The sequence below is a fragment of the Melanerpes formicivorus genome, unplaced genomic scaffold (assembly GCF_026170545.1).
Source record: "Melanerpes formicivorus ecotype bairdi unplaced genomic scaffold, bMelFor1.0.p_v2 SCAF_23, whole genome shotgun sequence".
NCBI lineage: Eukaryota > Metazoa > Chordata > Aves > Piciformes > Picidae > Melanerpes > Melanerpes formicivorus.
The window spans coordinates 8,489,550-8,561,638 of record NW_027142375.1 but is presented as its reverse complement, the minus strand read 5'-3'; the positions used below and the strand labels follow the sequence as shown (position 1 = coordinate 8,561,638).

Genomic DNA, 72,089 nt, shown 5'->3' with positions numbered 1-72,089 from the left:
CAGATTATCCTTCTCAGTTAACGGTTCTTCCTGGAGGGGTTTACCTAGAAATGTAGACGTAATTTCTCCTTTTGGTATTTCGTCAGCTCCTCTGGCCCTCTGCTGTGTTTCTGTTTACAGAGTGGAACCACTTCTGCTTTAGTGTTTCCACTTAATGCTGTTGTATAGCAGGCTACGGGTGTTGCCTAATTCAAAAGCCTCAGGCACGTAAAGCATGGTTGTCGGCAGCAGTTGCTAAGAGACTACAACTTAACTGCTTTCAAATACAGTTTTACTAAAGCGCAATTACCCACACCTGCTATTATTATTTATATGAGCTAATGTGTAATTCCTTCTTCACCATACAGGACACGTCCTCTCTTACCTCCCGTTGCACTAAGCCCCTTATTTCCAGCGAATTGTGAGATCATTTTTTATGCATCCAAACAAACATTTTAAACCACCTCCATATCCAAGATATTCCCCAGGCAGAGAAATGTGTCACAGTGTAGATCAGCACAAGACAAAGCATAAAAACCCTGCTGGTCACTGTCACTTCGAAAACCATTATGATGAGGCAGAGCCTCCAAAGACATTTTATCCCGAGAGAAACTGTACGCTGAAAGGAAGCAGATGAGCATTTTTTAATTGAAATATATGTTTATGCAGTAATAAATTATTTAACCAGAAAGTAAGTGGACCACTTAGAGACTCTGTTTCTAGTAAGTCAGCCTCCAGTGTTTTGTTAAATAAAATGCCAGTAATAAGGAATATACACTCAAGAGGAGTGGGAGTCTGTTTGGCAGAAAACTTTGGTGTTTATCTCTTCTTTTACCACATAAACATCTATTGGTGCCTTTTGAATAACAAAGGCATCTTTTAGAGTACCTTGGCTGTATTCCACATCAGCTCACACCATTCTGTTTACTAAGAAATTTCAACCATGTGAATTAGATGCCTTATTCTGTACTTTCTGTAGGTGAATGCAAACATCATCTTGTAGCCAGTTAAGAAGGGAGTTGGATGAGAGGTAGTTTTGGCCAGATATTGGGAATGAATCATTAAATGCAAAGAATGTGTGAAGCTTGGTGTCTGCCCTTTTTATGCAATGGGAGGTGAACTAGTACGCAGCAATGCAGAGGACTAAAGGGAGATCAAGGAACAAGGAGAACAAGGCACAGGATCATAGGGTGTTAGGTGTTGGAAGGGACCTCAGGAGATCATCAAAGTCCAACCCCCCTGCCAGAGCAGACTGTAGAATCTATCACAAGTTGCACAGGAGCACATACAGATGGGTCTTGAAAGTCTCCAAAGGAGATTCCACAAGTTCTCTGGGGAGCCTGTTCCAGTGCTCTGCAACCCTTACAGTAAAGAAGTTCCTGCTCATGTTGAAGTGGAACCTCCTGTGCTATAGTTTAATCCATTACCCTCTACAACTGAGCAGAGCCCATCCCCTCTTGACCCCCAGCCCTCAGATATTTATAAACATTTATTAAATCCCCTCTCAGTCTTCTCCAGACTAAAAAGACCCAAGGCACCTTGCCACAGGTAGGAAAAACCAGGCTCACCTCTTTCCTTCCACTCTGTTTCCATGCAGAACTAACTAGACACAAATCAGTGAACAGGTTCTACAGTCTCAGCCTAGGCATGCCTGAAAACAGTGGCAAGCCTTCTGGAGAGACCATTAGCTTGTACCAGAAGACTCAGAAATGAGTCATTCAGAAATACAGAAGTAACCAGGTTGGAAAAGACCTTCGAGGTCATCAAGTCCAACCTATCACTCAACACCATCTAATCAACTAAACCATGGCACTAAGTCCCTCAACCAGTCTCTCTTTAAACACAGTGAGGGTGACTTCACTACCTCCCTGGGCAGCACATTCCAATGGCAAATCACTCGTTCTGTGAAGAATTTCTTCCTAACATCCAGCCTGAACTTCGCCTGGTGCATCTTAAGACTATGTCCTCCTGTTCTGTCACAGGTTGCCTGGGAGAAGAGACTAGCCCCCACCTGGCTACAACCTCCCTTCAGGTAGTTGTAAAGAGCAATAAGGTCTCACCTGAGCCTTCTCTTCTCCAGGCTAAGCAACCCCAGCTCCCTCAGCTGCTCCTCACAGGGCTTGTGCTCCAGACCCCTCATGAACTTTGTTGCCCTTCTCTGGACACCTTCCAGCAACTCAACATCTTTCCTAAACTGAGGGGCCCAGAACTGGACACGGTACTCAAGGTGTGGCCTAATCAGTGCTGAGTAGAGGGGCAGAATGACTTCCCTGCTCCTGCTGGCCAGTCATTCAGAAGGATTCACAAAATAGAGAATGTGGGGAGGGAAAAAAAATTAAAAAGAGACAGCCTCCCCAAATCTTCTTATGAGTACAAAGCCAGACAGACTTTATGGGTTCTCTAACTGTTTAAAAGAAAGTTACAGACTCCGATGCAAATCTTGACACACGCCAATATTGTTAGTCATCGAATCACTACTCATTTAAGTTAAACAACTTGATTTTTAACATCTGGTTTGTAATCAGGGTACAATTACTTGGTATATTTGTTCTGCACGTACGGAGGTTTCTGGCACCGCCGTATTGAACGGCGACACAATGTATGCAGCCTTAGACTGCTGAGGCAAACAGTATGATTTGTAGTTGCATGTGACTGCTAATCAGGCAAATAATATCTTTGAGAACAAGACAATAAACAGATGAGGCTATTTGTAAATCTCTCATTTTCTGGATTTAACTCCTAAAATATATAATACAAATATGGCCATGTTTTCTTCCATGACAGCAAGTTAGACCAAAAAAAAAAGGCAGATATTTCATCAAAAGATACCATTGTGCAGTTACTTGTAAAAACAAACATGTATTTTCTTCCACAAGTCTTTTGAGTCTACAGCGTCTTTCAGATAGTTTTATCTTCATTAACAAACATTTTGACATCTCTAGATGACTTAATAACACATTGTAAGAATATATTTCAACAGAATTTCAACACATCTGCTGTATAATTGCAGCAAACTAACCTAAGGATTTTGATAAGCCCATGTTATGGAAAATAAAAATTCACAAAGCTCTGGTTTTAGAATGGCATAGGTATAATGAGCCTGAATTATAATTCCTCAACATGCAGTTTCCCATGGCATGTCCCAGACTGCCCTGGAGACTTGCAGAGGCTTTACTGTCCCAGAGACAAAAGGGGACCAGCAGCCCCTGTCATCCTCCTGAAGTGGGCCATGGGGCAGAGGAGGTGCATGCCAGCAGACTGCCAAGTGTTTCCAATCTCCTTCCAGGTCCAGATGCACGTTATCCTTTATGTTCTGCATACAAGATGAAAGCACTAAATTGAATGTCATCTTTACAATAAATTTATCAATAGGAGTAAGTTGTTAGGCTTTAGGATCTGCTTTTAGGAGTACTTTGAAAAAGAGTGGCAAAAGGACAACAAATCAGAGGGAGAACTTCCAGTTGTATATCCAGATATATCCTGATTTTTCAGAATTGTTTCACTTATGTGAAATTTCTTCTGCTTTACTTCTGGATGGATCAGAAATTCATTCTTCATCGTATCCTCTTTGCCACCTAAAGCAGAGGCCATAAATCACGTAGCTAATAAATCTATGGATTCCAACTGTAGCACTTGGCTGCCACCTAAAGGTCTCAGAGAAAGAAAAGGCAGAAACTACTGAGAGATGGCTGGGTCAAGAGCACAAAGGAGTGATGTGCTCTTCCCAGACACTATTTGGGTAATGCAATGGTGACAGCAGACAAACTGAGTAGGACTTACACTCTCCACAGAGAAGGCAGTGGTCTCTCTAGGCACTCTTTAGAAATTAAAGCTACTTGAAAGTAGCAGGAGCTCAGATGGAAAAGAAAATTCTAGTCACTGACTCCTTTTTGTACCAACAGGCACAATTCTGCCTCAACTCTCAACTCTCTACCTAACTACATTTTTAATTTCAATCATGTTGAGCTTAACAGTCATGTTGGGAAACATGCACCCGTGTACCTAGAATTATTATACTATATAGTAAATGTACTTTTGCTCTGTTGTCTAAATGGATCTCATCAAAACTTTTTGATATGCTGTAAAATACACTGTGAGGAGCTGAATAAGGAGAAAGAGGGCACTGAAGGGATGTGGTCACATAGTACAAATGTAAAACTAACTGAGAATCAACCTATAGTTTGAAATGAATTTGTACTTCATTTTTTTAAATTAATATTAATTTATCATTTCTGTGATACGTTCAACATGTATGTCTTAAATCCTGGAGCACAAGCGGCAAAGAAAACACAAGAGGGGGGGAAAAAAGTCTGTATGATCGTTGGCCCAAAGAATTTCTGGATAACAAAGAACTGTTATTTCTTCTGGGTTTGAAGCTTAACCCCGATTTACTCACCCAACTTCACTGACTCCCCACAGGGTCTAAGCTGGTTTATTTTCAGTTTACCCTGTCCTCCTACAGGAATGACACCTCTCTTGTTCTTAGAGGGAAGTGGACTGTCCAGCTAACGATGATGTGCTGCAAAATAAACGAAGAGTCTACAGAGAACTAGTGGTTTCCACCCACACATGGGAAGAAGCTTAGTGACAGCATCATTTTGGCCCTCACTGTAAAAATGAAAACCCACAAGGATCAGTAAATTCATAACTCTGCATTTTCGAGCTGTGATCATGGTGTATTTGTAGTATTGCCTTGGAGACAGTTAATAGCTCAAAGAGCTAGCCATTCTCTTCTGTTCTTTGAGTCTCCCATGTGTATACACCTTCTGTGGCAACAGAGAGTTGATCACCTTGATCACACCTCTTGAGACCATAGCTTTCCATGGCAGTTATTGTTATAATGGTTTGTGCATTGGTAAGGTGCATGTCACTGCTATTTGTACTGCTTTTGGTGTTGGCTGTTCTCTGTTTTACTTCAGTTCTGCACCTGTATTTTTCAGTTAAATATGGTAAAATTTTAGTTTGGATTGATGTAATGTAATCCTTACTTGTTTCAGAGTCAGACAGGACACATCTTCTGCAGGTTAACATTGTGTGTTCCATTTTCTTCCAAGTTATACCATTCTGTTAATTACCTGTACAAGTGTAGAAACCTAGAAGACTAATAGAATTTAGACCAATAAAGAATTATAATGATCTTCTTTTCTGACCCCCTGTGCTATACAAGCTCTACAACTTCACCTAGCAATTTCTCCATTAACCTTCACACTGATCTAGAGTCTGTTTCTTACACAACTATTGGGTTGTATTGAATTAGAGACCACCCGTGATGGAAAATGGTGCCAAAGAATTCTAATCAGAAACAGTTTTCTTTCAAACACAGCTAGGCTTACTAAATTATTTTGGAACCACTGCTTCCCCTCACCTTCCAGTGTTCATTAGTGTGTCACGTTACACAAGGAGTATTTGCAGGTACAGTATCATATTAAATAAATTCTAAAGGAACAAAGTACTAGTTTGGCTGTCACTCAATTATGCAAAATATTTTCTGTTTGAGACAAAAAGGTCAGGTAAATCCTGAGCTAGCTGTGCACTCTTATCAAGTATATGCTAATAGAGTGACCTTAATTCTGGTCCTCAGTTTATACTGACTCCTTAAATATTGTTGAACAATCCAATTATGCTTAGACTGCCTCAAATCAGGCTAGAAGTGCCTGTCCTAAACCAAGTGATGTCTGTTCCTCAGCAATAGATGAATACTATAGTGCCCCTCATGCCTTATCCTGACTTTAGTAATGGTTGGTACCAGATGCTTCAGCAAAGGAAATTTCTCTGCAGCCCCAGACAGTGGTTGGTTCATGTTCTGAGCTATGAAAGCCTACCTTCATTATGAACTTTTATTCTGGCTAGTGTAAAGCAACATAAAATTCATATGAATATCTCATCTATTTTTAAATCCCACAAAGTTCTTATCTGGAGTCAATTAATTCCACAAGTTAATATTTTTTAAAAGAATCTTAGCTTTATTATAGCACAAAGGTTTAAACAGTAAAACTAATAACTACAGCTCCACTGGATCCTGGAATTAGACAACAGAAGATTTATTGATATGAATAAAAAAAATCAGAAATAGGGATAGCTTTCAGAAATAGGGATTAAGTTGTGTGAGATGCTGCCCAAATACACATTCTCCTATGCCAAAATGATAACACACTAAGGATAAGCAGGATGTGAGAGGTGAAGAGACATATACACGACACATATTTGAAACAACTACAAAAATCAGTAAGTCGTGGGGGGGTTTATTATTTCTAAATGTCCCCATCTGACTCCATTCTTTCTCAATTTAACCATTAAACATTTCTTAATTTATTTTAGTTTTCATGTTTATCAGTGAGTCTTGAGCAGCAACATGATGAGAGAGGGGAGAGGATATGCATTGAAAAAATACCCCACAGAGAGCAACTTGGCTCTAATGTGCACACCATGTTTCAAGACTGAGAACAAGGACCAATGAAATCCTATCAGAGAGGTTCCAAACCTTTGATAATCCTGGAAAACCACTCCTCCCACTCCCCCCCTTTGCCACACACATACAACGTTTGCCTGTGGGATTTTTCCACTCATCAGCCGCTGAGCAGCGCACCAGATTGAGCAGGTTAGCTATAGGCAGGAGAAATGATTTGTGCTCATTAATCACCCAGTTACAAACTTCTGCACTGAAACTGTAGGTTACATTTGAGCCTGATCTACAAAGGCTATACTGTGCTAAAAATGAACTTCAGTTTTTGTTAAATAATACTAGTGCTGGTTCTAAACCACAACTTAACTTTCCCTTTCAACCTCTAACACTTAATTTCCTTAATGCTTTCTCAGGAGGAACTTTAATCTTTCAGAAGTCCCAAGAAATATTTCCTCCTATTTCTGAACTATATTCTACCTTTTTTCTTTTTACCAGTTCCTTGTAAAACACTAATTAGGAAACCTCTGGGAAATACATGGGAGTTAATGGTGACAGGGGCTTTTCTCTGAAAATTTTCCAAAATGTTGTCAGGCCTACTGTATTATTATGGAATATTTCATCCTCCACTACCTCCCCTCCACCACAATCTCCCTCCCCTTTGGTAACCCAATCTCTTATCTTAGATCCCAGGCACAGAGGAGAGGTAAAATAATCACAGAAAGAGGAGAAGGGAGAAATTGCAGTGCTTCTTGAGACAGATGCAGTGGCAGCAATCATGACTTTGGGACTCCATTAGGGAAGTGAGAGGAGAAGAGTATGTGGGGAAAGCAAGAGGCCTACAGACAATGGAGATTGGAGTCAATACAGCTGACCAATATGATCGAGTATTGTTCCTTTATTGTTCCAGTATTGTAGGACTATAGTGCAAGTATAGCACAGTAAAGCAAAGCAAAGAAGAAGAAGGGAAAGGAAAGGTTTCAGAAGTGCGTATCAAGGGAATTTCTACAACTTATATAAACTCGGAGAGCCTTGTTGGCATAGGTTCATTGGTTCCCTATGAGTGACCACACATTGCACTATCATAGATTATTGGTCCAACTACTAACGACACGCGAGGTTGTTGATGCAGGTGCGTGTCCTCTTGTCCCAAGATAACTTTCTGTGTTTATAGCTACCAGTGACCTGATTTAGTTACATGCTGCAGGCACAGCACTGTTTTGCTACACTGCTAGCTGGCTCTGCACTTATGCTGAGCATGGCCTCCCACCATGTCAGGCTCTAGGCCTGCACTGCCAGATGGCTCACGCTGCTCGTCGCTGGCATTGCCACAGATGCCTGTAAAGTATCTAGGGATCCACCCAAGATGACTGGGGGAAAAAACACAAGGAGTAAGTCTTCAACACAAGGTGAAACAGTCATTTGCTTAGCACCTAAGCTGGTCCTTAGCAGTAAGTGGAGATGACATAACTTCTTCAAGTACCAGAGGGACAGGCAATGAGAACAAAAGAAAATGGGTGGAGGTAAAAGAAAGCAAAAGCAAAACACAGAGTGCCAGTGTAATGTGGATAGTTTCACCTTGCAATAATACCAAACAAAAAAAAAGGTAAAATTTGATAACAGCGTGTAGCTGTTGCTGAACTTTACAGAGGGTTTTGTCCTCTGCAGAAATGAAAACTTGATGTCACATGCTATCGTTTGCAAGGTGTATTCCCAGAGGAGTTCAGTAGCCTTAGCATCACTGGATCTACACCTACATCTATCAATAGGATACCTGGCCTTCACTCATCCTCCACAGAGCCAGAGAACCATACCATTAGCATCAAAACTGCAATGACTGTTCTGGGATGGGCTGTAGTCCCTTGTGAATACAAAACTGAGTAAAACAATCTGCTCTTCATTCTCTTTTGATCAGTGAAGGAGAAACCAGGAAAATGGCACAAAGATTAGCAAGGGTTTGGTCTTCAGACCCACATAGGGTGTGGTCTTCAGGCAAATATCCCACTGAAACAAGGTTAATGCAATAACTTATCCATCCTACTGCCTTTCTGTCCTATTCCTTCCAGAAATCAAGCTGCAGTGCCTGAAAAATCTATGGTGCAATGTTTGGAAAATATTAGTGACAGCATTTAGAAGAACTCTGGGTAAACTTTATACTTTAGAGGCAGGCTATAGGGTAGCTCTTGTGTCTGAAGTCAGAAAGGCTCTAAAAGCACACCACATGCTTGTTTGTAAAAAGGATGAAAGCACTTCTATCTGAAATATCTGTTCCATCACACTAAGCATTAGACTGAAAAATCTCAGTGCAACAGCATTCTTTAAAACTCTGCATGTGACCACAATTAAAATGTTCTTCTTTCAGCACACATCTGCTCAACTGAATAAACTGCTTTTTCATTTGTTGTTGGGGTTTTTTTTTTCAGTAAATACTTCCAGGAAGGGATTATCAGCACATTTAAATAAACAACCCTAAGCTTCGACCACTTGTTACAGTACACGTTTTTGTGCTTCTGAGGATCATTGTTGGGATTATGTAGATATCTTCTTATGCTTGCTCATCTCTAGAAAAATAATTCTACTCTTTCTTAAACAGAGGACATGGACACCCTCACTGAGGTTCCCCTCAATACTAATTTAGGGATCTGTACTATAGATGTCCTAGGAGATGTGTCTATATAGAGCTTAAAGAATTGGTTTTGGCCTAAGTAAACCCTAAACAGTCTCATGTCTTCTGACCCAAGAACCACTGTTCTCTGCCTCAATTGCATGCTGACCATTCTGCTTGAGGATCAATCTGCATTGCAATTTTGTGTGAAATATATCAGGTTTAGTATCTTAAAACACACTCTTCTTCGGTGGGCTTCGGACAATCACTGAAGCACACAGGGTCAAGATCTGGGATTTCTGAAGGACTACATACTCTAACATATTTTTTTTTACAATTCAGTTGGGTATATAAGAAAGAAGAGATGTGTATTGCTGGGGTTTTGGAAGTAATTCTCTGCAGAAAAGCAGAAGGGAGGGAATATTGCTGGCACTCAGACCAGGATTAAAAAAATAATGATTATTATCTTATAGTTAAGCCCATACAAATAAATGATGAATAAGAACTAGACACAGCATACACAAGTCACCAGGCTGACAGTATGGAAAATAAAAGGCCTTATTCTACTAGTCTCTGCATAACATTGACCAAACTGTTAGTGTCAAGAAGGTAAACACAAAAAGATCATTGTTCAGATGTTGCCAGATTGTTTCACGCAGACCTGCTAAAGCCACTGGAGAAAATTCAAGCAGGATTTGTAAGCCCACATGAAATGCCCCTGTGAAATCACATGAAGCCTTCACCAAAAACTCTTAAATAGAGTGTCACTTATTTTGAATTATTGCTTTTCCTTAAAATCCACCATTGTGCCTCTGTGCAACGTGCATCAGGAAGCAGCAGGGATTGGTAACTATGGTAGGCATAAATAAAAAAAAATTAATATATTCATATTATATTTTGAAAAATTACATTACCAGCCTTTGCAGTGAGACCTGAACTTAAAATGAGAAACAATGTTTACAGTTTTAATATCTTCTATGGAAACACATCACAGCTTTACCAAGATTACATTTTGCTTACAAATGTGTGCAATACATCAGGCAGCTAGAATTGTATACACTGCTGCACATAAAAAAACCACCATAGGTGGATTGTTTGTAGTCCACACTGATGGGGGAGAGGCCTATGAGTCCTTGGCAGTCTGTTTCTTGGGAGCAGTTATTGAATTTGAATTGTTCCATCATTCTAAATTAACGGGCTATGAAGGATTAGCAAAATGCACTGACTGCTTTATATGAAACAGATGGCAGTTTAGATTCAAATTCTCTTTAATGAAAAAAAAAAAGGAACCCAGGCTATAGTAAATGCAATTGTATCTGACAGACAAGCATGTGATCCTTTTATTTTGTTATACAGCAAAGAATTACTTTTTGCATGTCAGTGGGACCAAGTGAAGCCATTATATCCAAAAAAAAAAAGAAATGACTGTCCTCCAGCAAGATTTTAAGTCATTCAAATGGGGAAGTTGGAGGAAAGTGCAGTTCAGTACATCAGAATGCTTTCTGGGGGGGATTTTAATTATGTCTAAGATGCCACAATAATGCAAGAAATGATGTGAGAGGCTCATGAATGATTTTTTTCATTTAAAAAAAAAAAATTGGTATTAGAAATTCTAAAACACCATCACTCTTCCCTTTGCAGTCTTGGTTTGGACTCTCCCTCTTGAAATGGGATACATTTTTGGTTGGAAATATCCAACCAAAAAAGGAACATGGGTTTTGTAAGAAATGCTTTGGGTTTTTTGACCAGCTCTGGTGAACATCCACAGTATCAGAGTATCACAGTATCACAGTGTAACTAAGGTTGGAAGAGACCTCGAGGATCATGGAGTCCAACCTGTCACCACAGACCTCATGACTAGACCATGGCACCAAGTGCCACGTCCAATCTCCTCTTGAACACCTCCAGGGACGGTGACTCCACCATCTCCCTGGGCAGCACATTCCAATGATGAACAACTCGCTCGGTGAAGAACTTTCTCCTCACCTCGAGTCTAAACCTCCCCTGGCACAGCTTGAGACTGTGTCCCCTTGTTCTGGTGCTGGTTGCCTGGGAGAAGAGACCAACCCCTTCCTGGCTACAACCACCTTTCAGGTAGTTGTAGAGGGCAATGAGGTCACCCCTGAGCCTCCTCTTCTCCAGGCTAAACAATCCCAGCTCCCTCAGCCTCTCCTCATACAGCTTGTGTTCAAGGCCTCTCCCCAGCCTTGTTGCCCTTCTCTGGGCACATTCAAGTGTCTTGATGTCCTTCTTAAACTGAGGGGCCCAGAACTGGACACAGTACTCAAGGTGTGGCCTAACCAATGCAGAGTACAGGGGCACGATGACTTCCCTGCTCCTGCTGGCCACACTATTCTTAATGCAGGCCAGGATGCCATTGGCCTTCTTGGCCACCTGGGCACACTGCTGGGTCATGTTCAGGCAGCTGTCAATCAGTATCTCCAGGTCCCTCTCTGTTTGGGAGCTCTCCAGCCACTTTGACCCCAGCCTGTAGCTCTGCATGGGATTGCTGTGGCCAAAGTGCAGCACCCGGCACTTGGACTTGTTAAATGCCATTCCATTGGATTCTGCCCATAATGTCCAGTTGGTCGAGGTCCCTCTGCAGAGCCTTTCAACCCTCTAACTGACTAACATCTGCTCCTAACTTGGTGTCATCTGCAAACTTGCTGTTGACTGACTCAACCCCCTCATCCAGATCATCAATGAAGATGTTAAAGAGGTCGGGGCCCAGCACTGATCCCTGGGGGACACCACTGGTGACTGGCCGCCAGCTGGATGTGGCACCATTCTCCACCACTCTCTGGGCTCTGCCCTCCAGCCAGTTCCTAACCCATCCATTGCAGATGCCACGTTTTCAAAACTGTTTCCTGAAAAGAGGCTATTCACCAGCACTATGACAAACAATAACATTTTGATTTCAATAAGCAAAAGTAAATGCTGGAAAGGAACTACCATCAGAACACTTCAAGAAGTTTGGTATACATTTAATATAAGAACAGAGGATTACACACATTACACCATAACAATTCATAGAGTAATTAGGTTGCAAAAAGCCCCCAGAGTCCAAACAATCCCTCTGTTCAAAACATGCCCAATCAGATCAGGCTGCCTGGGGACTGACTCAGCTGAATTTCAAGTATCTCCAAGGATGGAGGTTCCACAACTATTCCATCAAGCATTCACAGCCCTGTAGATAGGACACCAGACTGAACCTTAAATCCAGTTCCAGTGGTCATGAACTACTTGTCACAATTCTGTTATGTGAGCTTAGATGATTCAGCTTCTCCACCTGCAAAACCTGAACTATTAGTCAAATCTGCATAACATTGAGATGTGGCTAATTTTATTGATATCATTTACTTGGACCTAAGCAAAGCCTTTGGCAGTGTTCCGCACCACATCCTGGCCTCCAAGCTGGTGCAGTAGGGGTTTGATGGATGGACCATTCAGTGGATAAAGAACTGGCTTGACAGCCACACCCAAAGGGTGGCTGTCAATGAGTCCATGTCCAAGTGGAGGACAGTGACTAGTGGAGACAGTACTGGGACCAGTCTTGTTCAACATCTTTGTTGGCAACATGGACAGTGGCATCAACAGGTTTGCTGATAACACCAAGCTGTGCGGTGCAGCAGACATGCTGGAGGGAAGAGATCCATCCAGAGGGACCTTGACAGGCTGGAGAGGTGGGCCCATGACAACCTCATAAGGTTCAACAAGAACAAATGCAAGGTCCTGCACCTGGGTCGGGGCAATCCCAAGCACCAATATAGGCTGGGCAGGGACTGGCTTGAGAGCAGCCCTGAAGAAAAGGACTTGGGGGTGCTGGTGGATGAGAAGCTCACCATGAGCCTGCAGTGTGCACTTGCAGCCCAGAAAGCTGATCATATCCTGGGCTGCATCAAGAGAAGCATAGCCAGCAGGTTGAGGGAAGTCATTCTTCCCCTGTACTCTGCTCTGGTGAGACCCCACCTGGAGTACTGCATCCAGTTCTGTAGCCCCTGTTACAGGAAGGATCTGGATGTGCTGGAGCATGTCCTGAGAAAGGCCATGAGGATGATTAGAGGGCTGGAGCTCCTCTCCTATGACGACAGGCTGAGAGAGTTGGGGCTATTCAGTCTGGAGAAGAGAAGGCTCTGAGGAGACCTTCTTGTGGCCTTCCAGTATCTTAAGGGGGCCTACAAGAAAGCTGGGGAGAGACTTTTTAGTGTGTCAGGTAATGATAGGACTAGGAGGTATGGAAAAAAAAAATAGAAATGGGTAGATTCAGATTGGCTATTAGGAAGACATTTTTCACCATGAGAGTGGTGAGACACTGGAACAGGTTGCCCAGAGAGGTGGTGGAAGCCCCGTCCCTGGAGGTTTTTAAGGCCAGGCTGGACGTGGCTCTGGGCAACCTGATGTAGTGTGAGGTGTCCCTGCCCATGGCAAGGGGTTTGGAACTAGATGATCCTTGAGGTCCCTTCCAGCCCTGATGATTCTATGATTGTAAACACCGTCTAAACAATATATTCAAAGATGATGCCACTGCACAGTAAATATGTTTACATTTTTGGATTCTACCAAGGGAGGCATGAAACATGGAGAAGCTGCATTTTACATAAACTGGCAGAATACTTTGAACAGTTACAGTGACCTCAGCTCACAGGGGCCTCAGTTATTGGCACCTTCAGTTCTTGGCTTCTTTGCTACCACTGATACTGGTAATTATTTAGGGTGCACACTTCTCACCTGATAGTGGCAGCCTTTTCGTTATGTTTTCAGTGTGTGCATTTATTTTGGTTGACTTATTCTCAGATTTTATATGAAAATCATCTTTTTGTTGTTGTTGTTGTTCTACATCAAACTGTAGGTATTGTGTTTCCACTGAAAGTGATACATCCTTGGATGTCATTCTCATTGGGAGTAGTGCATGTAAGGAATCTGCTTCCTATGGTGAACAACACACACTTAGACATTCACAAGATAATTTATTTCATTGAGGACAGAGCCACTAAACTTTATGGTGCTGATGATAATTTCTCGTCTGCTAATGAGATTCATAAAGAATATAAGCATATGGAGTATCAGCTGTATTCTTCCTCCCATCAGCACTATTTAGATTATGCAGATGAAAATCCCAAACTAGAGAGATCCCAGTTTGGACAACTTTTGATTCTGATGGGGTTTGATTTAAAGATATTCCCTGTGAATTTATTTATGTCTTTTCCTGGACCCTATTTTTGAGATACATTCGAATCATGGTGAATTTGCAACATCATGATGCAGTAACTAGACATCATAGTGTCAAATATGAGTAAGAGTTTGGTTCATCTGCCACAAGTGCATCTCATTTCAAAGAATAGCATCCAGGTCACCTCTCATGGAACATGTAACTCACCAGTTTGAAATTGTGACCACTGAAGTCATAGAGCTTTTAGGTCAAGAATGCCAAACATTTTAAGTCATGTAGATTCTACCCTTTTATGTAGCCATCACTGCATGTAGCTTTCTCAGATCTTATTATTAGGGAACTGGAGAATCTCTCTTAGTAGGACAGGCTGAGAGACCTGGGGCTCTTTAGCCTGGAAAAGAGACGATCGCATATAAATATCTAAAGAGTGGAGGTCAAGAGGATGGGGCTGGGCCCTTTTCAGTGGTGGCCAGTGACAGATAAGAGGCAGCAGGCACAAACTTGAACACAAGAGGCTTCACTACAACACAGGTAAAAACTTCTTTATATTGAGGGTTACAGAGCACTGGAATGGGCTGCCCAGAGGATTTGTGGAGACTCCTCTGGGGATATTCAAAATTCTGTGTCAGCATCAGGGTTGGACTAGATGATACCCAGAAGTCCTTTACAACCCCTACCATTCTGTCATATCCCCACTTGGGCTATAGCCACGTGAGCAATGACACTCAACAAGGATCTCATCCAAAATGAAGCAGAAATATGATACAGCATTTAAAAATGCCCAAGAGCCAGGGTATAGGACTGCTCTGTTGCCATCTCCTCCTTGGAGACCTTGAACAAACCCAGTGTGCACTCAGTTTCTGACCTTTGACCTACAGATAATAAACCATCCTTATCTCAGCCCCCGCAAGGCTTTGCACATCTGAAAATGCTTCAGCAGCCTTTCACTTGTAAAGACTGTGAAACAGCCCAGCACTCGCACTGGTTGCATTTGCATGATTTATGAAGGCTGTAGCCTGCACAGGCAGATTTGGACGCTGCGTCAAAATACCACTTCGGGACCCTGCGCACACTGACATCTGTGCGGTAGTAACAGCAATGAAGTGATGACACAGCGATAGCTATCGCTGGCTCCGCGCTCAGCCCAGAGGCCCTGAGGCCGGCACACCTATCTTATCCCCTGCAGCGGGACCTGTACCCGGGTGTGACAGGATGAGGTGCCCAGGTGCGTTTTACCTGGCAGGAAAACGCCACCCACCGCCTCCTCTGGGAGCGGAGCCCTCCAGGGAAAAACAATAAAATTAATGACAGGAGGGCCGGGAAGTGGAGCCGGGCTGGGCGGTGTAGGACGCACCTAGGCCTGGCGGGGCTTTCCTGGGCCGCTCTGAGAGGTACTTTCCACCCGGCCCCGTGCAGTTAACCTTTGCGTAACTCCCACTTGGCCCCAAGGGGTGGAAACTCCGAGCAGAAACTTCGCGGGGTGGGCGATCGGAGTGATAAAAGGTAGTTTTAGGTAACGTGAAGTTGGCGGGGGGTGACGGGGTGCGCTGTGTGAGAGCTGTTTGCTGGCCTGCGGGAAGGCCCAGGCGATGTGGACAGCGGCACCCAGGGACGCTCCGAGGCGGAACGGAGGTGCTCCTGACGGCGGCTGGTGAGGAGGAAGAGACGGGAGCGAGAGCTATGGCCACCGGCACAGTGGGAGCTGCTGAAAGACCACCTTCGGGCCGAGGCAGCGGGCTAGAGGCCGGCGCAGCGCCCTGTGTGCAGCCTGTGCCCACCTCCCCGCGGAGGCCTTTGGCACGGTCCGGGGATAGAAAGCACGGCGTACAACAAACAATGGGCGCCGCGAGCCACGGCCGAACAAAGAGGCGCGGGCGGGCGGAGTGACTTCACCGCCGGCCGTGGCCCCGCCTCCGCCCGCAGAACCTGCCCCGCTGCCGTCTCCTAGCAACCGCGAGTTGAGGGGGGGCGTGGGTCCAGCGCGCACCGACACGGCGGGGCCCGACGGCTCTACGGGAGGCCCGGGCGGCAGCTGCAGCACAAACACCGCTGGCCGCATTCCCCTGCCGCCTCCGGCACCACTCCCGTGCCGCCTCCGGCACCGGCGACGCGGAGAGGTGACCCCGGCGGCGGCTCGGGCCGGCGGCAGGCAGCGCCCACCTGACGGCGTGGCGCCCCCGCGGGAGTGCGCGGCGGAGGCGGGAGTGGGGTGGCAGCCGGGGAAGGGCGGGGACAGCCGCCGGGCGGTTGTTGCCCTGAGGAAGGTGCGGGGCCGCCGCTCCCTGCGCGGTGCCAAGTGCCTCCCCGCATCCGGGCGGGGCGCCCCTTGCGCGCCGGGCTGGAGGTGGATAGAGGGAGCTGCTCTCCGCGCTCGGCCAGGACCCCCGCCGCCGCGGGGCACGGGGGCGCGGCGGGTGCTGCCCCTGAGATGCGACGGCCCGCGCCCGCCCCGCTGCTGCCGAGCGCCCTACCTGTGCCGGGCCCGCCGCCGCCCCTCCCCCGGCCCCGCCGCCGCCCCCGCGGGGGCCGGGACTGAGCGCGCCGCGGCGCCGAGACGCGGCTCCGAGGAGAGGGTGAGGGAGCGGGAGCGGGAGCGGGAACCGTGCCGGCCTCGGCGCATGATGTGGGTGCCGCTGCTGGCGTGCCTCACCGCGGGGATCGTCTCCGTGCCCAAGTGCCAGCGCGGCCCCGGAGCCCTCCTGGGGGCGGCCCGGCTGCTGGCGGCCGTGCCGGGACTCTGCCAGCGCCGTAAGTTGCCAAGCTGCTCGGGCTGCTCGCCGTGCCCTTGGCTGGTTGGGGTTGGGGTTGGTTTTCTCGCGGGGGCCATGTGTGGGTGGAGGGCATACCCAGGGTGGGCGAGTGTGCCCTGTGCACAAGCCCTGACAGCTGGGGCCGGCCGGCGCCGTGGGCACACACCGCCCCGGCCGGCCGGGCGGAGCTGGCGGTCGGAGGGTGTACCTGCGGGGAGAGCTCAGGGCTCACACTGCCTCGGTACCGCTAGTGCGAGACCGTGATTAAATCGGCCCTACTGGGAGCGACCAGCCGTCACGGAGCCGTAGCAGCTGTCCGGGAGCGTGGGTACCCTGCGGGGATGGTAGCGCTCCCAGGGTGCTGCGGGTCCTGCTTTGCCCTGGCACCCGCTCCGAGCCGCCGAGGAGTGGCACACAGGCATCTCCCCTCCCAGAGATCACAGACTGCAGACAGGCAGTTTTCGGATATGAAAACGCTCGGGTTTACATGGAGTGGCAGGGTCTAAAGTTGGCACAGTTAATGTGAAGTTTGTAATCTCTTTAACTTCGAGTAACGTGTGTGCTTATAGTACCCTTATATTACCCTGCGAGCTATGATACTGGTGGTGGCTCTAGTAAATGTGAGTAACTCCTCAAATTGTGGAAGGCACCCAGGCATCAGGTTTGAGCCATGCAGGCTGAAAACAGTTTGTGCAAATGTATCTTTGCACAGCAGTTGATCAGACAGATTAGTCAAATATTTCATACAGAAACTTACTTCACTGGTAGTGGTCAGAAAGGCAGATCAAGTTGTTGATCACCTTTCCTATGTTTTTTCTTCTCTTGTGGAATAATTGCATATTCCTAGTTTAAGCCTGGAATGAATTTAAAATGTTAACATGTAACCTCTAAAAATAAGATTTACAATGGGAACAGTGTATTAGTCTTAAATTCTTTATTGCATATGTGACAAATTCATGCCTAATTCAGTGGGATTTGCCCAGTGCTATTAAAAACAATGGAATAATTTGTTAACTTTCATAGGATAATTTATTTTGCACTTTTGGCTTCAGATTCTGAATTCAAAACCAAACTAAATGTCAGTAGGAAAAATAAAATATAACGTTACTAAATTTCTTATGAAACATGGCATTTTGTATTTAGTATCCCAGATTCTTTTTTTATGCAGTGTAATTGAGTTGAAGAGCTAATTGAAACTTTATGGAGAGGATAGTTCTGTGCCTTGAGTGCAGTGCTGTGCTTGCTCATGAGTGTCGCTCCCGGGTACACACTAGTGCAAATCGTGCATCAGAACAGAATGCCATAGAGGAAGATTGTGCATGGGTCTTTCGCTCTGTTGTGCTCGATAGTGAAAATATACGTGGGTGATACGTCATGGGTTATGTGTTTACTGTGACAACAACTGCCAAATCAGGCAGACTGTAACTCAGACCTTATTTTTTCCTCTTTGAAACCTCTGCTAATTCATGAAAGCTGAAAGTCACAGTGAATTCTTTCCTTCATACATAATCACTTTACAGGCTAGATCCACAGTTGAAGCAATAAGAATGTTTTGGAGTTTTTTCCTGTGAATGAAGACATTAATTTTTTCTTAATTATTATTACTGTTATTAGCGGTGGTGGTGCATTCTTTTCAGTTTTGGTTGTGATAGCTCTGTCAGCCAGTGCAGCATCACCTGGATCCTCTGAGCAAGCTGCTCTGAGAGAATCTGGCAGCAGCTCCATGTACAGCTATTTGGCAGCACAACTGAGCAGCCACTCCTCTTTGCCTTGACAGTGCTGAGCATGGAGAAGAGCATTGTGCTGTTCCAGTACCATCAGTGAGTTCAGTTTAGTTATGTGCAGAGTTGGCAGAACCTGTGTATCTGTTGCATTGAATTTCCAGTTCTAAAAGAGACTGCAATGAAAATGAAATGTACGTGGGACTCCGGTTCATTCATTCTTGGTGGATCATTTGTGACCCTTCTAATTGAGAAATAGATGGTTTGATGTTACTGGAGGTAGTTATTGTGCATTTGTGCATATTGTGCCATTTGAGATGTGATTTTCCACTGGGGAATAAGAAAAGGTAGAATTTGTCCCTGGGTTTGGAGTTAGAAGAAATGCAAAAGGAAATCTTACAACACTGTAAAGTTGCAAATCCCAAATTAAAGGTTCTGTAAGCTCAGATAAAAAGGTTAGTGTTGCCGCCTTCTACAAAGAGTCCCTTGTTCAGTAAGTCTTAGCAAAGGAAATCTGCAGTTCACTAAGCCAAGTAAAACAAATACCTGACATAAGAATGGACCTAGTTCCATAGGGATTTCTACAGATCCCAGATTTATATTTGAACACTAAAACCTGACAGGCTTCTAAAGATGTAAACCAGTGAACTGAATAAAATCTGGATTCTACAGCAAGGGCACGTGTATGCATTGTATTAACCAGTTGTCCAAGTGCTCACTTCAGCAGACACAGTCAGTTTCATTGCCTTATGCAGAAACTAAACTGTTGAAAATCTTTAGGTTTTATGTGCTGTATGAGCACATGGAATATGTAGGGCTTAAATACTGACCGTACTCTTGGTGCTCTGGGAAGATTGTCTCTGTCATTTAGGACATGCTGTTGCTGAAGGAAGTTGTGAAAGGGAGCCCAAAGACTGCTTGCAGCAGGAATACTCTGTATAGCAGCTTGAAGAGGCAGTAGCTTCTTTTCTGGTCCTTAAACTTTCAAGGGTTGGAATCACAACATGAAGTATACTCCATTAGTCAATGGGCCTGAATAGATTTGGATTTCCATGAAAGTACAATTTAAGTTGAATTCGCCTTCCCAGAGCATTGGAAAGATGTCAAAATGTGAGCTTTATGGAAGTTTTAAGGAAATCTTCATAAAATAAACCCTCATCTATTCATATGTTCAACAAGAGGACATTAAAATGTCAGATGATAATCTCCCTTATACTTCAGAAAGTACCTAAATGCTGGTGATACTTCTTCAAGTCCCTAGAAAGAGCTCATGATGACATGTCCATGTTAATTGTATCTTGAACTTGAGACAATCAGAATTAGTTAGTAATCTACAGGAGGAGTTAACAAGAAGAGAAGCATAAGATAGTGTGTATAGTATAAATTGACATGAGCTGCTGATACTTATCAGGACTTTTCCAGAAAATCAGATTCACCATCATTGGTTTTGGAAGTCCTTAGTTAGAAGCTAGGGATCTCACTTCTTTAGAATAGACTTGGTGTAAAAAAACATTAAAGTTACTGCACAACTAAAATCTACACTGCCTACATGAATTACTTATCATCAATGTACCATTTAAAAACTGCATATAGAAAAACAAAACCCACCATGTTTTTAGTGTCAGGGTAGGTGTATCTTAAGCAGTGATTGGGATTTAATGAGTTCTGTCGTTAGGAAGGACAATGGCTTTCTGTCCTAAGCTTTAAAGTCTGCTCTGTGTTCTTAAAATACATTAATGATGCTAAAATTGTATGTTATATTTCCAAGAACCATATATGTGGACTATGCAGTGCACTGGTAGTGCAGACACCTTTGTATAAGCCTGGCTTCTCAAGTTGAATGTACTAAACCCAAAATTCTGGAAAAGAATATAATTTTGTGTGTGTGTGTGTTAATAAACTTTAAATGTTTTTAAAATAAAATTCTCAAGGCCTCAGTGTTTCTCTTTCCATTTATGTCCTTTCCAGAGAAATCTAGCTTCAAAGCTCCTCTATGTGTCTATTACTAATTGCTGACTTCTGTCTAACCAGTGGAAATATGTAATACTTCTTTATGATCTGCTTAACCAGACATAATTTATGATGTTCAAAGCAGGATACTGTCTGTTATTCTTCTCTAAGCACTTGAAATTTATTAATATTTTTTTCTTTTGGCAGTTTACATAAATGGACTTGGGCTATTTAGATTTGCTTTTGGGAAGGAAATAAGGGCTCTAATGAATTAGTTCACTGTCCTCTGTAATGGAACCTTTCTTCAAGAAGAAAAGTAAGCTTCGTGCCAGCCATTCAGGATTCCCCCTTGTTCTGGTGGCAGAACAAGAATAACCCCTTAAACAAAATGTATTTCAGGATGATTGGGATTTACAGCATTAGAAAGCTGCCAAAAAGGCAACTTCCAGCTTAGACTATTCTCTGCCTAAATGTATAGATTTGCAAAGCTCTTAAGTGACTTATTTTCTTCATATGCTTTATTCTTCTCATGACTTCACTGTCATACGCCTGCAGTGATCTGTGCCTCCAATCACCCATGGTGACAATAATGAGAGAAGTATTTATAATTATCAAATGATATCAAGACAGAAGATTTAACTTTAATTCTTGGTGGAGGAAAATTCTTTAGGTTCAGGCAGGTGGAATTATGTTCCTTTGTTGGTTTTTTCCTCTGCTCGCTGACTTGGGAGTTAGGTTGTTAGCAGTATTTCATTGGCTTCAAATCTTGAAAACTTCAGTGGTTTTGGTATTTTGTTGTTGTTGTAGCTGTGTTATGAATACATCTGCATGATGTATGGTGGCATCACAAAAGCAATCCAAGTGTGATTAATCTAGTAACTGCCCTTTCCAAAATAAATTCTGTTCCTTCTCAGTGTTCAGAGGATTTAGGCTAAGTGAATTCCACTTGTTCTACTGTGCTTAAAAGTACAATTTATTTCTATGCCATCACTGCAGGGTGATAAGTGTTAGTACAGTGCTGAGGACAACTTACTTCTCTCAGATGGGAGAATCTTGCTGGAAAGCTGAACTGAGATCTCATCTTGTACAAACAGGATTCCCAGGAAATAAGTAAACTTGAGACGAGTGACACTTGGGTAAATGATGCAAAATTTCCTAAATTAAACTAATAACATTAGCAAGCACGCTCTTCCAATCTAAGCAAAGCTGTTGGATTGCATTTTGCTGTCAAAAATGTTGTGGCTTTACTTCAGAACGTTAAATAAACCACTATGTGTTTAAAACCTAGAATCTGCGTGTTTGAAGGCTATCCCTTGCAGCATTTGCACTGCACCTGCAGGCCGTACACACGTGTGAATACTTAGCTGCAGAAGCTTGCATTCAAACAGTGCATGTGCAACGGTAGTTACAGTTAGTGTGTGAGTGCCTATTTTATAGACCGTGGTCATGTTCTGTGTAATCTCTGGGCAATCTCTGCCCCCAAATTCTAAAAAAGCTAACAGGCTTGTAAAACCTAAAATGGAAGCTGGATGTCTGTTGCTAGAGAGGTATGGTTGGGCTGGGTTTTGGTGGGGGGTGAGTGGAGAGAGGGCTGCGTTGAATATGTGTGAAGAATGAGCTCCTATTTGAGAAACTAATTTCTCAGTATTCTCTTAGTAGCTCTTTGTATTCATCCATTTTTTTATCTATATATCCAGAAATGCACTGTAGTTTAACTCACCTTTGAAGGATGTGTAATTCAGCTGTTAATTATACAAATGCAATCTTAAGAGTCTCTTGTGCTGTTATCACACAATTAAAATACCACATCTAACTGTTTATGCATTCAAAGAGTTTAAAAGTAACACAAACAATGTAGAGGAAAATCCCAGAAAGTTTTAACCACATTCCATTTATCTGAGGGCCAATAACCACGTTTGAGGATTGAAAACTCCGTGAAAAGCAAAATACACAAATAGCAAATACCAAACACTAACACAGTAACATTTTCTTAATAGCCTTGCTAAATAAAGGCTTCTCCCAAACTTGTACACTACTTGCTACAAGTCCTTAAGGGGTGGTGGCTATCTTAGCTCTGATACCAGGCATAGCTTTTATTTATTATTGAGGTTTTCTCATTGTGGGTATAAACTATGTATTGTGTGTTCAACATTTTGTTTTAACCTGGGCATGTGTTCCCAATATATCCATACACACAGGTTTTGGTTTGGGGCTTCTGGTTTCTTTCTGGAAATCTGTAAAAGCACATTTGGGTTATCATTTTGTATTCAGAATTGGGGAGCAGGTTGCACCAGGTTTTCAGCTTTGGGACTTAATGAGCTGAAATACAGAGTAGACTAGTTCCAACTCACAATGTATGCAAATAAAAGGAAGTAAAGTGAGCTGTATGCAAAAGTGAAGTGAGCCGTTTGCATTGCTGTGAACTAAAAACCTGTGGATTGGGTGGTCTGTGGTGACACTCCTTGGAAAGAAATACAGCTCTGAGCTCTTGCCCATCCTCTGCACTGCTTCTGGGTGTGTGAATAAGGGTGCAGTGCCAAGATGAAATAATGGTTTTATGGAAACAAAAGCTGTAATTTGATGAAGACTACATATGCAATAGAAAGGTAGATTAGGGAGGTGATTGAGAGCTGAGGGACTGGTTTAAGAAGGTAGAGCTATAGAAGATGGTGGGAGATACAGCTTGGGTTGGGTTTTTATTCAAGGTTGAACTTCTTAAGCAGGTAAAAATCAGTTGTTTGTGTCTACCTATATATTCATTATGACCTCACATACAGGTAAAGTCTTTCTAGTATACACAAAAATATACTAATCATTGTACACGGTTGTGCTGCTTGCTAGCAGTCAGCTATGAAATACCGCAGTAGCTGTTCCAGGCTTTGCTCGAGCAGCATGGCTGTATCCAAGCTGGCCAGCTCCAAGGGAGATTGTAGCAGCTGGAAATGGCTAGAATATAATGATTTCCTATGCCCAAGTTCCATCCTAGGAAACTAGAGAATTAACACAGCTCCACACGTGTGAAGTTTCCTTTAAATCAAGGGACTTAAATAAATACATGAATAGATACATTTAAGATCTTGGTTCCATATGCTTCATAGTGCAGAGCTGCACAAATAGGACCATCAGACCTGTGCCAGAAAAGCTCATGACTGTGGGAAATAAGTCTCTTCTAATCACATTTTCAGAGTAAATTGTCCTGTATGTTTTTACTTGCACGTAACAGAATAGATTGTTTTCAGAAGCTAAATAGTCTTTGACTCATTGTTTGCAGGCATGGACTGCATCAACAAAAATTGTGTTGTGAAAAATTTCAAGGTTACATTACTTGTTTTCATTCTGTATTGCAGCTTGGGAACAAAGTCAGTCTAGAATAGTCAATAGCTCTGGCTCCCACAGTCAAGGTCATGTTTGAGGCTATGCTTTGAATGTTGGGAGTCATTAACTACTATACCAGTAGCTATTTTGGATAGTACCTTTGCCAAAATGCTGCTTTGCACATCTCTCTAAAAAAAATAATAAATTAAAATCCTCTATATTGATATACATACATGGAAAACTTGAGTTTGTATGCATTTGTGAGGCTTCTGGTCTCCAAGTTTTCCTCTTGAGTGATGTGCAGCATTCCTATAAATGACATGACATTTTCAGAGTCAAGGCTAAGAAGAACATTTGGGCTCAGAGGGCTGTCAGGAGCACCTCCTTGAAGCCCAGTGTCTATATCATTCCTTAATTTTGGAAGTGTCCATACATTGCTTGGGAACTCCATTGCCACATGCCATTACATAGCAGACTTTTGAGATATTTGCTGTCCCCCAGCATCAGCTATGTCTGTCCTTTTCTGCCAGTGCTTTCCTAATGCTGTGTTGACAGAAGTCTGCCCCTTTTCCTCCTCCTTTTCCTTATTCAGATGACAATCCAGCATTAGTTTTCAAGTGGCATCACTCAGAACTTGCACAATGTCCAAAAAATGAAGATTGTGGTTACTACACTTTATAGACTGCAAAGGCACAAACCTTCATACAATAAGACTGCATTATTTTGCATTTTGATGACTTTTCTATATCATTTGTGCCACTCAGTAATGCCCCTGAAGTTCAGAGTGCTGTGGTCCTGTAGTAATGCAGATTAATTTGGGACCCCAAAACTCTCAGGGGGGTATTGGCAGTTAGGAATGGGAGCACGTATCAGCCATCAGTGCTTACTCACTAGTGGTGCATTTATCCAGGTGTGCATATATATTTCTTATTGATGTCTCACTGATACCTCTTTTTTCCTTTCTGTATGGTTTATCTCTTCCAGTATACTCCATTTTTCTTGTTAGTACATTGTACACTTCATTTATTTATTTATTAATGAGTGATAGAAAAATAAGGTTTTGGCTGTTTTGTGGTTTGAGTTTGTTGTTGGTTTTTTTTCTTGATTGGTTTTAATGGAAAGATGGTTTTACTGGAAAGATGGTTTTACTCACTCCCCATTCTTACAGAAGTATTTTCCCAGGACTCAGGATTTAACAAGGCCAGACATGTTTTGCACCTTCCTTTCACACATCTTCTTTTCCTTATAAAAACATGTGCCTCTTACGTGCCTAGTTTTAGTTTACTGATTCACCTCTTGCTAGTAGAGGATATTTTCAAATATCCAATGTGCACCTTAGCTCCTGTCTGAACAGTAAAACTAAAGTGCCAAACCATTAATAGAAAAGTGAAGCCTATTAACAAATCCAGGATGTAGCAAGAAAAAGGGAACAAAAGTTGTCTGATACTTTTGCTCAAGTAATCTTAGGAATTTATTATGAAGCATAATAGATGTACAGTTTTCAAGTTGAAATCTACTTTCTGAGCAAGGGTGAGGACATCTTAAAGCTGATTCTGTGGTGTACCTTGTAAACCCTCTTGGAAAGACTGGTGGTCACAAAGTATGTGTTTCAAATCATGGCATTGTGCACAAAGGGTAGAGAGGATTAGTGCTTGTTTGGAAAAAAGGGAGAAAAAAATCCCTAATTCCAGGATTGGGAGTTCAAGCACAGACACTCATTTTTTTCCTTGCAATCTGAGCAAGTAAGTGTCAAACACAATAATCATGGGGAAAAATCCCCCCTCTGTGGCATTTTTACAATGCTTGTCATTGTATCTACACATTCAGCCAATGCAAATTGAGAAGCTTGTGTTAGCTGGGATAGTTACTGTCTGTCCCCTCTGCAGGAGTCACATTGGCTTATCTCCTGAAGACAGAACTGGGAAGGTGACAGCAGTATACTGCATAAAATCTTCAGCTTTTTTCATAAGTGATGCTACACACAAGTTACTGAAGGCCACACTGGTGCTGCACACAAGTTACTGAAGGCCACACTGATGCTACACCCAAGTTACTGAAGGCCACACTGATGCTACACACAAGTTACTGAAGGCTGCATTGCTTGTGGACAGGGGCAGCCTGACTGCTGCTCTAGATCACAACTTGATGCAGAATTTAACTAAGAAAGCTCTGTGGGGGCTGAATAATTCTGAATCTTCTTGCCTTAACTAATGTGCAGCAGTCTGAAGGCCATGATCAGGGAGCCTTAGCCATTAGCTATATTTTGGCTTTCTCTTTTAAGATTCAAATGGTGCACCCTCCAAAACCACCGCAGACATGTACCAACAGTGAAATTGATATAAATCCAAATTCTTGGCTGTACTTGAACAAAATGCTGTTTGCAAACCTGTTTAACATCCCTCTGAATGCCAGTGTGCATTATTACTGTTATTCCATCCCCGAGATAAATCCCCTGATCACGATAAAGTGAGTTTCATAACAGTGAGGCAGGATATGATTGTAACATGGATGATACTTGTTTCGCCTCGATCCCTGTTGTTGCTGAGGGTTTAGGCTTGCCACACCTATGGCCGTTGGAGCACAGTTGTGTTTTGTGGAGGAGGCTGGAAGAGTGTAGGTTAACCTGGTGCACTCATTTTGTATTATGTGCATATGCCTGTGCAGTTCCCACCACAAAATTTGGCCCTTGTTGAAAATAGCTATTGGCATACATCAGTTTTAACTAAGCCAGTAGAAGCTTGCCCTTAAGTTTGGCTGAACAGTTACTCAGTCTTGTCTGGGCTCTGTTTTTGGTGAAGTGGCAGGAAAAATCTCAGTTCTTTTTTTTGAGCCAACTCATAAAAAGAAATGTTTCTTGCTTTAACATGCAATTTTTAAAAGAAACTGAGAAATCTATATTAAAGTCAGTTATGATTTTATAGTAAGCTTTGAACTAAATAATATTTGTTGAATGAAAGCATGCCCATAAATGATACTGCTATAAGGGACTAGGTACTTGGGAACTACAGTAGTGATGTCACTAGAATGTGTCTCAGGCATTAATAAACCTTTTTCAAGTTTCTCCTCATTCCAAAAAAATCAACTTTTGGAGCCAGTGGTACCAAGCCTGTGAATTGCCAATCTGTGACTTCATGTTGCGAAAATGGAGCTCTTGAGACTGGAGAGTTATCAGCAAAGAGTTTTGCATCCAGCAAAACTGTGTATCTCATTTGTTAAAGTATTTCATCTGCTATGATCACAATGAAAAAACAGATTGGATTTTAGTATCTTCTGCCCTAGTAGTTTGGAAAGGCACACACCTACCTTGTATTTTACCAGACAGGCTGTATTCATAAACTAAATCAAGCTTTCACAGATTCAGTAAGCTAACCATACAGGGAAAGGTAAAAAAAGGACAGTTGTTTTTCAGTAAGTTTTCTGATGCATCTGGAAATACAGTGCAGTTATTCCAGCCATAGACACATCATATTTACTTATTTATTTATTTTGAGCAAGTGCACATTACAGTAAGATGTTAATGTTTTGCTATGTGGTCAGTGGCACTTAATTCTGGGAAATTTTTGGTATGCACATAGAATTACACATTTTAGAAAGGAGTCTCAGACATTGCTGCAAGAAATTATTTAGGCCAAACTCATTATTTGGTTTACTTTGGTTTACTGATTATGATGACCAGGAATTAATTTGACTTGTTCCTTATCTGCATAGCTAGAAAGACAGGTCTCTGATTTCTTCCCATCAACTATTCTTATCAGAGTAGCTCTGTCTCTTACGATATGTATTAACATATTTGGTCATGTTTCCTCCCTATTTTGTCCCTGTGGTGGTCTTTAGCCACTATTATGCAGCTGATCAGCAATTCATGTCTTTCCTTGTCCTTTGACTGAATACATCACTCTGCTCTCTTTTTCTTGTAAAGCCTTTCATCTCTGCAGTCTTTGGTATCCAGTTGAAGGTGGGAGTGATGTTTTTGTGCCAAGAACAATTACATTCCTTTTATTTTCATGCCTTCAACAACTTCTCATCCTGTGTCTTCGTACTTTACCAGTACAGTCTAGAAAGGGATCTGTGGCAAGTTCTGCAACCCTGTGCATGTTGAGACCTACCTGAAATCCTCGTTCTCATTCTCCTCTCCCGTGGTTTGCAGTAACTTTTTCTATGGCCTCCGTCTGACTGCAGAACATACAGTGCTGTTGCCATCTTATAAATTCAAAGTGTTATTGTATCAGTGCCAAATGAGCTTGCTCTCATTTCACATCCAAGTTAAACTTGCTGGTTGTGTTTTTATAACAAACAAATAGAAACTTCTTGGATTTTGTCTTGTTCTATTCCTTCTCCTTAGTGGTGACTCCTTTATTTGTCCTTGCCCACCTCTCCCACCCTTTAATCAGTTTTCCCTCTGTTTCATACCTTCCTGATCCACTTTTCAGCTTATTCTTTCTGTCGTGTGTAAGAGTTTCGCTCCCTTTTGTATGCATTGCTTTTCCCATGCTGCCTGCACGGCAAAATTTGTCAACAGCCATTTATATGAAGCAGAAACACAGGTGTGACCTTTGAAATGAATGAAATTTCCACTAACCTATGCGTTATCAGCATAGTGCTGCAATTGTGCTGCACTAGGCTTTTTATCTTCTTAATACTGATAATGATATGTATGTTGTTTATAACTTGCAAACTCCAATGAGTTCCTTGAATCGTAAGTTACTCAAACCGACCTGTTGAGGACTGGCTGTTCGAGGGAAGTCGTCTTTGAATCCATAGCTGAAATCATATAAAGACAAACCAGATATTTTACCATGTATTTTCCTAATACAGTTTTCATATACTGTAAAAAGAAAAATGGTTTGCATTATTGCATATTGGAAAGAAATAATCTGAGAGACAGTACATGTAGCCAAAATTTTGGGTGATAGCCAAAATTTTGGGTGAAAACCAAACCTTTCTTCAGACTCTTGATACAATGATCTGCACATTAGCATGATTAATTAACATATGTAGCCGTGCTAGTCTACAGTAATTAATTTTGTGTTGTTCCCAGTATATTTTGTAATATGCCATGCTGATTATGCCACAAAGCAGTGTTGCTAAACAGCATTCCTACTGTGCTGTGCATTGAAGAGTCATACTATGGGCCTTCCACATAACTCTTTGCAAGTAACGTCTGTCTTACGTAGAGACACCCCAGTCTACAAGAGACTTGTACTGAATGTGCTAAAGGGATACACTAATGCTGACAGTCATGCTGAGCTGCCCAAACCTCTTGAAAAGGCTGCCTCTTCTCAATTCTGGCTGCCAAAGCTTCATAGCATAGAGCAGTAACTTAAGCAATGACCTATAAAAGCAAAGATGTGAGAAGCACATAAAGCATTGCTGATAGATCTGTCGGTAGGCACATTTTTTTCTAGTCAGCAGAGAGTGATGTGTTTTCTATCTGTGACACATGTAATTTGTATTTGCTTCTGAAAAAAAAAAGAATGATGTGTCTTTTCTGGGAAACTATTCATTCCAGAAAATGCAGAAGGGGGAATATTTATAGAAGGTGAGAAAGTATTTTGGGTTCCATGTGGAGTGAATAATGAGTAACTCAGTGAAGTAAGTGTAAATGACTTAAAAGGAAAATGTCTGTGAAGAGATAAGTTACCTGGGTTTTTGGTGTTGGTTTTTTTGGTTTTCTTTTTTCCTGTTAGGCATAAATCATCAAGGTACACGCCCAAGAAAAACTTTCACTTAAAAATTACTCTAAATCAGGATCTTAAAAAAATTGGCCTTGACGGTGCAGTGTATTGAATTTGTACATAGAGTTCTAGACTGTAGATTAAGAAAAATAAGAGTGCTGCAAGCATTCCCTCACCGGGCTGCCTTTGTTCTGCCTTACTTCTGTTTGGATACGTTGTCATCACGCTTAATCTGGTGAAGTAATTTTTGAACTCTTGCTTTAAAATTAGGTATTTTACAATTCCCACATATCATCATAAATCATGAATGTTTGGGTTTGTGTTTCATTGCAGCGGAAAACAGATGTGCCACTTCAAATGCAGTAACATGCACAAAGTGTCTTGCTTTGGGCCCAGAGTGCGGATGGTGTGCTCAAGAGGTATGGCATGCTGCTTCCTTGCCTTTGAATCTATATTTTTAGCTGTTTCTGATGTTTGTAAAGATAAAAGGCTTAAACGGTGAAAATTTATGTGTGAAATAGCAAGGGAATATTTTAAACAACTCCTGGAGATAGGATCTGAGAAATCATGTGAAATATATTTTGTTTCCAAAGGCGAAAACACAATCTTTTATTTGGAAAATTGCAGCAATTTTAAATAAAGTGAGAACTTGTTAATGCATTCCATCTGTTTTGTAGACAGCGTTGGCAGACCTATAGGAGCTTTGAGAGTTCAATAATTTTTGGCTTCACAAGCAAAATTACTTATCAGTAATTTATATTAAGTCCTCATTATAGAATAGAATAGAATAGAATAGAATAGAATAGAATAGAATAGAATAGAATAGAATAGAATAGAATAGAATAGGACAGGACCAGACCAGGTTGGAAGAGACCAGAGCAAGTCTATACATATATGCTCATTGCATGTAGCAAAAGGTTTTACTAACAGTGGAGGTAATTTTGACTTCTTATATGGTGGCCCTGTCAGAAATGGACAAAAAAAAACATTTTTCACTTTTGACACTAGAAATTAATCACACTCAGCATAGAAGATAGATCCCAGGCACAAATACGGGCTGGGCAGTGACTGGCTGGAAAGTAGCCCTGAGGAGAGAGACTTGGGGGTGCTGGTGGACAAAAAGCTCAACATGAGCTCTCAATGTGCACTTGCAGCCCGCAAAGCCAATCAGATCCTGGGCTGCATCAGGAGAAGTGTGGCCAGCAGGTCGAGGGAGGTGATTCTCCCCCTCTACTCAGCCCTGGTGAGACCCCACCTGGAGTCCTGTGTCCAGTTCTGGAGCCCCTATTACAAGAGGGATGTGGAGGTGCTGGAGCGTGTCCAGAGAAGGGCCACAAGGATGATCAGAGGGCTGGAGCACCTCTCCTATGAGGACAGACTGAAGGAGTTGGGGCTGTTCAGTCTGCAGAAGAGAAGGCTCCGAGGTGACCTAATTGTGGCCTTCCAGTGTCTGAAGGGGGCCTACAGGAAGGCTGGGGAAGGACTTCTCAGAGTCTCAGGTAGTGACAGGACTAGGGGGAATGGAATGAAGCTGGAGGTGGGGAGATTCAGGCTAGATGTGAGGAGGAAGTTCTTCACCATGAGAGTGGTGAAACCCTGGAATGGGTTGTCAAGGGAGGTGGTTGAGGCCCCATCCCTGGAGGTGTTTAAGACCAGGCTGGATGAGGCTCTGTCCAGCCTGATCTAGTGTGGGGTGTCCCTGCCCATGGCAGTGGGGTTGGAACTAGATGATCCGTGTGGTCCCTTCCAACCCTGAATGAAACTATGAAACTATGGAACCTTAGGTAGCAAGAATTTTCTGAATTCTTTTGTTTTTGCTTTGCAAACTGTAAGAATATGGGAATTTCTGGTTTGGTCTGACAGAAGAAAAAAGCCAGTTGATTACATGATTTCAAATAAGGCTGGAGCATTTTAAGCACTTCAGAGGAGCAAGGTTTTGAAGAGTATCACTAACAATTACAAGTTCATATGCTTTTGAAGGTCACATGCATATTATCTTTAGTAGCTTTCAGGTGAGCAGACAAGGTAAATAAGTTCCTAGGGTGTGCCTGCAGGTGATAAGGATTGTAAGGTGCTGCTGTATTTTTGTCTTAGATACTGTATTATTGTGTCTTGGAATGATTAACTTAGTGTGCAACAAATATAAGGGTAAGTAATGCAAGGATTAAGAGAGGCATGAAGGGCTTGTTTTTTAAGCAGAGCTTCAGGGCCATGCATGTATGACACAATGGATTACAGTGAGGAGTAGTCCATTATTGTGGCCTGATGTCCTGCCTGATGCAGGGCATAGTTTTATTCTGCTACATCTGAATTTTTCACAGAATAACACTTGCTAGCTTTCCAGCACTATGGAACTGCAGTAGGTCTAGCTATGCACTCAGTTTTCACAGTATCACAGTATCACTAAGGTTGGAAGAGACCTCGAGGATCATCAAGTCCAACCTGTCACCACAGATCTCATGACTAGACCATGGCACCAAGTGCAATGTCCAATCCCCTCTTGAACACCTCCAGGGACGGTGACTCCACCACCTCCCTGGGCAGCCCATTCCAATGACCAATGGCTCTCTCGGTGAAGAACTTCTCCTCACCTCGAGCCTAAAGTTCCCCTGGTGCAGCTTGAGACTGTGTTGACAAGGTTTGACTTCTGCTCTGCTCCTCTTACTTCACTTCTCATATCAGTCCTGACCGCATGGAAGACAGGAGTTTGTCAAACCCTGTACACCATGCTTTGTAATAGCTAGTTCACCACAGCTGTCCATGGTTGTGGAATGGCAAAACCCATTGTATTGGAGAGATTTTCCCAAATTACAGGAGCAGCTTTCAGCTTAGCCTGTTTCATCTAAACCCTGTTTTGAAAGGGAAAATTTTCTCTGAGGAACACTTGCAATGCTTCAGAAAATGCTACTTATGGCTCAGTTGGTAGCGCATCAGACCCTTAATGGGAAGGTTGTGAGTTCAAGCCTGCAGTGGGCAGTATTCCCTGAGGAGGTCATGAGGTTTGTGGTGACAGGTTGGACTTGATGATCTTTGAGGTCCCTTCCAACCTTAGGAATACTGAACTGAATTACTGATAACAGTTAGAGTAGCTGAGTTCTTTATACATTTAAAGATTTACCTTTTTGAAATGTATGTACATCAAAAAGGATATGTAACAGGTAGCAGTTGTCTGGGTTAAAAATATATCAGAGGTAGACTACAAAAATGAGTTGGAATTTGGAAAATAAGATACATGACTATCTAGTCTTCAGGGACTTTCTCTGGTCTTTTTGGGGTCTAGAGGACTATTCTCTAATACACAGTTATTTGCACTTCTTGATTGTTTTCCCAATCTGTCTGAAATACCAGAAATTGTCCATTGTTTGGTATCCAGCTGTGGCTGGGATGAGCCAATGCTTTGAAAGAGTACAAAGGATCTTTTTCCCTTTCCATGATCAGGATCCTGATAATCATCAGATCTGTGGTCAGAAAGGAATTTTGCATTGGATCATGATGGTACAATATTGGCAGCTCTGCACTTTCACTGCAACAAAGGATGTGGTGCTTCTGAGATCATCCCACAACTAATCACTTTTCTATTGTTACAGGATGGCAGGATGGGGTTTTTTGTATCTTAAGCTGTCCAGTCCTGTAGTGCATAGCTTCCTCTTCCAAGGGATTGAAGTTATTTAGTGCAGCTGATTTTTGGATTTGGTGTAGGGTACAGGGTAAAACTTAAACATCTGTGGTAGACAAATTCAGGTAGGGTAAGACTAAAGTTGATTTTTGCTGCTACCTCTAAATTTGAGCCTGAGTAACATAACCAGTGGATTCCTCTGAAAGCTAACCTGGTTTGATATATCACATGACTGAAACTTTCTTGCTGTGACTAACCCGTAACATAGCACATAACTTCTTTTAAGGACATAGCGACAGTTAATAGTTTCCTTTTTATCCAAAGTCAGCTTGTTCTTATTGTGCAAGATTCTCTTTCTCATACAAAAGTTTTGTCCTTAGGAGAAAAAAGTAACTGTGGCAGTTAGGTTTAACTTATAATTTAAATATTTTGTCATTGCCCTTATTAAAAACATGTGGCTTACATGAATTCATGCTACAATTTATGCAATCTTAGTAGCATATTTTATTGTTTCAAAGACTATTATTTTAGTTTCCTCTTCCCTTTGAAGATATTATAGATGGGGTTTTTCCAGCTCAGTTTGTTTTGTACTTTTTGTCTCTTATAAAACAGGATTTCATGGCCGATGCAACACAGAAAGGACGCTGTGACACTGTTTCAAACCTCATGAAAAGAGGCTGCCGATCAGACTTTGTAGAAAATCCCACAGCTGATGTCACAATACCCAGTGAGCATGAAACAAACACACAAGTGACGCCAGGAAAAGTCTCAGTCCAGCTGCGTCCAGGTTGGGTTGTCTAACACGTTGATACTATAGTCAATTTAAGCTAAACACAGTACTATTAAGTTCAGATATTTTGTGAGGAAGCAGCTGGAATTATTTTGAAGAGCAATATGCTATATCATATTGTAGAACTATGGTAATGTTGCTGCCATATTCAAGTACAGTCTTCAGCAAGAAGTGCTTCTGTCAAGCACGTCTCTGAAAGTCAGAATAATAAGTGGAGAAGGGATTTTTAGGTAGTCTTTTCTGTTGTGGTTTCTTGGTTCTTTTTCTTTACTCTCTTACACAAATGATTTTCCCTTGTATATGTATAAACTGTATTCCTTACTAAAAGTAAATTGAGTTAGAACTTCTATGCTCGTCATTGGATAAGCTTCTTCATTATTTGGTTACTTTTAAGTGCATTAACTAGACAACTATGAAGATGCCAAAGCCCTTATATAAGAAAGGACTGGATTTCTAAAGGAGAGTTATACATTAACAAGACAACTGTGAAGATGCCAAAGCCCTTGTATAAGAAAGGACTGGGTTTCTAAAGCAGAGTTAGATATTCACTGCCAAACATTTCATTTATAAATTGTGAGACACCTGACCCTAGAATAATTTACAAGCCCCTTCATGGGACTAATATACCTCTATTTTGCTTCATCTGAACTTGAGTTAATCAGTGTACATTGTCTATCTCTAAAATAGCTGTAGCCACCAGGCGAAGGGGAAGGTGATGCAAAGGGATGCAGAGTATGTTTCATGTCATAATGTTTAATGTATGTCATTCTTTTGCAAACAATAAAGAAATAAGTCATTTCAGAGGCATCAGTCTTTGGTAGAAAAACATGAATGGAGCAGGAAAAGTACCTTGCTGATCATCACTGTATAAAAGATACTTTTCTGTCAATTGTAAGGTAAAAATGAAGAACCTGCATGAGGGTAAACCGCAAAGGAATTCTAATTTTCCATCTTCATAACAGTAAAACTGAGAAAGTAACATCAGCATTTCCTCTCCTTTCCCCATTCTTCCAAAGAAATGACTGATACTCTGCTTTGTACTGGGAAATGGTCTCAGGAATTGAGGTAGTTTTAGATGTGTTTGTGATTACATTTATTTCCAAAGGCATACTGGACTCACAGAAAAAAAAATGCTTTCTAATGTTTGATTTGATGAACCTTTTTGCCAGTAAATAGTGGCTTAGAGTTCCACATGCTTTAAGGAAGTTCTTGCATCAGGGAGACAGATGACTGAAGTTTTGAGGGCTCCAGAAGAATAACTTTTGGTGCACATATATATATGGCTATATTTGTGCCTCAAACCAGAAATTTAGAGTATAATCATAAAGAGAAAGATGGCTTTGTTTTGATATTGGGGGGAGTAGTGTTGTCACTGTTTATATATACCAAACTGTCAGAATTTATGGGGGAAAAAAAAACCACAGACTTGCACCAGACATCTGACTGTATGGAAAGTGGAGCCCTGCAATGGTAATCTGCAAATAGCACTTCAATTTACATTGGCAAAGTAAAACCACATATATTACAGCATATTGAAATTCTGTTTTCTTCCAGCAAGAACTAATACAGGTAAATCCTGACATTTTCAGGTGGATTATATTGAAAGACTAGTGGAAGAAAGCACTTTATATGTTTAACTTTTCTGGACCAGCTCTTTATGACATGTACTTTTAATGTGCTGTCTAGCAGTATGTACTAGTAAATGTTGTAGAATCATAGTATGGTTTGGGTTGGAAGGGACCTCCAAAGGCCATCTAGTCCAACGCCCCTGCAGAGAACAGGGGCATCTTCCATTAGATCAGGTTGCTCAGAGCCCTGTCAAGCCTGACCTTGAGTATCTCCAAGGATGGACTTTCAACTACCTCCCTGGGCAACCTGTTCCAGTGTTCCACTACCCTCATGGTAAAGAACTTCCTCATAACATCCAACCGAAATCCACTCTTCTCTAATTTCAAACCATTTTCCCTCATCCTATCACTCCAGGCCTTTGCAGTTCCTTTTCAGCCTTCCTGTGAGCCCCCTTCAGGTACTGGAAGGTCACTGTTTGGTCTCCCTAGTGTCATCTCTTCTCCAGGCTGAACAACCCCCAGCTCCTTTAGCCTGTCCTTGTAGGAAAGGTGTTCTAGCCCCCGATCAATTCCATGGCTTTTCTCTGGACCTATTCCATCAGGTCCATGCTATTCTGGTGCTGAGGGCACCAGATGCACCAGAGAGCTGGATGCAGAACTCAGGTGAGGGTCTTACCAGAGCAGGGTAAAGTGGCAGAATTACCTCTCTGGATCTGCTGGTTATGAACAGAGAAGTCACACCTCAGGTGTTTTTCTAGTGATTCTGTTTCTGAATGTGTTTAAATAGCTTTTATTGAAAACTTGCTTAATTATTTTGTAATGCTTCCCTTCTTCCTGTGCTTTCCTGTATCTTCATTGCATTGTGAAGAGTCATTTCTTCTGTGAGCTCACACTTTGGGTGACTTAAAATAATGAACAATTTGACGTTGGATTTTAGGAGTAAGTTCTTCACAGAAAGAGTGATTGGCCATTGGAATGGGCTGCCCAGGGAGCAAGTGGAGTCACCATCACTGGAGGTGTTTAGAAACACACCGGATGGGGTGCTTGGTGCCATGGTTTAGTTGATAAGATGGTGTTGGATGATAGGTTGGACTCAATGATCTCAAAAGTCTTTTCCAACCTGGTTAATTCTATTCTATTCTATTCTATTCTATTCTATTCTATTCTATTCTATTCTATTCTATTCTATTCTATTCTATTCTAATTCCTATTCCTATTCCTATTCTATTCTGCATTACTGTACAAGTGCTGCCCACGCTTCAGTCGATTCATTCTGCTGCTATTGCAAAGTATTAGGCAAGCACACTATGTTTAGTGGCTTCCAAAGCATTTAAAAGTTTTTGTTACATTTGAGAATGTGACATCATTCTGTAGGAGAGAGAGACATTTGTCATCCTGTCAAAAACAGCAGTTCTGTTGTGTATATGCCAAAAGATGGACTTTTGTTATATTGAAACTGCTTTTTCATAAAAAAATATTTTGATCCTATTGAGTTCTGTCATGGAATCTAGGGAGGCAGGTTGGTGTCAATTTGAAGTGTAATTTATGTGAGTTTTTCAGGTATGTATAATGTAGGTTTAGGCTTATATGGCCAGCTATCTACATACTTAAATGTGTCAACCTTGAAGTGACTGACCCCAATTTGTATGCAGATCCATGTCCTTTGTGAGTCATGAATGCTTTTTGGTCTAATGCCAGAGGGATTGCATAACCAGGAATTTAAAAGGAAAGAAGTCAGATTTTTACAATAAATTGCACAGTGCTCCTGCAAGGAAAAGGGAAATAAAAAAAAAGGCAAGGTGACCTACAAAGAGCCACTTTATGACTTGTTTTTGAATGGTTCTTCAAGGTTTCATTTACTCTTGGGAGATTTTCTTGTTTGTTTGTATTTCTGTTTGCTGACAAAACCAACTTTCTGCTGAGGTTGCTACAAAAATAAATTGTTTTTTAAGAGTGTCTATGCACAAATAGTAAATAAACTCATTTGTTTCCTTTGAATCAGGAAGTGAAGCAAGCTTTATGTTGAAAGTTCGTCCTCTAGAGAAATACCCTGTGGATCTTTATTATTTAGTGGATGTCTCAGCCTCTATGCACAACAATATAGAGAAGTTAAATTCCGTTGGGTTTGCTTTGTCTAAAAAGATGGAGAACATTTCTCTTGATTTTCGACTTGGATTTGGATCCTATGTGGATAAAACTGTGTCACCCTATATTAGCATTCATCCAGGTAGAATCCACAACCAATGCAGGTATGTTGTCTTTGTATATTTACTGCATGACAGGGAAAGTATTTAATTACACAAACATGTATTACACATATTTACTTTTAAAGCTCTTAAGACTCTGCCTTTTTTTTTCATTGTACCTTGGTTCTCCAATAAAGTTCTTAGGAAAGTGCTGAAAATTGTTACACAGGGGTTACTTCTTAAGTGTCTGGTGAGTGATTTTAGAAGAGCTGTTCCTCTATCAGCAAAAATATGTTCCTCAGCAAAACCAGCCAAGGAGCATATTGGTTTGGTATATTTGAATATGTTTTGCTTTTAATATTATAGTCAGCTCTTGTGTTCTTAGTTATTTTGGGTATGTTGCCTTGATTAATCAGAAAGCTCTGTACTTTCTGACCTGGGACTTCTCTTGTGTTGTGAGATCATGTATTCATTAGCTCTTGTCTTAAAACTTTTGTGCTTTTTTATATGTGATGCAGTTTCTTTCAGTTCACTTAATGTGAGCAAAAATGATCCTCTGATTTAATTCCACAATTGTAATATGAATGAACTCCCATTTCAAATAGGAAAGATGTTCTGACTTGCGTTTCTTTTTCATGCCATGTCATGAAAAAGATCAAGATCATGATCATGATCATGTGAGGGATCACTTTCAAAACCCTCTGGCAAACAAGATTATTCACAACAAATTCAAATCTGAATAAAATGTAATGCAACAGAAATTAAGTGAGTTGGATGAAACCTGCTCAACATCGCTGAATTAGAAGAGCACTTCAGCTTGTGTAGTAAATTCCACTGCTCTAAATAGGTCACAGAGCAATGACCTGTAGAAGTGCTGTGGCATAAGATTCCCTAAGTCAGACTTCATACTTTCTGCCTTAGACATGATTTCAAACAGTATCGTTTACAACCAAAATGTTACTTTCAATTGTTTCCCATCCCTTTAATGAGGTAACTTTCACTATTCTCAACATTCATTTTACTTGCATTTACTTACTGCTAGTGGATGTAGGAACTTAAATTTTATGTTGATTTTGACACAGTAGCCTGTGTGGCAGGTATTAAAGGAGCTCAGTGTTGTGATGGCCTTTCTCAGGATAATGGGCTGTTGTGAGCTCCTTCTTAGGATAAGGAAAAGCAAAGCAGTCCCCCTCTGTAGATGTTCGAAAAGGGATCATGTACACTCTTGAGATCATGCCATCACTCTGTGTTTCTTTTCATTCTGTACAGAAACAAATATTAACTAAGTTCTATTCTATACATTTCCATTTAAAAAATCAAAATGAATTAGAACTAATTCCCACTGCACTTTATCTCACATAGTTATTCTTCTTTCTTTCAGTATTTGTTTTGCTCTGCATATATACATCTGCATTAGTCACGGGATTTGATGGGTTAATAGGGATACAATATCTCCTTAAAATGGAAAATATGGAATGTATTAGACTTTTGCTTTGTTTTATTTTTATACAGTGATTATAATTTAGATTGTATGCCTCCTCATGGTTATATTCACGTGCTATCCCTGACTGACAATATAGCAGAATTCAGAAATGCAGTGAATAAACAAAAAATTTCTGGGAATATTGATACACCTGAAGGCGGTTTTGATGCCATGCTCCAAGCAGCTGTGTGCCAGGTAAAGAACTTAGTAAAAAGAGGCCTTAAAATAGTACCAATATTTTTTTCCTTCTTTGCCATTATTTCCACTTTAAGTATACATTTCTTTTTCCCATTGCAACTAAAAAAGGAGAGCATAAGGAAGTTTTTTTCAATATTGGTTAATAACGTTCTTCAAATTTTGGCTTTAACCAGCCCAGCCTTCCTGCTTGAACAAACACATGTGTTAATTCAGAGAATTACAAAATTAATTGCAAAAGTCATTAAAACCTTCCTTGTGTTCCTAAGTGAAGACATACCAACTGACATTTCTTCTGCTCAAGAGTGTATTTGAAAACTGAAGCATCAGTTATACATTGCAAGTTTGCTGATGACACCAAGCTGTGTGGTGCAGCAGACACGCTGGAGGGAAGGGATGCCATCCAGAGGGACCTTGACAGGCTGGAGAGGTGGGCACAAGCCAACCTCATGAGGTTCAGTAAGACCAAGTGCAGGGTCCTGCATCTGGGTTGAGGCAATCCCAGGCACAAATACGGGCTGGGCGGCGACTGGCTGGAAAGCAGCCCTGAGGAGAGAGGAATAGAATAGAATAGAATAGAATAGAATAGAATAGAATAGAATAGAATAGACCAGACCAGACCAGACCAGACCAGACCAGACCAGACCAGACCAGACCAGGTTGGAAGAGACCTTCAAGATCATTGAGTCCAACCTATCATCCAACACCACCTAATCAACTAACCCATGCAACCAAGCACCCTGTCAAGTCTCCTCCTGAACACCTCCAGCGATGGCGATTCCACCACCTCCCCGGGCAGCCCATTCCACTGGGCAATCACTCTCTCTGTGTAAAACTTCCTCCTGATCTCCCGCCTGAACCTCCCCTGGTGCAGCTTCAGACTGTGTCCTCTTGTTCTGGTGCTGACTGCCTGGGAGAAGAGACCAACATCTGCCTGTCTACAACCTCCCTTCAGGTAGTTGTAGAGAGCAATAAGGTCACCCCTGAGTCTCCTCTTCTCCAGGCTAAGCAGCCCCAGCTTCCTCAGCCTCCCCTCATAGGGCTTGTGTTCCAAACCCCTCACCACCTTTGTTGCCCTTCTCTGGACACGCTCCAGCAAGTCAACATCCTTCCTAAACTGTGGGGCCCAGAACTGGACCCAGGACTCAAGGTGTGGCCTAAGCTGTGCAGTGTACAGGGGCAGAATGACCTCCCTGCTCCTGCTGGACACACTGTTCCTGATGCAGGCCAGGATGCCATTGGCCTTCCTGGCCACCTGGGCACACTGCAGGCTCATGTTCAGCCTACCATCAGCCAGCACCCCCAGGTCCCTCTCTGCCTGGCTGCTCTCCAGCCACTCTGACCCCAGCCTGTAGCACTGCATGGGGTTGTTGTGGCCAATGTGCAGAACCCGGCACTTGGATGTGTTCAGTCTCATGCCGTTGGATTCTGCCCATCTGTCCAGCCTGTCGAGGTCCCTCTGCAGAGCCTCTCTACCCTCCAGCAGATCCACTCCTGCCCCCAGCTTGGTGTCATCAGCAAATTTACTGATGATAGACTCAATGCCCTCATCCAGATCATCAATAAAGATGTTAAAGAGGACGGGGCCCAGCACTGATCCCTGCGGTACTCCACTAGTGACTGGCCGCCAGCTGGATGTGGCACCATTCACCACCACTCTCTGGGCTCGGCCCTCCAGCCAGTTCCTAACCCATCGCAGTGTGCTCCCGTCCAAGCCATGGGCTGACAGCTTGGCCAGGAGTGCTGGTGGACGATTGGCCTGGTTTTGTTTTCAAATTTTGATAAGCTGTAAAGCAGGTAGATAAATGCCACTCTTCCTGAGTGCTCCCAGCTGTTGCAAAAAGAACTATTCTGGAACTTTGGAAAAATGCCTTAAAATTCAGTGTTGCTCATTGAACACATTCCACATTTATGAGATGAGAGCTCTAGAATAATACATGGTTCCAAAAAACAATGGAATGGAAGCATTCCTAAGAATGGGGAGGTTTTCCTGCTAACTGAATTGTGAACCAAAATGGATGAGAACAATGCACAATTCATAATGACCATCATGATGTATAATTTACAGTGCTGTCACTTTGCCTACAATAGAACTTCACCCCCTGCTCCATCTTGCTTTCACCAATACATACTTGTTGCAAACAGCAGCACATTAGGACATGAAAGTACTTTAAACTTTGGGTTGCCATGACATATGTAGGTAGAAGTCTTGAGCTGATAATGTAAAATGATGGAGTCTTAAGAGCAAGAAGTTTCTGGTGCTGGAGAAGAATTTGGCATTATTTAAGATGCAACCTGTTTATAAATCAAACTTAAAATACTCCTTCTTTAGGGGAATGCTATCTAGGATTGTCAGAAGGAGGCTGATACCTAATGTGTAAACTGGAAAAGATACCACACCCCTCTGTACTTACCATCCCTACTGTTATGAGATACTTAACCATGCAGACAGGGAATGAGCTGGAGAAGGAAGCTAAATCACTCTGCAAAGCAAACAAGATGGTAAAGAGTAAGTCACAAAGCCTGGCTGAGTACAGGGGTGGTATTGCAGATACACATGTCACATGAGGTGAAAGATACCTGGCAGTCTTGAGGGAATTGAGAGGGGCAATAATAAAACACAGGACAAGGTGATTTGTGGGTGCCACTAGAGTTTGATTTAAAACAGTTTGTTCCTTTTAGGAGAATAAAATATTATGGAAATAAAAATTTGCTATTAAACCCTCAGGATGGTGAACAGATGTAGTATTTTGCTGCATAATACAGATTGTCTCAATTTGCAGGTGCATGAAGACACTCAGATTTTAGTTTATTTGTTTGTTGGCCATATGCCAATGTCTCTTCTGGAAAGCTGTACAGGAAAAAGAAATTCTAGGTGATGAGATTATGACGTAAATATAAAGCAAAAATAGAGGAGGGCAGCAAGTACCAATATGAACAAATGCATATTTATCTGTCAGAATGCTTTCTGCATCCTAGACATACACAGTGTGGCAGCTGTTACCTATGCTCACTATCAAATGTGTAACTTGTATGTGTTTTGAGAGACCTTTCTTTAAAGAGCAATGAAAGTGGTAAGTGTATCTCAGGCTCACAGTGTTAGTTTTCAGACATAGGCCACAATGCACATTTCCACATTCCAGTGCAGCTAAGCAGTGTAATACCTAAAAGAAGACTTTTGACACTCATTTTTCATTTTGTTGTTCATTGTTTTTACTGCTCTCTTATGCTTAATTTGGTTTTCTTTTTAGAGCCATATTGGGTGGCGTAAAGAAGCGAAGCGACTGCTTCTTGTGATGACAGATCAGACTTCCCATCTGGCCCTGGACAGTAAATTAGCAGGGATTGTAATTCCCCATGATGGAAACTGTCATTTGAAAGATAATGTGTACGTCAAAGCTACGAGTATGGTAAGGTATATGTCATAGATTCTGCCTTCAGAGAAGCAGTGTAAAATCATAAAGGAGGTTTCTAAACTGCTGTCAAATCATTGCTTTTATTTCAGTTATTAGAATAGTACTTTTCCAGGTAAGCAAGTTGTGAAAGGAAGAATCATCCACCTGGAAATATGACCATATGTTTTTTGTCTGGGATAAAGTATTTTGGAGTCTGAGACACAGCAGAGGAGAATATGTCGCTGGGATTGGTGTGGGGCTTTTATTACTGTTTTATAGTAATGAACAGTTCTTACATGCATATATAAGGATTGCCTGATCCTGCTAATGAAAGAAAGGTAGTGGTCTTTTATGGTCAGAAGATGCATAGTTGCACTGAATGAAAAGGCTTGGTGAAATTAAACCAGAAAGTGTAGAACAGCAATGAGCTAATTCAGCCATGATGAGCTAGAAGATACTCTCGTGCCACAAAGCTGTGCTGTAGCATTAAATACGTTTGAGTCTCACACTATAAAGCCAATATGTGGTATTACATAGAATTACATAGAATTACACAGAATAAACCAGGTTGGAAGAGATCTTCAAGATCATCGTGTCCAACCCATCAACCAATCCAACCCACCTAAACAACTAAACCATGGCACCAAGCACCCCATCAAGTCTCCTCCTGAAAACCTCCAATGACGGCGACTCCACCACCTCCCCGGGCAGCCCATTCCAATGGGCAATGACTCTTTCTGTATAGAACTTCTTCCTAACATCCAACCTAAACCTCCCCTGGCACAGCCTGAGACTGTGTCCTCTTGTTCTGGTACTGGCTGCCTGGGAGAAGAGACCAACATCTGCCTGTCTACAATCTCCCTTCAGGTAGTTGTAGAGAGTAATAAGGCCACCCCTGAGTCTCCTCTTCTCAAACCTGTGCAAAAAAATTGCAACCAATTCACTATAGCAAAACAGTACACCTTCAGGTACTTTTAGCTTTCAAGTGACAAGTGACTGAAGAATCATTCATTTTAAGAAACATGAATCACTACTTATTTGCCGGAAAACAGAAATATGGTATCATTAGAGCACATTACAGTTTTATTCTGTTTGCTGTGCTTAGTCAAATTATATAGCCTGTGTTCAGCCCAAGCCAGCAATGGGCTGGTGAAGTCAGTGGGGGCTGCGTGTAAGTTAGGCTAGGCCTGAATTCATTCCCAGCAACTGGTGTTTACAAGGATGGTGGGGCCACAGGAAGCGTGGCTGTGCTGTGTGTGATCACGAAATACGGGAAGTTTCTGGGAATTGGTGGGTGTTCTGGACCTTGCTGAGCAGAGGAGGGAGCTGACTGTGTGCTGACAGGAAGGTTGTTTGGATTCCTGATTATCTGATGTTCTTGCATTCATGTACTCCCTCTGTCACCTCTTGGATATTCCCTTGCAGATGTTAGGATTGTTTCCCTCTAGCGAGTCTGTTCGGTTTCGGTATTCCTACAGTGTCCCTGGGATAAAACCAACCCTTTCCTCCCTTCTACTAAAAGCAAGTGATCATGAAACCTTCCTTTCCCAAAGCAGAATATGCTTACAGGTTATGGTGTCCCTGCCTCTTAAGGGAGTTTTTTTGTGGTTTTGTTTTGGGGGTTTGGGGTTTTTTTGGCTTGCTTTGTTTATTTGTTTTGTTGTTGTTAATGTTGGTTTGGGAGGTTTTTATTCCCTACTTCCCTGCTTATTAAACAGTTGCTGAAGATGCAGCTCTTTTTCTGGTGTTCAGGATTCCCTTGGTAGTAAAGATACTGTCTGTTCAACCTGGATTTATTTATTATCCAACTTGAGAAATTAATCACCAGTATAAGATACAAACAAAGTTAATGAATCTCTTTCTAAGTACCTATGATAGATTGATGGCTGACTGAAGAAAGACTTTGAACTTACATTTTGAATTCTGTTTGGGAAGATCCTGCCCTTGGGAAGATTACTGCCCTGGATGGAAAAAGAAATTTCCATGATTATTGCTCTTAAGGCCTTTTATGAAATGAAATGAGGTAGGCTTTTCAGCCACCCAAATCAAATGACCTTGAAAGATGCTTAGATCTGCGGTGACTCATTTCAGCCCATGTGTTTTCTGACTGCCATCTCAGAGTTTGTTGGTTTTTTTAACCAGGGTCTAATTCTCACATGCCCACATGTAACAGGGGTGGTAAGAGAAAAGGGCCAGAATGGAAATCTCTCTCAGTATCAAATATTTTCTGGAGTAGCTTTGATATAACACAATAGTGTCTGTAAAGATAGGTGTACCAGTTTTCTTCTTCTTTTTTTCCTTTCTGTTTTCACTGGTGTGTGTGATTATTAATACTCCTAGGGATCCATAAAGAAGCTTCAAATTAACAAGTAAAATTGATATGGTGGGTAAAATACTATTTGATGGTTAAATAAAATGTCACCAAAGGCTATCACCTTTTTAAAAAATAAATCATATGAGAGATATTTTTGCTTTCTCTTTTCCTTATCTAGTTTGGTTGTGCTATGCTAAATCAAAGAGCCACCTGTAATCACATTACTTTCCTTCTTAGATTGTAGTAGTCTTGAGAAGATAGCCATTTGGCATGTATTTATTATGTCCTTGTGCCAGTCAAGAGGACTTTGTTTTAATTATTTGCATAAGCTTAGCCATTACATCAGAGATGTTTCCAGTTAGTCACTTTGCTGCCTGTTTCTTTTTAACTTTTGCTTAGCAGTCATGCAGAGGTCAGCAAAGACAACATAGACAGGAAAGGAATCTAGTCCATTTTAATGAGATCTGTGCTTGGTTAACTCCCTTTCTGAAATACTTAACATCTGTATTAGTTATCTTCTCAGCTCAACACAGTAGGTTAAAATAGTAAGATGAATGATGTAATTCAAACAAGAAAGATGATCTAAAATGAAAGTACATTCACCTGAGTAGTCATAGGAAGAGATAAGATAAAAACACATAATAAAGTATAGCAAGGTTTTCACATTAAGCATAGCAAGGCTCTATGAGTGACCAAGAATTCATTATGTCATCTTTTTACATGCTTAAAAGAAAAAAGATAGTGTGGGTCTGTTGATGCTTTTATATTGAAACTCCCTTCTGATAAAAAGAACAAAATTCTTTCTAATCTGAAGTGAGACTGTAATATGCTACTAACCAAGCTGGGCACACTTGTGTGTTAGAACTGACAAGCAGATGAAGGTTTAGCTTTTCTTGTAAGTTTGGGGGTCCAATCCGTGCAGCCCTTGCACATCTATGCATGTCATCTCTTGACTTCAGGAAGCTCCATCTGAACAAAGTTTTGCTTCGTGAGAGCATGGAAACCTATTTCTGATACTGCTAATGCTAGAGTTCTGCTCTTAGTTGTAGAGATGTTAAGGGACCACTCTGCTGGAATTTGAACATGTCTAGAGTCACATGTTAAAAGCAGGAAGACTGGCCTATTTGACCACCGTCTTGTGATCTCTCAAGAGTACTCCTGTCACTCATACATTTACAGTGCAGGAGTTATATGCAGAACATCTGGCTTCACTCACCTATGGCCTTGGATCACCTAGTGTGTCTGTGGCAGGAGGTATATGCAGAACATCTGCCTTCACTCACCTATGGCCTTGGATCACCTAGTGTGTCTGTGGCAGGAGGTATATGCAGAACATCTGCCTTCATTTACTCCTGGCCTTGAAGTTGTCTGTGGTCTGCAGCCAGTTGAATGTGTGCACCATGGAGGCTCACCACTGTGCTCTGTGGTCATGGAGAAGGAAGGAGGTTCTAGTATTGTGCTCTAGGCTACTGAAAATATCAATAACGCCACAGTTGCTGCAGTTCACCCACAGCTACTGTGTAGTGAGAATGCATGCTCACTGGACCCTCATGTATGGCACACTCTCCAGCTGCAGCTGTAAGAAGGCACATTTACTGCTGTTACCTACCTTCCGTCCCTTGTCTTAAGGAATGCTATCTCCTACCAAAGGGCAGAAATGTTGAGCATGGACCTTGACTAAGATCAAATTGCAGCAAGAAACTCCTTTGTTCTTTTTATACGCGACTCTTTATCATGGTGCAATGTGATGGAAAATGGATTTTGCTCCCTTGCATAAGTCAGTCTCAGATGTCTTGCGAGGCATTCAGATTACTTCAGATTTGCAGGGTGTCTGGAGTAACAAGTATCATTGAGGAGAATTTAATTGGGCAGGGAAACTGTGTGTGCAAGAGAGAGACAGTATGGGGCAGGTGGTGAAAGATACCAGGAAAAGAAAGCATAAGTATAGAGGGGAAAGAGCTTGAAGGATTTGACATAAGTGGAAGTGTCCAGATGGTATTTCTGTCAGGGGAAACACAGGTCAGGGCCCCAGTCACTTCTCTAAATTTAGTCATGAATTCTAAGTGTTGAATTTACTTCTTGGAAGGTGTTTTTGAATGTATGGTAAATAAGCAGTAACTTTCAGATGCAATTTGTTTGAGAGCGCTGGAGCTGGAGGGTTCTCACATAGCCCAGGTGTACAAAGCCCACTGGGACTGCACAAACACTCTTGTGCTTCCCCAGATCTTGGATGAAGGGATAATGTACCTCTTACTCTCAAAGACATGTCAGACTTCTCAATAAGAAGTGTAGAAGGATAGGTCAGTGGCAGAGGACACACTGTCATAAGTACTTCACCAAACAGAGCAATATCATTACTGGGAAGAGATGTGAAATTCATGGTACCTTCTTCAAACACAAGTATCACGGTATCACAGTATAACTTAGGTTGGAAAGGACCTCGAGGATCATCGAGTCCAACCCATCAACACAGACCCCATGACTAGACCATGGCACCAAGTGCCACGTCCAATCTCCTCTTGAACGCCTCCAGGGACGGTGACTCTACCACCTAAGTGTCATTAGGAAAACATTGATGGTTGTAACGGTGAGGCCTGGAGACATCGCTCCTACGGCAGGTCTTGCACACACAGAGGAGAAAGCTGTCAGTAATAAATAAGATATGTACAGAGTAAAGACATTGCTAGAACGTGACCCAGTGGCTGCATTTAGCTGATGTGTCTGAGCCCTTCTGCCAATACACATTTCTGAGAAACAAACTTAATTACTCACCTTGCTGTTCCCAAAAGCACACCTCATCTCAGTGCCCTCATATGGTACTTTCTCCCTGACTTTCACTCAGGAATTCACCTATTACTCTCAGGAGTCTTGTTAGTCTTCTAGATAGACCATGGACAATACCTTAGCCATACCTCTTCAGCATCAGTCTCAAAATAGTACTGTATGAGGCCCACTGTGCAGAACCCCTGCACAGCCTGCAACAGATAACCCTGTCACAGTCTTAACTGATGCTCTAATGATTTATTTTTGTCATGATCTGTTCATTTAGTGGCTTCCACCTTCTTTTGGATGTAGGCTGAGCATAGTTCTGTACATTTAGAAATAAAGATTGGGGGGGATTTTGGAATCCTACAATGTGTCATATGTGAAATCTGAGGGGTTTCCCTTCTAATCTGCTGCCTTCTCTGTTGTATTTTGCAGGAGCATCCATCTCTTGGGCAGCTGTCTGAAAAATTGATTGACAATAACATCAATGTTATTTTTGCAGTCCAAGGAAGCCAGTTCCATTGGTATAAAGTAGGTTAGAAACCTGATTTGTTTTTCCAGTTTTGAAAGCATAATATTTATATTAAAAATGAAAACTGTGCAATAATGATTGTATTTTTCATAGGATCTGTTACCTCTGCTGCCTGGCACTGTTGCAAGACAGATAGAGTCACAAGCAGCAAATCTCAATGATTTGGTGGTAGAAGCCTATCAGGTATGATCAGAGTGACAATGTTTTATGTAGTTATTTGTGCAGAGAGTTGGTACCTTTTGTAGCCTGAGCTTGGAATTTCCTGGATCTTGGCTTTTATCTGAAATCCACAAGTAAAAGTTCCTACTTTTCTGAATATCCAGGTTGGTAGGTGACACTGTCACATGATAACTGTCAAATTCTCAGGCCATCAGTATCTCAAAGCCAAGAGGCAGCACTTCTATTCTAAGGATGCTTCTAAATATGCTCTTTTATTCTCTGCCCCTGTTGCTGTGTGTCTTTGAAAGAACTTAAATGTTGGCACCTCAGATCATTACTTACAGACCAGACACACTGTTAAGGTATGTAAATTCAGATCAGAAGGACAATGTAGTGTCTAGAAGGTTTTACAGCATAATGCTTAGAAAATGGACAACAGTTGAGATTTTACAAGGAGGTAACTTGACAGCAGTGGGTATTGTGTGGAGCAGAATTTACACTGCACAAAGCAGTGTAGTGTCTCTGAGTTTTGAGGCATGGCAGGGATTTGGGAGAGAACAATGGAAATAGCTTTGTCAAGTCTCATGGGGAGTTCTCAGCTGAAAGTAATGGTATGGGACAGAAAGTAATAGTTTGGGAAAGAGTATAAATTAATATTTCATTAATGACTGACACGGAATGGCAGCTTCAAAGTGGGAACTGGTATCTTGATAGTGAATGAAAGGTAGCCTGATAAGAAGGTACCCAAACAGCTTTTAAAATTAAGACAAGTTGTATATATTTGATGTATTAGAGATAAGGAGCCCCCAGAGCAGTACCAAAATGAGCATGATGTGTTAGATGGTTGAGTGATGGTGAAGTGTGCAGGTTGTGCAAACATGCAAACGCAGAAGTTAAAAACGCTGTTACAAAGCCATATGCAAGGTATGGACACATATCACATGATTTTCAATTAATTGGACATGGGAAGCTGAAATTATCCATTGTACTAGGTTAACCATCTAAATCAGGCTATTTGCTTTCAACAAATTGGCTGTAACAAAGAGCCAAGTCTCAACTCTCTTCCCAGTCAATAGAGTGGGTTTGTGCACATTTTTCTCACTGTCATGTTGGAAACATTATACAGAAGGCCAAGACATTCTAAAATAGAGGAGATTAGGTGCAGGGAAATTGCAGAGTTGTCATTGGTGGTGTACTTTCTCAAATAAAATCCAAGAATCTCTTCTTGAATATGGAAGTTTGGGGAAAATTGCTGGGCAAAAAAAATTGAAGATCATAGTCCTTTTGTATGCCACTTCTACACAGTCCATCCTAAAACCTGTCCTGGTTTTTAGAGCACAGTCCAGGGCAAACATTCAAGGAGAGGAAATGAAAATTTACAAAATAATTATTGAGATCAATGGAAGATTCTGTGGGACTTTCCTGTTCCAGCCACCCCCAGTTTGCTCATGCCTTGTTTCAGTGATTTAGACACTGTGTTCCTTCCCGTCCTAAACTTTATTGCATTTGACACTTTGAAATTTTTATCATAGCTCTAAGAGCTTGTGATATCCAAACACAGAGTGAACACAGGGCTTGAATGTTTTGCTTTCTTGAAAGCAAAAGTACTTAGATAAGAAGTTGATGTTCAGTGACAGTGGGCCTCTTGCACTCTTGTTCTAAGCAGGGAAACCTTAGGCTTAGTTGTGGAAAACCCTGGCTGAAAAAATCCCTGGCTAAAGAGCCAAAGATGAGTCACTAATTTTTAAAAAGTTACTAAGATAAACATGTGTTCACATTCATGCAGTTGCATTTCCATTTGTAGGGGGGAAAATATCCAACTAAACACAAGTTTTTTAATAGGAATGTGCCAAGAATTTTAATAATCTCTTTGTTCAGTCTTCAGCTCATAAGTCTGTACAGAGCTTTAATAAATTGTAAAAATGTCCAGAAGCAATGTTCCTTCTTGGAAGGAAGGAGGACTTCAGAGCATGCAGCAAATACAAGTTGCAAAGTAGCCGGCTTTCATATTACTTGATATTGCAAAAAGCCCTAGGGGGAATCAATCAGTCATTGACTTACACAGTCCTAGCTGACCCGTGTAGATCAGTAAGTACAATCCCAATAGGTTTAGATCACCCTAAAGTTTACTCAGATGAAACTTTTTCCAAGGCACATGCAAAATACCAGAAGTTTATAAAGTGTCAAGTCAATCAAGGATGTTTTCTGCTGGGTAACAGCAGTTGTATGTGTGCTTACTGTTTCACTTTAAATGTGTGGCTAACAGGCAGTGCAGTCTCTCAAACAGTAAGTTTTGGTGTGCATGGTTGTTAGAATAGATTTGCAAATTGTGAAAAATGCAGTCTCAAAACCAGCTTAGAAGGGCTGAAAACATTCTTATCTGGAAAACTTAATCCTCTTTATCAGAATTACCAATTCACTGGTTGTGTATATTTGGAATGTAATTGGGTCTTTATATGGAAAACAATGCTTTGGTTCATTCCTTCACTCACAGAGGCAAGCTTTCTTCATTTTTAGTCAGACATAGTAGCCTTACTTGGTATTAGTCACTAATGTGCATTATATGTAGAGATGCAGTGCAAGTAAAACTTGTTTTCTGGTTACAGAAACTGATCTCTGAGGTGAAAATTCAAGTGGATAACCCAATGCAAGACCTTCATTTCAATGTCACTGCAATCTGTCCTGATGGAAGTAAAAAGAATGGCATGGAAGGATGTAAAAACGTGGGATATAATGAAGAAGTATGTTGGTCGTTCTCATTCTTCCAGGACCTGGAATACTTATTTTTCTGTTTAGTTGGCTTTCAGTGGTATGAAGTCTTCTAGGAATTTACTTAACCTGAAAATTGATCTATGTGATTAATGATCACAGACTCTCTATTATTCTCTGGTTTTATTTTCCCTGAATCTTATTTTAGTTCTCACTAATCTTGTGGAACTAAGGCTCAAAGCTCTTCCTGAAAGCTAGCATCCATTAAAACTCTCCTCCTTTGTCCTCCACTGGGCACAATGGCCATGTTCATTGTGATGAAATCTGTACATAAAGGGCCTGAAAGATAATCACCCAGTGGAAAAGAATCACTGGAATTTGTATTCCTTGGCTCTGTATTAGACACCACCTTTTTTCTCCTTTTTCTGGTAGTCTTCATGCACAGTCAGGGCTGTGGATAATTAGTTTATTTTGTAAATCAAATTAATAAAATGATTTATCCTCATTTGGATCAGTGCCACCTACTGAATGAAACAGATTGTAAAACTGGAGCATCATGCACCACGAAAATGTGGGGGAAGATGCATGGTTTTCTTCCCAGAACAACTTCTCTGTGCCTTGATATATTTATTTAATTGCTTGGACTAGCAGAGTAATTAATTTAGCTTGCCAGGAAGATGTCTGTGTTTCTGGAGAGCAGGGTCAGGGAGTTGTTTCCTTCTTGACATGTACATATGTCTCAGCTGGTGTGATTTTACTCATGTTGGTGTGTAGAAATAGCAAAGCACATCAGCAGATTAAATATGTGAACTTTAAATACATTCATTTAGATGTATTTTATGCTCTTCTGAATTTTATCTGCATGACTTCCTGCTAATTAGCTCCTGCAGTATAAGGGAGATTTGCTGTGGCTTTCTTTCTAACTCATCTCTTCTCCAGTGTTTTTCCCTGTGCATGTCATAAGGAATAGGGATGGAATTTGTTCTGTTTAATGAAAAGGAAAATATTTATATCTGTTTCTTTTTAATAAAAAGCCAAGTCAGTTGATTGTAAAAGATTGCATGTGGTCCTAAACCTCTCCTGCTGTTGAAAATGAGCCATCCTCAAGAGATTAATTTATTTTAACCGTAAATCCTCCTTTCAGTATTTGTTTACAGGCAAAATGCTTTTCCCTAATTCTCACATTCCTTTCATTGTCTAATCCTTCTTTCTTCCTTTTCTTACCGAAACACAAAGTGTATTATATTCTGGAAGAATCCTACAGCCTCTTCAGGGTGCAACACTAACTTTGGCCATGAGCAAGTGTTAGTGTTGATGGTGGTGTAATTATTTAATCACAAACTTCATGACTCTTATGCAAGACACATTTCTCCCTCCCTCATATCTCCCTGCCACCTCCAGTACTGTGTTGTACATGAAAATGATGTTTTCTAGCAGGGTTCTGTGCTGAATAAGCAGCACATTCTCTAGCTGCAGCCTGTCCTCCCTGCATGATGTGCACCTGCCATACGAATTAATTGCTGCAGAGCCACACTTTTGGCCCCTACCCAAAGGGAAGAAGTCTCATGCATGGAGAGCAGAGGCAGCCAAGGGGTTATGTGTGTAGTGATGCATTTGAGAAACAAGAAGAAGAAAAGCAAAGGGCAAGACAAAGCCTGTGTGCCCCCTCGATACAACATGAAGTGCATGCTTCTGCACAGCATTCTTCTCCTGTTGTCCGTGTAGGCAGCCGCAGCCTCGCTCACCACAAAGCCACCATTGTCCCCAAAAGCCTGACTGTTCTTATGTGGGAGCACAGCGGGAAGAGGAGACAGAATGAATGGCCTCAGTCTTTGTGGGTAGCTTCAACTTGTATGTAATCAGTTTCTTAGTTCCCCTCCTCTCCCCCACATTTTTTTTCTGTAAATTTATTTTATTTGGATATCTTTGTTCTTTGGCAGTAAAGAGTAAAGGTATTTGCTTCTCTTGGGCTCCTCTCTTGTCTTTTCCTCTTGCTTGTATTTTCTCTGTGAGGAGGCAAGGTAGAGTTGTTTTCTAAAGAATAACCTTAGTGAGAATACCCTGTCCGAAACTTACCAGTCAAAAAAAAAAGTCCAAAAGCCAGTTGTGAAGTATGAAATTGATACCCAGTCAAAGCATTGCACGTGTCAGGGCTGCCAAAGAGTTTTGGTAGTGATTGTTGCAAACTCTGTAGTAGTCACCTAACCACCAAAATGGCCCAAGGTCCTGTGCCATGACTCTGGAAAGCCACAAGAGCTGCTGCGGCAATGGGCACTCATGAGGTGAGGACCTGGGGCATAGTGGTGATGGCCATGGCATTGCCAGGAGCTGCACACTGGGTTCACTCTGAAGCAGCAGTTGGTCTGCCCAAGACCACAGTAAGAGCAACAAGACTTTTGCTCCGTCCCCATTATAGGAATTGAGAAAAATAAGATGTTGTTAAGAAGTGAAAAATAAACTGCTGCTAAGATGTGAACCATTTCTGTGGTTTAATAGGAGTACACAGAAAAGCTGTGTGGTTTCTACTTAGACTGTTTCTGCATCAGTTACATTGATTATAGGTTCTTTTTATGAAGAGTATCTCTGTGTCTGTTCATTGTCTTGCTTAGTCTAGTCCCAATTCTCATCTCTTTCTATAGTGTATCAGAATGTATGCATTCAATAACAACAGGAGGGTGATGATGGTAATTCTATTGCTATTTCACTTGTATTAAACTTGTCTTTTGCAGCTATGCTTTCTTAGCATCAAAAGTAAACTGATGTCAGTATTCCATGGTTAGGATTTTAACAGTGTATGTGATGCCTATCATTACTAATCTATCACACATGACAGCTGGCCACTGTGTATTGTGTTATGAGCTAGTGCACATTCATATACAGTCTACTCTATTTACGTGTTAAAAAACATTAAGCAGTGTTTAGGAAATAATAGTGATGTAAAATCCATCTTTTTTTCTTCTTAGGTGCTTTTCAATGTATCAGTGACAATGAAAGGATGTGATACGACTGGGGGAAGAAAATATGCAATACTTAAGCCTATTGGTTTCAATGAAACCGCCGTCGTTAATGTGCAGAAAAGCTGTGCCTGTCAGTATGGAGACAGTGCAAGGCACAAGAGAGTATGGACTGAGGAAACCTTTGCTGAAGGCAAACAGTCCCAATGCAGTGACAGTAGTTGTAGTTCTGATAGAGATCCATTTCCTTCTGAGAGGTGCAGACAACACCAGGACCAGCCCATCTGCAGTGGTCAAGGAAATTGCATAGATGGAAAGTGTTTCTGCTACAAAAACAAGCTGGGCAAGGTGTATGGCAAGTACTGTGAAATGGATGACTTTTCCTGCCCGTATCACCAGGGAAACTTGTGTTCTGGTAAGCTCCAAAGTTAATCTCAGATTTGGGTTTTGGTTTTGATTTTGTTTTCTGAAGCTTGTGTACGTGATGCAGCTGAAAAGAATTGTTTAGGGCTGTCAGGTACAAGAATTCTGTGCACAGAATTAGTGTGCAAAGTGTGCTGGACAGCCTTTAGGAATTCATGCTCCTGAGCTGTCTTCACCACAGTGGTAAGCACTATCTCTGAACTTCAGCACTGATTTTTGAAGGATTTGTTGATTTTTTTCTAAGATCAACTATTTTAAGATTTAAACATCCAACTTGTTCAGAAGTAATGATACTGATATCTTGGATAAAACTGTTCCAGAAAGTAAGCTGATAAATTTCAGCCTTGAAAGGAATATGAGATACTAAGAGATTAGGAGGTATCATAACTTCCAGAGGGGATTCTGGTTTTCTAACACACTAGATCAGCCTTGTGAGAGGTACAGTGACACTTGATTTCAAGTACTGATACAGAGGCTACCACTGTTTGGACCACCTGCTCCAAAAAGGAGAGCATAAGCGAACCAGAAAGCTGTTAGCTTAAAAGCTAATTAGCAAGCCAAGGTCTGCATTAGCTGTCTTTAATGTAAAGCACCAGCAACACAATTGTATGCATATAAAAGTTGACTTTCTATGTTTTCCTATCAGCATATGACTGAAAACTATCTGATGTTGTAGGTAACGGTGAATGTGAAGCTGGTAAATGCAAATGCTTTGCTGGCTGGGAAGGTGACCGTTGCCAGTGCTCATTACACTCATCAAAGCACTGCCTGAATGCAAAGGGCCAGACTTGCAGTGGAAGAGGAAAATGTGTATGTGGAAGGTGTGAGTGCACAGATCCAAGGAGCTTTGGCCGTTTGTGTGAATATTGCCCTACTTGTAACAAAGCCTGTGAAGAAAACTGGTAGGTTTCTTGTGCTAGCCTTGACTTTTTAACAGTGCAGTGTTGAAACAAGGAGAAATACTTCTGCTTTGCCTAGATGTGTGCTATATTTCATAGAAATGCCACTTTGGAAGGGGCCCCCAAGGGTCATCTCATCCAACCTCTTTAGGTGATAGTGTAGTTTAAATGAGATGGCCCAGCACCCTGTCAAGCTGAGTCTTCAAACTGACCTGTGTAGGAGAATCCACCACTTCTCTTGGGAGATTGTTAGATATTTAGACTGTAGAAAACTGAACTTGAACTTGTAGAAAACTCATCCTTGAAAATTAACTTTGGAGTTCACAATGGCAATTAGAGAACTGTATCTCCCTGTCTGTGCTCAGCAGTCTGTCCAGCTTTCAGCTTTCTGAAGTCAAAGGAGGTGTGTCCTGTGTCTGTCATTTTTTCATGCTTTTTTTTTTAAATGGTTCTTCATGCAAAACCCTCTGGGCAGGAAATAAAGCCCAAAAAGTTGGAGTTTTAAAAATGGACAGTAGACTCTATTCTTGAATGCCACAGAGTCCAATAATATTCTCAAAATTTGGTTTTGCACACTCCTTGTGCTTCTCAGCTGAAAGGAGGTGTGGAGCAAGAATAGTACCTGCACACTATGGTGCTATTTAGTATCTTCATCAATTACATAGGCTGTGGGATCCAGTGCACCCTCAGCAAGTCTGCAGGTGACACTAGGCTGAGTGGTGCAGTTGACATGCCAGAGGGAAGGGTTGCCATTGAGAAGGGACCTGAACAAACTTGAGAAGTGGGCCTGTGTGAACATCATCAAGTTCAACAAGACCAGGTGCAAGGTCTGAGGGCAATTCTGAGTGTCAATACAGGTTGGAAAATGATGGGATTGGAGCAGTCCTGCAGAGAAGGACTTGTAGGTACTGGTGCATGAAAACCTGGATGTGAGCCAGCAACATGTGCTTGTAGCACAAAAGGCCAAATGTATCCTGGGCTGCATCAAAAAAAGCGTGGCCAGCAGATCTTGGGAGGTGATTCTGTCACTCTACTCTCTGGTGAGACCTCACCTGGAGTACTGTGTCCAGCTCTGGTGTACTGAGCACAAGAAGTACGTGAACCTGTGGTAATAGGTCCAGAGGGCAACAGAAATGATCAGAGGGCTGGAACACCTCTCATGTGAAGAAAAGTTGAGAGTGTTGGGATTGTTCAGCTTGGAGAAGAGAAGGCTCTGGGAAGACCTTATAGTATTTCAGTACTTATGGTGGGCCTACAAGAATGATGGGACAGGCTGCTTAGCAGGGCTTCTTGTAACAGGACCAAGGGTAATGATTTTAACCTAAAAGAGGGTAGATGTGCACTGGATGTAAAGATAATTTTTTTCAAGGGTGGTGAAGCACAGGCTCCCCAGAGAGGTGATAGATGTTCCATCCCTGGAAACACTGAAGGTCAGGTTGGACTGGGCTCTGAGCAACCTGTTATAGTTAAAGATGCCCCTGCTTACTGCAGGGGGTCCTTTCCAACCCAAAACATTTTATGATTATCACTGCCATTGATCAGCAGAGCAGAGCTGATCCTACCCAGAGAACAACATGCTCCATTACTCATTTTTAAACCACTTAGTGTTTGCCATTCTAGTTTTAAAGCATGTCATTGTTTCTTACCCATATAAAGGAAGGGACAGTGTGGAGGTCAAAACGAGCAGCCCAGGGAGGTGAGGAGCTTGACCAAGCTCTCAGTGACACAGTGAGTGCTGCTGGCTTAAAGAGGCAATGAAGCCCTGTCTTCACTGAGTCAATGAAGCCTGGCATGTCTCTTCTATGCCCTCCCATCGACACATGCAATGGTCTGCATCCCACTGTGGCCCAGACGGTGAGAAATCATTTCACTGGAAAGGGAATCATGATCAAAACAGAATTGTTGTTTATTTATAGTCACTTGAATTATAGCTCATCTGGTGAATATTCTGGAAAGCCAGCCTGGGTCATGTCTGAAAAGGTGACTGCTAAGATTTCACTAGATAAAATGCAGTTAGCCTTGCTGGCTGACACTTGTTCAGAGTCCCTGTGAAATGTGTGCCTTTATCAAATTCAGAAGATAGCATAGCTTCAAGAAAAAATTCAGTCAGGGCTTTTTCAAGATGTCCATCTTCTGCAAGGCTATACAGTGAGGATGGTAAGACTGAGAGCATTGCCTCCTTCTAGGCTCCTCACCCCCTCACCTCCCCAGCAGTGGGAGCTCTTTTGGCTAGGTCTTAACCTAGCATCCAAAAAAATGTTAGCAAAACTGTGTTTCCTCCACCTACCGATACCCAAGGTATCTCAAGCAGGGATAAAGATGTCATTCTCCCACTGTACTCAGCACTGGTCAGGCCACACCCTGAGTACCGGGTACAGATTTGGTCCCCCCTATACAAGAAGGATGTGAACAGGCTGGAAAGGGCCCAGAGAAGGGCCACAGGAATGATCAGAGGACTGGCAGACCTGTCATACAAAGGAAGGCTGAGAGAACTGGGTTTGTTCAGGCTTGAGAAGGCTTAGGGTAGACCTCATAACCATGTACAAGTACATGAAGGGCAACTATCTTGAGGAAGGAGACTCCCTTTTTTACAAGGAGTCACAAGGTAAAGACAAGGGGTAATGAGCACGAGTTGCTACAGGGGAGATTCGAAATGGATGCCAGAAAATTCCTTACATTAGACAGTTTCAAGGCCCAGTTTGACAGGGTGCTGGACCATCTCATTTAAACTATATTCTTACCCTGAAAGGTTGGACTAGATGATGCTTGTGGTCCCTTCCATCCTGGCATTCTATGAATCTCTACCCTTCAGTTCCCGCATGCATCCCAATGAGACTGATAGGACTGAATTGGGCAGAGTCCAACATGATGGCATTCAACAAGTCCAAGTGCCGAGTGCTGCACTGTGGTCACAACAACCCCATGCAGCGCTACAGGCTGGGGTCAGGGTGGCTGGAGAGCTGCCAAACAGAAAGGGACCTGGGGATGCTGATTGACAGCTGGCTGAACATGAGCTAGCAGTGTGCCCAGGTGGCCAAGAAGGCCAATGGCATTCTGGCATGCATCAAGAATATTATGGCCAGCAGGAGCAGGGAAGTCATTGTACCCCTGTACTCAGCACTGGTTAGGCCACACTTTGAGTACTGTGTCCAATTCTGGGCCCCTCAGTTTTAAGAAGGACATTGAGGCTCTTGAAAGTGTCCAGAGAAGGGCAACAACGCTGGTGAGAGGCCTCAAGCACAAGCCCTATGAGGAGAGGCTGAGGGAGCTGGGATTGCTTAGCCTGGAGAAGAGGAGGCTCAGGGGAGACCTTATTGCTGTCTACAACTACCTGAAGGATGGTTGTAACCAGGAGGTGGTTGGTCTCTTCTCCCAGACAACCAGTACCAGAACAAGAGGACACAGTCTCAAGCTGCACCAGGGGAAGTTTAGACTTGAGGTGAGGAGAAAGTTCTTCACTGAGAGAGTCGTTAACCATTGGAATGTGCTGCCCAAGGAGGTGGTGGAGTCACCTTCCCTGGAGGTGTTCAAGAAGGGATTGGACGTGGCACTTAGTGCCATGGTCTAGTAGTCATGAGGTCTGTGGTGACAGGTTGGATTTGATGATCTTTGAGGTCTTTTCCAACCTTATTGATTCTATGAATTGAAGGCTGATAGCTAGAGAAAGGGTCCTGGACCCTAAGCTACACCCCTTGAAAAACTCACATGCCAAAATGCAGAAACAGAGGCCGGATGAAGGTGGCTCAAATCCAAAGACTTATTTTACTTTAAGGCTTTTTATGAGTTATTTCTGAGAAGCATCACAGGGAGAAAATGCTGAGAGAGGCATCACATTTCAGAAAGGAAATAAATAAATGTCGCAATGTTTTTACTAACAACAGGAAAGCAGCATGTGCCAGCAACACGTCAGCCTGCTGATACAATCTCTTGAAGTGGAGTGCAGAGAAAGACAAAAGGGTTTTAATTACATTCTGATTTTACAGGAATTGTGTTCAGTGCCATCATTCTAGCAATGCATCTCAAGCAAAACTTGACCAGTGCACAACCTCATGTGCTTACCTGCTGCATTATATTGACCAGACTTCAGGTAGGTGACATTCTCTAGGCAATTACACTAAGAGATGTACAAATCTGTTGGGATTAGTAATTGGATTCACCCTTGTTACGATGCCTTTGAAATGTGTGTCATATTATTAAAGTGAGAAAGGAAGAAGAAGAGAAAAACCACTCACAGCTTCAGGGGAAGTACAAGATAAATAATAACAGGAAATGTGATTGGCAAGCAGTGCTAAATCAGATTTCCCAACTCATTGAGAATCCACATCTAACAATAATGAATCCTGCCTGAGCAATGCTTAAAGAAATATTTATAAAAATCTGTTATGGCAGCTGTATGCTTTATTACTGTGGCTATGCTTACATTATTTGACATTACCAGAAAGGAGGAAGAATGAGCATTCAGTAATGTTTAAACATTGCTTCCAAGTATGAAAATCTGCGCAGTTATGAGGGCTGTGGAAGAATAAAACAAAAATTTAGTCAAGTCTCCTAAAGCTTAATCAGTCCACACTGCAACAAAAATGCAGGAAAATGGTTACCTTTTGTCACTTCACATTTTTGTACATCTTTGCATCTTACAGTTGTTCATAAAGGAGGGAACGAAGTATGAATGCTGTTCTCATCGCTTCAGTATTAATTAAGGAAAGCTTACTGTGTGAGAGAGGTCAAGCAGTGAGGAGAGCACTGGACAAGGATTTGAATAAACCACATTTTCTTTGATATTTTGCCAATGATCTGCACTCTAATCATGTGAAGATCAAATTGTCTTGGCTTCAGACATTTCTAACACATCATCCTCTCTATTTTAGCTAGAAACTTGCTGACATGCAGAGAATGTATGGTGGCCAGCACATTGAAGCTCTGTAGGTTAAAGGAACAGATTCACTGATTTTCTACAGTGGATCTTAATTGGAATGGCCTTAGCTCTGTAGGTTAAAGGAACAGATTCACTGATTTTCTACAGTGGATCTTAATTGGAATGGCCTTAGCTCTGTAGGTTAAAGGAACAGATTCACTGATTTTCTACAGTGGATCTTAATTGGAATGGCCTTAGCTCTGTAGGTTAAAGGAACAGATTCACTGATTCTCTACAGTGGATCTTAATTGGAATGGCCTTAGCTCTGTAGGTTAAAGGAACAGATTCACTGATTTTCTACAGTGGATCTTAATTGGAATGGCTTTTCTTTATATGACACTCTTTGAGTGTTTTCATGTGGCAGCTTTTGCCCTCAACACCCATTAAGTTATTTTCTCTTGACTTTTATCAGGTTCATGCTACATTTATGCCAATTTACAATGCAGTGGTTGATACAGCTGTGCTTTAAGGGATGTGCCCGTTCTGTACCTTAGGCTTTACATTGTGTTTCCCTTTCGTTGCAGAATGTTTCTCTGGACGAAGCTACTTTAGAGTGTTTTCCATAATCTTTATAGTTACCTTTCTGATCGGGTTGCTTGTTGTCCTTATCATCAGGCAGATAATTCTGCAGGGGAGTAGCAACAAAGTTAAATCTGCAGCTGATTACAGAGTGTCTGCCACAAAGAAGGTAACTGATTTCAGAGCTGTCATATTCAGTAATCTTTTTCTTGCATATAAAACTTTGCTAATTGTTGATAAAAAATTGTATCTCCTCCTTCAAGGATAAGATGTTTTTGCCTACTGTTTGTACAAGAACAGTAACGTACAGACGTGACAAACCGGAGGAAATAAATCTGGACCTCAGCAAGTTACGATTAAACGAAACTTTCAAGTGTGACTTCTGAAGACAGTGTGTTTTCTGCAAACCTTTATTTCCATCATGCTTGACTTTTTACAAGTTGCCTTTTGCCAGAGGCTTGACTGTTGCCCTATTGGTTTGGTTTTGTGCATTCTGTTGAATACTGTAACCAAGTGACATGTAAGCATATTCACATAATGTGACTATGTTTGAAACGATAGCTGCTGTATTTTTTTCTATTACCTTCTTTTGTTTTGTTTGTTGTTTTGTTGTGGGGTTGTTTTTTTGAAAGAAATGTGCATTACTACTGTTCAGGAACTTTAGTGTTGATGTAGCACTTTAGCATCTTCTAATTTATTTGGTTATGGCCTAGAATGTAGATATGAACTGGTCTGACAAAGCACTGATCTCATTGTACATGTAGCTAGGACTGATGTGCTCTGTGGGAGTGGACAAAAGCTGTGACTGAAATATTAACATTGCTGTATATTATAGCAATAGGTGAAACTATTCAAGCACTCTTAAGTAGAGTAAATGGTACTTTTATAGTCCTCTCAGTTGACAAATTCCACTGTCTGCTTTAGCCTCAGCTTTTTCCTCAGTACTTAATAAAAACAACTAGATTAAATGAGTACTTAATTACTGTGTGGGTGTATAGTGTTGTGTGTATCCACGCACACATATGCACGCACACACGCAGGTGAATTGTATGTATAGTTTTTTATATGTACTTAAAGGTAATTTATGTCTGATAAAGAGTGATTTTTAGCTTTTTTTTTTTTACTTGTTTCAACATTAAAACTTCTATACAAATTCTAAGGTATTTGGAAACTAAGAAGTGGCTACAGAGAACAAGAGAGTTCCTCTGTTCAACAGCGTCATCTACATGGTGATCACTGCCAGCTGACTTCACCTTTGGAGTCAGCAGTATCAACTCCACTGCAAGTAGATAAATTATACCAGGGCTGTGTCTGCTTTGCTAGCTACATGTCAGTGTTTTGCCAAAGGGCTTTGTTCTTCTCATCTGATGTCAGAAGTAAGTCTGATTTTACACACGTGTTCTTGTTTCAATGTAAATTAGTTGACAGGATTCGTTTTTTTGTGAATTCTTGTGTAAACACTTCCATTTTGGTGACTGTGCATTGAGAAACGTGTTCATCATGGTGTGAAAAAGAACCTGCAGTTTGGAAGAAGGTGAGGAAAACAGGAGTCTTTTTGTCAGAAGAACACACTAACTGACTTCATAAATACAGGATCAAATTCTGCCTTCAGAAACGGGCAAGAACTCTTCTAAACACAGTGGGACCAATGTAAGCTTACCTGAGAGCAGAATTTGAGCTACAAGGTCAAACAGAAGCATTTTTTCATCCCTGAAACTGGCTATAGTGGTAGAAGACATGTTACTGTTATATGCTAGTTGGAAGAATCAGCAATGGTCTGATTTACTAACTTTATGCTGCCAAAATCCTATGAAAATCTGATCAACCTCTAATGCACTAAAATCCTGCTGGCAAAACAAACCAAAAAGATCATCTCAAAAGACAGTATGCAGTGTGTAATTTTACACAGAATCAACCAGGTTGGAAAAGACCTCAGAGATCATCAAGTCCAACCTATTAGTCCCTGAGCTTTCCTACCAGACAGGTCAAAGTGTCTCATTTATAGAAAAAGGAGAGGGTTCTTTACACTGACCCTGACTTTAGTAATAGTTTAATTATAATATCTTAATTATAGATTACTTCTGTAATCTATCAAGTATACCTTAAACTCAGAAAATATTTCCTTATAATGGCCTTTAAAACATTTCCTCAAGTGATAGCTGATGTTGGTTTTTTCCTTTAGGAATTACTTCTCACTGTTAGGAGAAATTAAATTATATGGGTAGGGGACAATGGAGATGTGTTCTTTGTGGAAGGAAGATTTTGAGCTGTAACAACCATCTTCCAGACACATGACACTGCTACTGCTTTTCTTCTGTAGCACTTGGTTGGCGTTGCAGTGCTGCCTGTGCAGCCCGGCCCCTATTTCCTTATCAGACACCTGCCTGAATGTTTAATATGCTCTGGTTAAATAGAATGGGCTCACAGGACAAATTGCATTGTAAGCTGCTGGCTGTCCTGAGGTTAAGAAAAAGTATATTAAAACAATACCCCAAAAAACTTTTTTAAGAACACAAAACCAAAAGGAAAAAGAAAAAGCAGGGGGAAAAAAAAGCTCTTCTTGCCTCTCCCTCATGGCTTTGTTGTATTGTGGAGGAGGCTAGTGAAAAAGAATAAGCTGCTGCTAATGTGACAGGTCAAGGATTTTAGAAGGCCCATGGGGAGCTTATACAGAGCAGGATCCTTGGGAGGAGGCTTTGTTTCTAGGGATGGAATCTATCCATGAGAAACTCTGGCTTCACTCGGTACTTGTTTCCCTCTGCCTTTGACCATGTTTTTCAGAAGAGCTGCTGCAGGAGATGAATAGCCCAACAAAAGCCTCACTATTTAGGGAGCTGTGTTCCCTCAGCACATGACCTTAAATGAGAAAGCAGCCTGTAATTCACAAGGAATTTCCTCAGCGATTGCAGAAGGACTCTGCTTCCTATAGGGCTTAATATGGGAGATATTAAAGACACATTAAGTTCGTTTTAGTTTTCACTATATTGTACGTCAGAGATGCTCATAAAAATAGGGGGAAATATCTAGCCTCACAATAGAACATTCCAGTTTTCTTAAAGAATATTTTTTATACTATGTTTCTTTAAAAATATTAAAAGAAAGGGGGGGAAAAAAATGTCAATAGTTTGACTGCATGGTGTACCCAAAAATATACCAGCAGATACTGTTGCACCTCAGCACTGGTTTGAGGAGCCGGTTTTAGATTTGCTTCCACAAACAGAGTATGTGCATGACTTTTCCACAGCACGTTTGTTAATGTTAAATCTCATATATATAGGTCTCAAATTCTAATTGCACTTTTTTCATTATCTTTTTTTTTTACCTTTTTAACTGTTTTTTGTCCCTCCCCTAACATTTCGGAAGTGACATGTTTGTGCCATTAAAAAGCAGGCATTTTACTTCAGGGTTTGTTTTGTTGGGGTTTTGTTTAAGACTCTTAAGATTAAGAAATCCTATGAATTGATTATTCCCAAGCATCATCAGTACATTAATAACATTGCCACAGAAGTGTGTGGGAAAATAGCTGTTTCATCCAGAAACCGTGCACATGGTATGTGAGGAATTTTCATTGTGCCCAGCTGAAATTCCCTTACGTTCGCAAAGAATGTTGAAGTGAACCTTAAAAAGGAAGGACATTTATATAGGCATAGTTTACATTTTTAGCCATTATTTCCGACTGGATTTATTTTTTCCTCTCCATGGTGTCATGAAAACCTGCTATGTGAAGTATTCTTCAGACTTCAGTGGAAAAAAAAATACATATTCCCAGTCTGATCATATATAATATTGTTTTCCTGCTAGTGTGCATACCTAAATGTACATGTGCTGCAAACCGTGGGAGTGAGCATCTGGAGCAGCTTCAAGGGACCCTTAATTCTAAAGTAGCCACGTGGCCCAGCGATGCCCAACGCAGAAAGGTGCAAGGGCACTGCTGCCTGAGCAGGGACTTGGAAGGAGATGGCAGGGAAATGCCACCTTCAATTCCCTACACTATCCCCTACAGAAATGGTGCTCTGAGACCATGTCTCCATTTGTCAGGGCAGGAAGCCTCTTCAAAGTGGGTTGGCTTGGCAGAGGTCATACGGTTTCTGTCCTAGGCGCTGGGCCTCAGCACTGTAGGCTGCACTGCAGCTTCACTCCTCAGAAAACACTTGCATGCAACATTGCAAGGGACTGCCTGTGCCAGTATGTTCTGTAAACCTGGATGCTGCAGACCCCCCTTAAAATTTCTGGGAAGTCTTTGGGCATCTGCCCATTGATTTTCCACCAGCCCCAGGATCTCCACTAGCCAGCCTTAAGGAATGTAAAGTGTAGCTGGGAAAGGGCACTTCTGACAGAGGCATTCGTGCTGAGTCAGTGCTGGGTGACACTTGGACTGTGAGGGAAGCATAGTCCCAGTGTTCCGGCTGTCCATTTGCAAGAGAGGGAAGAGAACTATTTGCTAAGCAGAAATGGAGCAGAAGCCAAGAAGAACACTACTTTTTAATGATGATCTTGACACTGCTCCCAGACATCTCATGGACTGTACAGAGAATTGAAATTCATGGAGAGGGAAAAAAGGTTAAAATTAGTCAGCATGAATACATTTCTGTAGGAAGCCAAAGCAGTGGGGTTTCACTGAGTGCAAGCCAGCTGAGCATGGTTGGGCTTTCTGAGGAACAAAAACATAGAAAAGAAAAAAAACACTAAAATGAGTAGATTCTAAAGCTTTAGAAATGCTGCTCTCTTTCTGCACACTTAAAAAAAAAAGGTACTTATTAAAAATATCATATTAAAACGTTTGCCATTTGTTTAAATAATGGCTTCTCTTCAAATCCTACTATTTCATCCTGATACCTGTGTTGTGTTTGGTCTATTTCAGTTATATTTTGAAGGGAGATGTTGAGAGATGAAAGATTTTTGAGGGGAAGGCATTAGTGTTGGACGAACTCACTGTGCTAACATCTTCTTCACTTTTACCTACTACTGCTTCCAAAAGTAAACTTTCAAGTGTCTTATCTAGCAAGGGTGGGTGTGACAGCTATTAGTAATACTACAGTTTTTAACTTTCTATTTAACATATGCTACCTTTTGTGGAAAAAAAAAAAAAAAACAACCAAAAAATATATGCAGATAAATAATATTTCTCTAGATTTCATGCATAGAGAATGTTAGGAAGGGAAGAGGTTTTAAAATGTATAACTTCTTACTGTTCATTTTGCATTTTAAATGACACTTCTAAATCACTACTTTTGTTTGGTCTGGAAATATACTGAATATTTTATTATTTAAAATAGTATACTTTTATAGCTGTTTATTAATTTCAGTTGACTACTAACTTCTATTTGGATATTTATTAATGAGTTGACACTGTAGTATATTGAGATGTTTATTTTTCTATCAGAGCTGTAACAACTATGACATAGCATTATTTTAATGCAACACCATTGTACTTGCTCTCTAAAAAATAAAATCAATATTTAATCCACCTGGATTTTTCCTATTTTTAATGTTTAATATGTCTGTGGTAATTTAAGGAAGACATGCTCACCTGCTTTGAAAAATAAAAAGCACTTTCATCAAGGTGCACTGATGTCTGCAAAAGGAAGTGTATTACTACAGTAATTTTTAAATGGGATAACATTGTGTCAAGAGAGACAAAATCACAGGATGTTAGGGGTTGGAAGGGACCTCCAGAGATAATCGAGTCCAACCGCCTGCCAAAGCAGGCTCACCTAGGGCAGGGTGCACAGAAACACGCTCAGGTGGGGTTTGAAAATCTCCAAAGAAGGAAACTCCACAGCCTCTCTGGGCAGCCTGTTCCAGTGCTCCATCACCCTGACAGTAAAGAAGTGTCTCCTTGTGTTGAGGTGGAATTTCCTGTGTTCTAGCTTGTACCCATTGTTCCTTGTGTTATCACTGGACAGCACCAAAATGAGACCATCACTTTCATCTTGACACCCACCCTACAGATATTTATAGACATTGATCAGATCCCCTCTCAGCTTTCTCTTTGCAAGACTAAACAGCCCCAGCTCTCTCAGTCTCGCTTCATAGGAGAGATGTTCAAGTTCTGCAATCATCCTTGTAGCTCTCTGTTGGACTTTCTCCACCAGGTCTCTTGAACTGGGAAGCTGAAAACTGGGCACATTATTCCAGGTGTGGTCTAACCAGGCCAGAGTAGGGAGAGAGGAGAACCTCCATAGACCTGCTGGACACTTCCCTTGATGCAGCCCCAGGTGTTGTTGGCCCTCTTGGCCACAAGAGCACATTTCTTTCCCAAGACATGAAGAATACTGCATTTATCAGATGTAGGCAAATAGAAAAATGCACACTCAGGATGAACTTTGAGAAGAAGGAACAGGATACCAGTCAGTGTTTTGGAGATGAAGCTACCTTGTCTAACCCAAACAAAACATGAGGAGGCATCATCACTTTGTGGGGGACAAGGTACTTCCTGTAGAAATATAGTCTATAGATTGGTAGGTGGTTGCAGTAGCCTTTGTTACACAAAGGGGTTACACACCCTTTGTTCTGTTGGGTGGAAGAGGAGCTGTTCTGGGAGTGAGTAAATCTCAGGCGTCTCCTTTATGCCACTAACTGCAGGCTTAGGCTGGTTTATGAGCAGTAGTGAAAATGCATCACTAGATTAGAAAGATGACGCATGTTGTGCTCTCCAGCAGAACCAGCAGTAGTGTTTTCTGTGCACAATGCCATGAAATCTCTCATGAAAAGGACTTCAGACATACTGTGTGTAAGGATGTTCAAAATGTGTGCTGTAAGACCATGGTGCCTCGGTAGGAGACAGCTGTGGCACTGACAGCTGACAGGCATCACTGGTAGAATGAGCTGTTCTTGCTCCTAACATGACAGGGTTTTGCTCTGGGGGTGAGAGAGTGAGCTAGAATCAATACAGAATCACATAATGTTAGGGGTTGGAAGGGACCTCAAAAGATCATCCAGTCCAACCCCCCTGCAGAGCAGGATCACCTGGAGCAGATCACACAGGAACACATCCAGGCAGGTTTTTAATATCTCCAAAGGGGGCAGCCACAATCTCTCTGGGCAACCTGTTCCAGTGTTCCATCACCCTCAAGTGGCAACTTGTATATGCTCAGTCATCATGCCACTTAACATCTGGGACTTAACAATACAATGGAATAGAAAAATAACATATAACAAAAATAAATAAAATAAAATGGGTGTACAGCAAGACCAGAAATCAAAAATAAGGACAATCTGTTCATCTTTGTTGATTCTATGAAAGCAAGAAATATAATCCCAATGCATACCTGATGAGATGGAGGCTGAGAGACTTCCTTTCACAGAGGCAGGAGTCATCAGCCTTCAGTGACATGCAGAGCAAGTGCATGCAACCAGGCATCAAACTGAGAAATCCACATCTTCCCTGAAAGCTCTTTAGTGAGGGAACAATAATGTTGTCACCAGCTCACAGTAAACATAAACCCACATCTAAATTTCAGACATATAATTTAAGCATATAACCTGACAGACAGGGCTTCCTTTTGTTGCTTGATAGTGATCCTGAAACTACAGTTAATGCTTAAGTCTTCTATAGACAGTGATCCTGGCACCATGCTCTGTTACTCACCTTACATATTGTGGAGTGATGATACCTATTCTTCATGAAATCTTTCTTACTATGTCCTGAAATCCAGCAATTAAGTCCAATCCTGCCTCTACACCTCAAAATATCCAGATAATGACAGATAGTGGCATTGTATTTAGCCAGTTTTGCACACATCCACCAAAAAATAAATGCCAGTGTGGGCACAACAGTATCCTAAGTTGGCTCTAAGGTAATCCAGCTGCTATTTCCTTGCAGATATCATTGACATGAAAAAGGCTTGCTGCTCAGTCTCTCCAAAGAGAAAAGAAACTTAGGTTTACAACCTCTAAAGCTAGAGGAAGGAAGAGGTTCTGATTTCAGCCACTTCTATGACACCAGTCATGTAGGTGCATGCTATTACAGAATTTTCCTGCGTGGTTCCCTTTGTGGTATGCGTAGAGTTTGATCCAATACACAGTGGATGGCATTAAGGACAGTTGATTGGCATGAAGATCGGAATATGCTTGATGACAACCAAAAGGCAATGATTAGAATTAAGAATAAAAACTTTGTTAACAGACTGATTAGTAAGGAGTGACTCGGCAAAGTGAGTGGTTTCTTCTGCTCTAGGGCCTACAACAAATCCAAGAACCTCAGAAGCACATTCCTCCTATCCTGGGTTTAAAACCAAGCCTATTATAAACATATTGTATGAATTAAATAAAAGGTCTAGGTTTACAGAAATCTGAATGATCTGAAGCTGTGTTCAGAGCACAGTTAATGTCAGTGTGGTACAGGAGCTTTGGCTGCTTATCTTCTGCTTGGGAGTCTTGGAATGATCCAGGTTGAGTTGGACTGTGCAGAATTCATGTTACCTAAACAATAGGCTGCCTGATTGATTAGCATTAAGGAGACCCTAATGCTATTATCTCCTGGTCCCTCATCCCAGGGAAACTGCTGGGTGGCAGAAAGCAATGTCTGACTTTCTTCCAGCCATTCTAGCATCTGTTCAGTTCCAGTGCATGATGTGGCCTCTGATTGTTTTCTTGGCCTTGAACTTCATGATTCATGAAAGACAGTTACTGTTTAATAAAGATGATGTGTATGCAAGCTGATAAAACTAAATGATTAACCACAAAAGTGAAACATTGCCAAGTATGTCACATATGCTTACTGAAATCAGTGCATGTGATTTATTTCTTTCAGCTTTGCAGCTTGCCAAGTCCCCTTTTGCGGCCCTAAGCCTCATCCTAAACCTCTTGTTTATGCCTCCGAAATCTGAAGAGCCCAGGACCTGTTCCTGAGTGGGGTTCCTCTCCTCTTGAAGGAAGGAAGGAAGGAAGGAAGGAAGGAAGGAAGGAAGGAAGGAAGGAAGGAAGGAAGGAAGGAAGGAAGGAAGGAAGGAAGGAAGGAAGGAAGGAAGGAAGGAAGGAAGGAAGGAAGGAAGGAAGGAAGGAAGGAAGGAAGGAAGGAAGGAAGGAAGGAAGGAAGGAAGGAAGGAAGGGAGGGAGGGAGGGAGGGAGGGAGGGAGGGAGGGAGGAAGGAAGGAAGGAAGGGAAGGAGGGGCAGCTACATAAATATTTCCCATCTTTCTCAGCTTCTTGTGCATCTCTCCATACCTAAATTGGGCAGTCAGAGAAAATTTTCCTCCCTGTGGCTTTGGAAATTGCAGACACTGAATCAGAGGGCTTCATCAGGGAACAACTGATGGCACAGACAGGAACAAGTTGAAGTCTGTAGTGCAAAGCTAAACAGAGCATCTCAGACCCTGCTCAGATGCAGGTGAACTAACCAGACCTTAAGTAACCACAGGCATTTTCCTGAGAGAAGTTTTAAATCTGATGCTCACAGCTTCTTCAAGGTGTGTGCCACATACAAAACTCAGGTACATATTTCCCTTCCAGTACCAGCATTCTGATAGCAGTTTTTATCATTTGTAAATATATCTTCATCAATGTGTGTGTACCTTCATCTGTGTGTATCTGCATGTTCTATCCAAATCAACTTCTACTCAGCACCAAGAAGTCCATCTTTTATTGCTAAACAGCCTACCAGACCAAATGTTATAAAGAAATGCACCAAATTTACAGAAACAGTCTCATTACCTCTCTGTATATATTTAGGGTGGGATTCCTGCCCTGGTTTGTCATGCATAGTAGAATCTTCCTTTACAATTCCTATACACATCCCAGTTTCTATTAGTGGCTAGGCTGGTATCATGTTAAAAAGATGAAGTGTTCCCCATGTTCATCTCCTTAAGTCTTTGGCACTTTAATCTTTTTTTTTTTTTTTTGGCAGCTGGCTTGAAAACTAAACCTAAACCCCTGTACTCTGCACTGGTTAGGCCACACCTTGAGTACTGTGTCCAGTTCTGGGCCCCTCAGTTTAAGAAGGACATTGAGACACTTGAATGTGTCCAGAGAAGGGCAATGAGGCTGGTGAGAGGCCTCGAGCACAAGCCCTATGAGGAGAGGCTGAGGGAGCTGGGATTGTTTAGCCTGGAAAAGAGGAGGCTCAGGGGTGACCTTATTGATGTCTACAACTATCTGAAGGGAGGTTATAGCCAGGAGGCGGTTGGTCTCTTCTCCCAGGCAGCCAGCACCAGAACAAGAGGACACAGTCTCAGGCTGTGCCAGGGGAAGTTTAGGCCTGAGGTGAGGAGAAAGTTCTTCACTGAGAGAGTTGTTAGGCATTGGAATGTGCTGCCCAGGGAGGTGGTGGAGTCACCATCCCTGGAGGTGTTCAAGAAGGGATTGGATGTGGCACTTGGAGCCATGGTTTAGTCATGAGGTCTGTGGTGACAGGCTGGACTCGATGATCTTTGAGGTCTCGTCCAACCTTGGTGATTCTGTGATTCTGTAAAACATGGAAGACAGACACAGCATCTTACTCAGGGATTCTTGATTCATAAGTAGGTTCTAATCATGTTATAAATACTAAATGAATGCTTCTTTAGCAAACTTATTCCTCATGCCTTTGAAAGTGAGAGCTTTCTTTTTAAAAAAGGAAAGAAACACTAGGTCAAAAGGAAGAAAAGATCATGTGTCAAACAGATCATTTCACAAAGCAAAAAGAAATAAAAGTGGCATCCTCAGAAGGAAGATTTAGTCATATGACAGACTGAGAGTACTTCATGCTGCCTAAAATGAAAACCGGGTAGGCAAATTTCCAGGGGAAAAAAAAAAGGCATCCAACCTTTCATTTCATTTATTTTGTCCAAGGTTCAATTCTGTGAAATTGCTGGGCCCTTGTAATTCAGCTGAACGCTGTTGGGATGAGCATGCTGAGCACCTTTGACTATTCAGTATGGAAGGTCCACTTTGTTCTAATGGATTAGGAATATTACTGTAATGTGTTCTATTCCTTTAAAAATAATAATAAGATTAAAAGCCCTATGTCTTCCACAACCTGTTTGGCAGGCCAACACATCACCTTTATTTATTGCCTCAGCTGATGTTCCCTCTTGGATCACATAGAATTTATGCTAACTATTATGGACTATGCCTACATTTTCTATTTACCTCTTTTCCACTCACAAGAAAAGAGTTTGGA

General features: G+C 41.7%; 1 protein-coding gene across 3 annotated transcripts; it reads left to right on the top strand.

Annotated features, from left to right (window-relative positions):
* The first annotated feature begins 16,115 nt into the window (after positions 1–16,115).
* On the top strand, positions 16,116–66,455 carry ITGB8 (integrin subunit beta 8). 3 transcript variants are annotated; one of them, XM_068152466.1, is made up of 14 exons: positions 16,116–16,271; positions 29,899–29,984; positions 33,794–33,968; positions 37,542–37,788; positions 39,238–39,403; positions 42,655–42,813; positions 48,314–48,409; positions 48,504–48,593; positions 51,176–51,310; positions 54,242–54,647; positions 55,332–55,557; positions 59,538–59,641; positions 60,994–61,157; positions 61,252–66,455. In XM_068152466.1, the coding sequence occupies exons 3-14, from the start codon at positions 33,800–33,802 to the stop codon at positions 61,372–61,374; spliced, it is 2,085 nt and encodes a 694-aa protein (XP_068008567.1). In that variant the 5' UTR covers positions 16,116–16,271; positions 29,899–29,984; positions 33,794–33,799; the 3' UTR covers positions 61,375–66,455. The 3 variants fall into 3 exon arrangements, with proteins under 3 accessions (XP_068008567.1, XP_068008566.1, XP_068008565.1); XM_068152465.1 differs by lacking the exon at positions 16,116–16,271 and adding an exon at positions 16,343–16,727; XM_068152464.1 differs by lacking the exon at positions 16,116–16,271 and adding an exon at positions 16,734–16,902.
* The last annotated feature ends 5,634 nt before the right edge of the window (positions 66,456–72,089 follow it).

What these genes read in the sequence shown, in the direction of transcription:
- ITGB8 (XM_068152464.1), top strand. Translation starts at nt 16,773, where the DNA reads ATGATGTGGGTGCCGCTGCTGGCGTGCCTCACCGCGGGGATCGTCTCC. An exon ending in GCCGGGACTCTGCCAGCGCC is followed by an intron (nt 16,903 to 29,898) that starts GTAAGTTGCCAA and finishes GTTTCATTGCAG; the next exon opens with CGGAAAACAGATGTGCCACT. An exon ending in CTCAGTCCAGCTGCGTCCAG is followed by an intron (nt 33,969 to 37,541) that starts GTTGGGTTGTCT and finishes CCTTTGAATCAG; the next exon opens with GAAGTGAAGCAAGCTTTATG.